This window comes from Anoplopoma fimbria, chromosome 21, assembly GCF_027596085.1.
Source record: "Anoplopoma fimbria isolate UVic2021 breed Golden Eagle Sablefish chromosome 21, Afim_UVic_2022, whole genome shotgun sequence".
NCBI lineage: Eukaryota > Metazoa > Chordata > Actinopteri > Perciformes > Anoplopomatidae > Anoplopoma > Anoplopoma fimbria.
Genome location: NC_072469.1, coordinates 5,582,499 through 5,643,446, shown reverse-complemented (window position 1 = coordinate 5,643,446; position 60,948 = coordinate 5,582,499). Strand labels below are relative to the sequence as shown.

Sequence of the window (60,948 nt, the reverse complement as noted above, 5' to 3'; positions counted from 1 at the left end):
ATGATTATGTTTCAGGGCCGTATGGTGTTGAAATAAAATATATATAACAATGCTGTTATGCGGTAACACAACTGTACCCAGTGCTCAGTGTTGTAGCATGTTGTTACATTGTGTGAAGACGTAATATGCTGAAATACTGTACTTCTCTGCCTTTTTTTTTTACAGATAAATATGTTAAATACAGTCTATGGAAGTATTTTCAGCATCAACAGCCACCTTGGATACAAAGAGACAAAATTCTGGCCAGTATTGCACACCAGTTTACAACCAGTTCTGACGCATCGGCCGCTGAACTCCATAGCAGGAATACTAGAACATCCACTTGTCAGAGGACCAGTCCAAGATCTCCCCCCCCATCCCCCCCCCCCCAGCCTCGTCTCAGTAGAAAGCGGGGTTTGTGTGCTCGATGACACACCGGCGACAGTGGCGTCTCACAAACCGCAGAGCCTCCGGCGACACCTCGCAGTCCTGCACGTTGAGAAGCTGCAGCTCGCAGCAGTTGGCCGCCAGAGCTTTGAGTCCTCTGCCCGTCACGCTCTCGCAGGCCCTGAGACTCACTCGCCTCAGGCCTTGGCAGTACATGGCCAGCTGCTCCAGCCCGCTGTCCGACACGAGCGGGCACTTGCCCACGTCCAGGGACTTGAGTCTGGGGCAGCTCCTGGCCAAGTGGCTCAGGCCGTGGTCCGTCAGCCCCTCGCAACCCCTGGCGTTCAAGTAGCGCAGCCTCGGGCAGTAGCGGGCCACGTAGCGGACGCCCACGTCGGTTATGCGAGTGCAGTGGGCCACGCTCAGGTAGCGCAGGCAGCCCTCCAGGCGGGCGACTTCCCGCAGGCCGAAGTCCCCCACCAGGCGGCAGTCGCTGAGGCTGAGCTCCCTTATGGAGGGGCAGTGGAGAGCCAGGTGGCGCAAGGCCTCGTCCGTCAGCCTGGTGCAGCGGCGCAGATACAGGTGGGTCAGGCGGGGGCAGTGGGAGGCGATGGTTCGCAAGCCCTCGTCCTCGAGGGAAAAACAGTCGGTCATGTCCAGGTAGTGGATGGAGATCTGCTGGCCGTGGAGAGGGGACAGCTGGAGAGAGGCCTCCTGGGTGAGGCTGATACATGTGACCTTGGAGCAGCCTGGAGGAGGAGGAGGAGGAGGAAGAAGAGGTTGTAAGCTCAAAAACAGATGCTTTCTTCAAGGTAGATTGATTTGTTTAAAGGATAAGTTCAGAGAATTAAAAGTATGTCTAAAAACAACAGTTAGTTTGCCTTATGAACAATGAAACTGATTTTGAAAAGGCCTTTCAATCTTAAAAGACTGTTTATCCCTTGATTTGTTTAATTCAGATGGCTTAATCCTGATATAAGCATTACATATGTATTGTGCCCCCATTCTAATATATTAATAATATATAGGAAGGGATTTCACAGTTGCTAGTTTGAACAGGGGGAAAGTTTACAGCAAGCAAAAGCTGTTTCAATTTACAAATTGGCATGTGAGCATTCTTTTAAAACGGACTTGAAAAAATGTGAACGCTCCCTTTAACACAATTTCCCTTTTGAAAATGTTTTCTGATTGGCCACATGAGGGCGCCAGAGTAAAACCTGCAGTATTTGGCTCCACGCCTGCAACAAGAAGCATGAATCTGTTTGAGTGCAAACAACTCCAAGAAAACCAAAATTGTGGTGAAAAATAATCAAAGGCTGATGTTCTTACCAGTTGAAATAATAGACTTGAATTTCATTATTTTGTGCCCCTCAAAAAAAAAGGAGCCACAAGTAGGCTATTTTTACAACAAAGGGCCTACTTCCTGGTGCTAATGGTGCAGACGTTGCTCCGCCACCAGAGTACTGTCCAAGTCAATGTTATTTGTGTCACTTCCTTAATGAAAGCAGCAGACCGTTCTCCTTACTCACGTCGAGGTGAGTTCTGCTTTCGGCTATAGAAAGCTTTTTCTTCTCCCACATGGGAGCTTAAGGTTGGCAGAGCTTCTCCTGCTCCTCTAATGGTTTCACCAGCTTTAGTAGAAACGACTGAGGAGAGGAATTTTTTTGTGCTTGATGTCGGGTAGCGGTAATAAAAACTGAGAGACCATTACCGTGCCATTAGATGTTATAGGAGTATGTTGTTTTTTTTACCTGAGAGGTTCAGGTGTTCCAGGCCTGGGCAGCGGGACACCACCTCAAACACGGCGTCGTTGGAGATGTTATAACAGCCAGCGACCTCCAGGCGGCGCAGCTCCGGGCAGCACTGGGCCACCACATGCAGCCCCCGGTCGGTGAGCCTTTTGCAGCCGTTCACCACCACCGTCTCCAGGGTCAGACACACGTTGGGTGTGTCCTGGCACAGCCGGTGGGTCAGCACCCTGATGGCGCGGTCGGCGTGGAGCAGCTCCCCGGTTAGCCGGACGGTGCCCCACAGCCTCGGGTCCCACGCCAGGTTGTACCAGCGGCGGCACACGCGGGCGCAGCGGCACAGCTGATTGGTGGGGAGGTGGGAGAAGATCTGCAGGAGGGCGTGGTCGGGGAGGAGGTCAACGGGGGCGTGGTGGTGGCTTTTGGACTGGCGGGAGCGCGTGTGGGTGCCGGGTTGGCAGTGGACCACGGCGACGGTCTCGGCGCGGGCCGAGGAGGAGGAGGAGGAGTTGGTGTCATGGCCGTTGCTAGAGAGGGCAGGTGAGGAGAGGGAGGAGGACTTGGATGGAAGGATGAGACCGGGGCTCGGGGTGCTCAGAGTCCGGGTGCTGGAGTCTAAACCTGAATAAGAGGAGGACAAGATAGGTGAGAAAAGAGAAGGGCAGAGTCAGTATCTGAAGACAAAGAAAAGTTTATTTTGTTTAAAAAAACCTTTTGGTTTTGAACTTGAACTCTTAACATGCTGTACTTTTTTTCACAGCAGCATCGGCCCTTTATCGTTTCTTAATCTCCGAATTGCAAGCTGTGAATTGGATCCGCCTTCAACCCCATCCTTCAGTGAGCAGTAGACTGAACCAACTTCTCTTAAAGGAAAATCCACCTTCAGATACATCATCGATGATGTCGAACACATTCCAGTAAATAACTTTCCAATGGAACATTTTGCTGTACTTTCCTTAAGTCATTCACTCTTCATTTCTAACATTTACGAGAATGACTTGTGACAACTAAAAGCACAGTAACTGTACTGTCATCTTTGGGTTTTACAGAGGTGGAGAGAGCAGCTAATGGTGATCCTCTTAGGAAGACCTAGAGGCAAAGAGTTTCCATGCAAGAAAAAAAACTAGCTTAGCATCTTAAAGAGGTACTCCAGCGATTTAGTATTGTACTGACATAAAGTTGGGGGACTCGAATGAGACAGAAAAGAATGTTCAAAATGAATGTCCAGACTTTTATGCAAGAAGAGAAACTCTATATATATAGCACAAAGAAACTGGATCCGCCTCCATTATAGTGCCTAAGGCAGCAGGTGACTAATTGGGTCACATAGCAAAAACAAAGGATATTACACTTCCCATAATGCAACCTACAGCGTCCTTTCATTAGACCCTCCCTGCCTGTTAAATATGAACCTCTTCTGAACTCCATGCACCCAGTTTGAGATGCAGGCTTGTAGTCTCTAAGCCCTAACTGAGATAACCCTTGGGTTATTTTCTCATGACTCATCAAAGCTGCGTTCAGAGCCACAGAAGACATTTTGCAGCTGTTTACACATACTGAGTTGTTCTCCTTTAAAGAGTTGGCAACAGATTCAGAATTGCTTTTCTGCAACATTGTTGGATCCAAGATAGACAGTTAAAAAAAAGCATGAAAACCTATGCAGCAGAACCAGAGATATTTCATTTTCCACATCAAAACCTGGCGCCTACATCCCCCACAATGCAATTTGACCACCTCGATTCTCGTGTGCTATGCTAGTAGCTACTTAAAAAGCCTGAAGAAGAAACTAGCACCTAGAAAGGTCTGGGAAGCTCACCTCTCTCTAACTCCACATCACCAATTTGTTTCATTTTTTAAACTGACATCACTTGATGCTCCATATGTAGCCAACAAAAGGCTTTATACAACTTTCTTTAACACATATGCAGTCTGTTTAAAGTACTTTTAAACAGACTGCATATGTGTTAAATTGGTGGAGTTCCCCCTTTAAAAAACAACATTTATTGTAGCTGCATTGCATTCTGGACCCTTGAGGCCACTGTCTGCGGTGACACTGATCCACCTTTTTTCAACTATGATGAATTTCTTGCTGCAAGACTCTTCAGTGATTCATTCTGAAGGACTAACACCACATTTTTACAGCTGCTGTTTGAGATCACTCATTCTTTGTGAGAATAAGAAAAAAAAAAAAGGCTAAAAAGCTGAGAAAAGGGGTCAAAAAGTGCATCACGATGGTGCCATAGCCACACCGGCTTTTATCATCAACGAAGAGGAGTTTCCATGGATGTCGTTATCATGTTTTTGGATGTTTGGGAAAAAATGTGTCACAGGGCCTCTCCATCAGATGAACTTTACGGCTTCAAAGCGGCCAGCTGAAGGGATTTGGTGCTGGGGTTGACACTGTACGGTTATCCCTTTGTAAACACTGAGGCCCTCCTGACAGATGTGCGCTGGTTGTCTGAAGATGCAGCTGTGAGAAGCGGTGTGGCTGGATACCATCACCGTGGCGTGAGACAGCGGAGCTCTACGCTTCATAATCCAGGGGCGTCGGGATCGTACTCCCCGAAGTCGACCCCGTCACGCTGGGACACTGAGTGATCTTCTCTGATCATATCTGCGTCGCCTTAACACCCCTCAAACTGGAGGAGCTCAGTTGGATTGATAGTCATCACTAAAAGCATTTCAAGTAGTCACGAGTATGATGTCACTTACAGCTGTCCAACTGTGAGTCTTCAGGCTTTATAGGCAATAAAATCTGGTGTTATTGTCTTTCAAAATAGTAATTATTCTGTATGTTGAGTCGAATAGTTATTTGATGACGATAAGGGAAAATCTTGAAGTTTAGACTTTTATACCAAAAGGCAGTGTATCAGTTTTGTTCTTTTACAGAGGGAAAAATATATTCTAGGAACCTTTTTAGGAACTAAATAACTTTATATTGCGACCTTTCTTCACTAAGTCTTACAATACAGACAGAAAGTGTTTTGAGGGAGGACTGTTTTTCCAAAAGGCAATATTCAAAATGCAGTGGAAACAATTAGAAGAATACCAAATGATCTTTTCCACAGATGATTGGTCTGTGGCGCTTCAAATTCTGACGCTCTAGGAACCCCTCTAGCATCAGTTTGGACGTGTCAGTTTCCGATCGTTACACTCATAGTGTCTTTCAAAATAATCTTCAAAAGTAGGTTTTCTTAGTTTTTAGGTTTACTTGGCAAGGTTTAAGCCACATAACTACTTGGTTAGACTTAGGAAAAGATCGTGGTTTAGGTTAGGAAACGTTTTTTGCAACTAAGGTACTTAACTACGCCATGTTTATTAGTTAAGTAACAAAAGTAAGGTAAAATAAGTCACACGGGACATGAACAGTGGTCTCCTCGGTGAATGTCCGTGTTTCCCCGACCTTCTTTCTAAGTGGGCTTTCTTGTTCTTTATACTACATCAGTTGCTCTGATCCTCTAACAATGACACGGATGTGTTTCATTAGAGTTAGTTGAAAGCCCGGTGTTACCACAGAGATGCTAAAGGGTGCCTGTGTGAGTTGATGTTGATAGTCAACTTGAGGTGGTAGTTTGAAGTGTAGTATTCGAATAGATTATTTTGTTAGGTGTACCTTTACTTTTGCTACCTGCAAAAGTTCCCCAATGTTACCTGTATATTTACACAGATATACTCTTATCAACACGTTATCAACCTACACTCCCAGTCATGTAGATTGAACCACGATTGAACCGTGTTGGTTAATGGAGGCTTCACGACCGCCAGTCGGCTGGTTCTACACAGCGTATGTCAGCATCTTCATGAGGAATGGACCGCATCCTGCCTGTCATGTGGATTTGACAGCTGGGCAGTGACACAGTCCTTACGACCGTCCTGCAGATCTCTATTCCAGACCCCAACGCTGTCCTCCTCCCTCCTCGCCTCTGATGACAAACACAGACTCACCCTCTCGGGAACATGTCCACCGATTCACGTCTACTTTGAAACTCGCTCTCTCATGTACCTTCAAAATTCTCACTTGCATTCAGATTCGAGCAAAACTACAAGTGCAGCAGTTCAAAATGCATCGCGTGTTAGAGTCTACACTCAGTTTAGGTTTAATACATCACATTCTTGGGAGGTCTGCCTATGCTTAGTTCTACTTTTAATGTGTGGGATTATTTACTTGAGCTCATCTAGCTTATCTTGGCCTGTGCATTTTCTATCTTAATACTAAGGATTTAACGGTTTCAGGTTTTTATAAACACCTCATTTATTTCGAATTTCACACACCTGTCCAAATATGTCATGACAGTAGTGGTGCTGAGGCTTTTTTTTATGTTTATTCAAGTACACTGCGAATATTGCCAGATTCCTGAGTTAATACCTGGTGATTGTGGAATTATCCAACAAGGGCTGGAAACCACACACTATGCAACACAGAGATGTATGAAATCAGTGTATTTTGGCCAACGGGTCGCCTTTTCATTACATAATAAGAATATTAACAATATAAGATCATATATTTACAGTTAAAAACTGAATTCAAGTGTCAACCCTGTGGCAAAGATCTACAAAAGTCTCGCCACGCAGGAAAAAATCTGATTTTCCACAGACACATTGCTTGAGTCTTGATGGATGCGTTTCTTTGTTTTCCAAGTCTGGGCTAACACGATGGATTCTGCACGCAGGAGATGAACTCATCTGCCACTGGCTAAGGAGCAACTTCCAAATTGCGTAATTACATGTGTCACTGATCAGAAGAGAGCTCCAAGCGGAGAAACACAAGAGTTACTAATTAGACTGTATCCTCCCCCTTCCCCTTCTCTCAGAGTCACACTTCCACACAGCTGGTGGTGGAAAGTTAAATGGAGACAGCTTTGCAGATTAGCCTGGTTGCGCTGGATTTTGAAAGGATAGCACCTGGGTCTCTTTAAGAAACGCCCAGGTGTTATCGATCTGTTTTCTAGCTGAGTAAGGCATCTGTTTATCCAATCAAAATTTACTTTTGAGATTGTAAATTATCTTGTGATTGAAATGTTTACTTTTTTTTCATATGAAATAAGTTTTGCCTTTTTTGCCTTTGAAGAACCTTGAGTAGTTTTTAAGCAGTGTGCAAGCCTTTTTTGTCCATGTGATGATGCAATATGATGTATTTGCAATCAACAGATGTTTTTGAGGACTTCCAAATTTTGCAATTAGATACTCTGTTCTCTATAGTAGAAAATGATGTATGAATGCAAAAAAATGTCAAGCATGATACAATAATCCATATTACTCATACAAAATAAGCATTTCATCAGGTGCAGAGTATTTTTTCATCCTGAGAAAAATCCTCAAATCTCATCATCTGTAATAAAATCAATGACCTGCATACGCGCCTTCTAAATAAAACTTTCCTAAAAAAAGAAACACTATGACTTTCGTATAACTACTCTCCCAATATTCTCAATAATCCATTTCGATGTGAAGCAGTCAACTCTTGACAAACTTAAGGTCCACTTACTATACTAATATATTTCAGAACTTCAACTGTATAGCGTGTCTCAAGTGTCTCTTGAGTTGGGGTTGTGGGATTGTGGGATCTCAACAGAAAATATAAGGCCTGGAGGCAAATTTCAGGTAAGTTGTTTTCATATAATTAAACTGTACTGTGCTATTAACTATTAAGAAGTGTAAAGTTCATAGTGTGTGTTAAGCTAACGTTAGCGCTCATTTGGTAGCAACAACAACAACAACAACAAAAGATCTGATTGGGCAACAAAAGGCAGTTTGGTGCACCTTGCATTTTGTCTGATCAGGCTATAAGTCTACTACAATTTCCAAGGTCAAGAATTAAGTTCAAGACATAAGGAGTCCTAGAAGTGCTATGGACAACAGCTCTATCTCCATGACAACTAAGCAAACTCCTCTAATAAAGACCATCTGAAACAATTGAAAGCTCTAGAAAACGCTAGCCAAAGGAACCTTGAGTTCTTTTTGTTGGGTTCATAAACCCGCAGCTCCAAACTCTGAGCATGAAAGAACAAACTTTGGAATCCGTACAAGCCAACCAGTGTGGTGTCTTGTTTTATATCTATGTATCGCTGCAAACCTATCATTAACAGAACAGATACCATGCAGCTGTTAAAATGCTCTTCAAGGGAACTGTGAGTGCAGATGGTGGGAGACTCAGTTTGGTTTTAGGAAATCAGAGGAGAAACAGTGGAACATCTGGTCTTTACCCTGGACAAAGAACAACAGAACAGTGGTGAAATGAAAGAGAAACTCATGCATTTTGAATGTGCATATAGCCACAGAGAGGCATACTTGGCTGAAATCGCTGCCACTAATACCCAAATCTAAGCTGATCTGCAGCAGTGGCACAGCAGGATCCCATTAACATTAACTTACTTCTGAGACACATCTGGATCATGCTTTGATACCACAAGTTTAATGTAAATCAATGGAAGTGATCACTGAGAGGACGAGATGCTTGCGTGATGAGGAGGATGCAGCTGCATGTTGGGAGTGATGTCGCTTTAATGACAGAAAACTCTTCTTTTTTTTGAAGTAACGCACAAAAACAGATTCAAGGGGCCTCTTAAAGAAAATAGGGGCGAGAGGGAAGATAAATTGGCAAAAGAGTCTGCAGACTTTAGCAGAGACGGAGACAAGTGCACTAGCAGGGTCAATCCAGAGTTTGACGCAGTCTGGTCATAAACCAAAGCTATAGGGATTCTTTTCAGGATCTCGCGGTGCTGTGAAGCTCTGCTAAGACCCTGTCCGGAGCTCGTAGGATTATTACCGCCACATCTGGCAGAACAGACCAATCCATTACCTCAATGCCATTAGCCCTGTGACATGTTCCTGCTCTGCAAGCTGCACTGTGACAGCGTGATGTGGTGCACGTGAGGAAATTAGAGCCGCTCATTTTCTACTCACGAGTCAGGAAATCAAATTCAAATCAACAACAAGAGGGGTAAAAGAACGAGTATCGGGTAGTAAAAAAACAACCAGGGCAGGAGGGATTTGAGAAGAAGAGAATTGATTTATCAGCACTAAACGGTTACGTGCTCCAGTTTTTTTTAAAGGGGAAACATCCGACTGTGAGAGAACTCCTGGGACAAGAAACATCTGGGTCTGTCTTGGGTTTTTATTGAATACATGGAAGTTGATATTACCGTACAGTGTGGCGGCCGGGCTATCAGCGAAGCCTTCACTGCAGGAAGGTCTTACGTCACTGGGCAACCTGAGAGACAATGGGGCCTTCTGGTTCCTTTACAATGTGCACACTTGGACAGGAAACAGACTCCTTAGCTCCACACAACCCCCATAACTCCACTACTCCTGGACTGCAGCTATTCTCACACTCACTCAGTCTCTTGTGCAGCAACAGATTCGGCTACAAGTGAGCCAGGAACTATTACGCTCTTTCCTCCGCAACACGACTAATTTCCTCAGGGGAGTTTTTCCGCCTCTTAGAGCCCCTCTGTCAGTTCAAAAGACACAAACGTCTCCACGCGCTGGCCTCGACACTTTATAAATCCTCCGCTGAGGAGGACAGCAGAGGCACCGATGTCTTAAAGCCAAATTTAAAAGGCGTGATCCACTCAAAGTCAAAAATGAGCATTTGTGCGTGTCTATTCATCACAGCACACATTTTCCAGAATAGAGATGGCAGTTCAGACTCCAAAAAGCAATTTGGATTCATGCTAAACTGATCTGGCCTTTGGTAAATCATCGAAATTCAACATTACGTCATTTAGTTTTACAGGTTTTTAAATCAGGATGTCAAATATGACTTTTTTTTTGCAGAAAGTCATGTGCATGAAATGCCGTTCTGTACACTTTATCCTTTTTGGCATTAGTGTGTGTGGAGAGTTTGAGTGCAGAGTGACAGTCATGTTAAATGACTCAGGAGGGTAACGCTGGCTACACGCAGCAGACAGCAAAAAAGAAACTGCACATCAGACGGGGAATGGAAAAGAGACCGCTGGCCTAAACGGTTGATTTGGTTGTGATGAGGAGCAAATGTAATGATCTCATGTGGTTGAAGCAACAGAACAAGGGAAGAGCTGGAACTTTTGGTTAAACTCTTGATGAAAGAGGTTGTTTTGTCTCAAAGAAGTGCCTTAAGGGAAATTGAAGAACTCAAAGTGCTTTTTAAAACCTATTTATCAGCACAGTCTTGTTTTTTTAAACAAAATAAACAGTGATTGGGTTTATATTCATATAAAGAACAAAGTTGCCATTGTGCAGGATAGGCCTACTGCATATCACAGTCCTGGACAGCCACCTAATGAAATGTTTTAGTCCATCAAAATTGTGTTTGCAATCCTCTTAGCAACTTTTAATGCGAAAAAAAACTTAGATGAAGAGATTGATATCACTCATGATTTTATGTTAAATATGAAGCCACAGCCAACAGGTGTTAGCTTGGGTTAGCATATGACAGGAAGCAGGGGGAAACAGCAAGTCTGGCTCTGTCCAAAGTAAAAAAAAAGCCCCAATTTGTCTTAATTTGGACAATTTAGATGTGCTGGTAGGCAAGGTTTTGCAACCTAGCACGTCCAACTAGGCTAGCGTTTACCCTCTGCTTCCAGTCTTTATGCTAAGCTAGCCGCCTGCTTGCTATTCCTTCCTATTAACCAAAATGGAGTGGTATCAAACTTCTCATCTTAGTCTCAGCAAGACAGTGAAGAGGCATATTTCACAAAATGTCAAGCTATTTGTTTATGTGTGTTTATGTGTAACATGTTGTCATGTTAACGAACATAATAAACAAACAACCTCTGTTAGCTTTGAGACCTTATTTCACATAAAATATTGACAAAATAGTCGAATGAATAACGGAATGATGTACAATCCTAAGAGCGGAATCCTAGGGTGTAGTATGCAGTGCGAAATTGACAACATAAATAAAGAAAAAAGCTGTTTTAACTTGCGCTAGCATGTCCCTGAAATGATAACATGTAAGCTAATAGCTGGCCCTGAGGTTAGACACTAGGTTATATAACCAAATATATTGCTAATTTAGGCCACTTTCAGGCCTTTAAAAGTCACTAAGAAGATTGCCTAGTACGTGCGTTTGTATTTAAATGTTATTAATAACTTAGCCACTAAAATGTCCAGGTTTTGTGATGGCTAGCTTGGACCTAACGCTGATAGCTCTGGTCCTTGACAACCAATGTTTTTTTCCATCTGAAATTACAAATCTTTTTGCCTCAAATAAAAGATTAAGGTGTTATTCGCACACTCAAAAATGGTTGTTAGAGTGATTATTTCATATTTAATTGTTCTGGTTAAATCTTTCCAGCCAACACCCCCTCAAGTTTTCCCCTCATTTTTGTACCATTGCAACCTTAGCCACAACTGACACTTTGCTGCTTACGTAATGAAACAAACCACAGAAAGAAAAGAGGGGAGGGGAAGTCCAATGTGTCAGTTCAGCTGGTCCACAACTGAGCTCATATTGCCACATGAAAAGCCCAAAGACCCAGGTGTATCGCAGTAAAAACATTACTTGCGGGCCAAAATCTTACAGGAAGCAAGCGTAGTGTTTTGGAGGCCAGGTGGCGTCTTTCCCAACTCCTGTCAAACACGCTGCTGTAGTAGAACTGAAAAAATGCGACCCTGTTGTGGGAAATGGCATTCACAACAACAGGGCCGGCACTTCCTCTCCGAGACAGAGAATGAGAAGACCGAGCAGTAATCAGAGAAGAGTTATGAGATCGGCCTCTCCTTCCCCTCCTCCTCCATCTCCGTCGCTAAACTGCTTTCACTTGTTTTCTTTTTTTCTTTCGCCGCCTTGTTCAGTGCTTTTTTCGCTCAGATTTCATGGCTCTATAAGAGCGGTAGAAAGGAAAGGGGGGAGGAGCGAGGACAGCTGATGGAGAAAATCTGGGGGGAAAAAAGCATTGGCATTCTTCGCCTCTCTGTGTTCTCTCTCTACGAAGGCAGTTTCCAATGAGGATTAGAAGTAAATCTATTTAATATCTCTCAATGCAATTGCTATAGGCTTGTTGAAAAAGTCTTAAAAACTGCAGGCTTCTGCATTAGTCCAAAGAAAGAATATTGAAAAGTAACTTTTCCTCCACAAACACTGCCTGCATTCAATGAGTACAAACTTCTAATGGATGTGAATTCCTCCGCATTAAAATGAGAACTAATTACAACACAACTTATTCTAATCATCCATAAAATAGTCAATCACGTGCCAAACATTTTCCTTTCAAAAAAACAGATGCTTTTTTATCCAAACAAACTTCTCTACCTTGTGTGAGAAAGTCCAAAAAATGTAGAGCAGCAGAACAAATGCAGCGTTAAGTTTCACCCAAAGATAAATTTGTCACACCACCTCAAGGTTCGCCCAGAAATATTTGGCTTTAAAGATATACTGCAGTAATGACTGCTGATGAAAGATTTTTTTTTTATTTTTTAAGTTACATTTACGACATAAGTGGAGGATAACAACTTAAATCTTATTTGCCGTGAAAATGTCCCAACGGAAATGACACACACAAACACCTCGCTGCAGCCTCCTTCATACTTGGCACGGCAAAAATCAACAGTGAAACACTATATATCTGCTTGAGTAAACACGAGCCAACGGGTCATCAGCGCGTGAGGTTAGTTTGCAGATGAAGTGTGAGGGATTTGTTGCCTTTGGGAGGGCAAAATATATTAACATGCTGGAGACAGGGGCTTTGAGGAGGGGCTGTTTAGACTGCACAGATGACCCTGCCTCCAGTGGGAATACTGTGAACCAAGACTGATCAATATGACGAGTGTGTAATGCTGTGATTATTATATTAGAGTTTGTAAGTCCATCATTATCCAGCCAAATAAAAAGGGTTTTATTAGCCAGAATAATTGAAAACACCTGAGTGGGTGTGGCGAGCATTTCCTTTGCTAAGTAGGTTACTGTGAGCAAATTTTAACTGGTTATGAAACCTCTAACTGACCTTTATAAGTAAACAAGACCATCAGAGAGAAGATTTGTCGTTTCAAGTTTTTCTTAATCCTCGCCATCGGTGCCACCAGGTCTGATTCCACACAAAATTAGACAAAATCATGCAGGGGAACAAGAACCAGGAGTAAGCAGGGCAAACTGTGAAGATTGTCCCTGTTGCAGTAAAATAAGAGGTTTTCTAAAGGGACCCTGGTGATCAGAAACACTACTGCTTTTGTCCACAGGGACCGCCAAAATCATCACAAAATAAAAGTCCCTTATAGATCCCTTAAAATGACTATTTTGGCAAGGTAAGAGGGGATTGGTCGTCATGGATACAATAATAAACGTGTGATTGCGGTGAGGAAACAATTGTGCTGAAACAAACAGCTACCGTGTGAAAAATACAACTTTACCTAACATCCTGCTTTGTCACTTAACGGTGAGCTTAAGTCATTTTTGAGGCACTTGTTGAAACAACTGATGCTTTTATCATCAATCTATTGGATCTTTAAAAATGCATTGTCAGGGCAAGTTTTTCTTGCTCACAAAGTTGAATATTAGGAGACACATGGAAAATTCATCCAAAGGAGCTTGCAAGAAACCCCAAAAGTTTCAAATATCTCAATACTGAGCCAATAAAGCAAAGGCAAAAAGCAGAGGGAGAGGGCTGGTTAAATATCTGCAGGGCTGATGAGGGAAAGTGGGAACAGGTGAGCAGGTGGGCGGGGTCGGTGAGGTGACTGGGAGTGCAGGGAAAGGAGGGTACTGCAGTGCAGGAGGGAGTGGCTGGATGAAGGCCGGTGGAACATCTGGTGGACAGGTAGAGAATTGAAAAAAACGGGTTTGAGGAAGGTGGGAAAGTGGCTTAAGAGACAGAAGGTGACAAAGGACGTAAACGAATGGAGGCACATGGTATTATTGCCATATTTGCAGGAAAATGTAACCCTGACCAATAATTGCTTGCATTCTTTCTTTCTTTTTAAATGTGCTTGTTTTAACTTTCACATTATTTATTTACAATTTTGTAGTGTTTTTCAGTATCTTATATTACTTCATACTCAGGTCTCACACTTTAAATTCAATTACATAAAGGTCACAAACAGGCAGGGTTTCCATTAACATGTTTACTATGCACTTTTTAGACGTTTTTTAAAATTGAGGAAAAAAATACTAAAAAAACGTACTAATCTTTTGATCTGAACTTTTGAAAATTGGTTAGCTCTGACTTTGCCCTAATTGGCCTGATACCGTGTGGTCTTATCCTGGCATTAACGACTTACTTAATTACTAAAGCTGTAATAACTTTATGGAGGAAAAGAAGAAAAATCTAAATGTTAATCTGCTTTCCGAGAACTGCACATAAATCCTGAGTGTTTACAGTGTAATCTCGCAGTGCTTTCTGGTGTGGAAGGACACAGTCAGCTTTTCCCTTCACTGTTATCACTGTTTCTGTGGTCCTTGGCAGACAGAGAGGAAGCCGGCATGTTCATTGTTCCCACTGTTCCCGCTGTTCCTCAACTACCTTCCTGGTGCCATTATGAACGGGTGAAGGAGCCGACCTGACCCCCTAAAGCACGGCTGCTTTGAGTCTGCGTTACGTCTGAAGGTTGGCGCAGCTGATATAGGAGGATGATGAGAGTGACGACACACAGGCCGAACATCTCAGGGTGTTGTCAGTTCTGCTCCCGCCATGTCTGGGCCACATTCCTACGGTACCCCTGAGTTCGGCAAAAAAAACCCTGAGGCCCAGACAGGGTCCCAGTGTAACCCCTGCTGGGAGATACTCAGTTTCATCCCACAGGAAGGATTTACTGTCCAGGAACTGTGCCTTTCAGTCTGCGGCTAATAAGCAATTGGGTCAGGCCGCCACAAGCCCGTCTAAATAATAAATGAAAACAGAGACACGTTGCAAAAGTCTGCCAGATGACTGCCTGACTCGGTTTGTTTTCAGGAGCGGAATGAGTGTAACGTCCAACTGTTGATTTTGGGGGAAACACATGTTACAGGCAATGGCCTACTTTCCATCTGTATGCTGATATAAGGGCTGATATAATTCGTTATTATGGGTCATTGAGTTTAAAACCACTATGTAAACAGTTCTGAGGTGATTATTGCATATATTAGTTTCTTCTGGTGACAGAAATTTTGATTAAAAATGAAATATTTCTCGTTTTCAGTGGCTTTGGTTTGAATCCAACACATACGGCTTTAAAGGAAGATTACGTGTCTTTTGAAAGAGGAAATAACAATCTTTCTCTCAAAAATGAAAAACTGAATACATCAGCATTAAAGCACTTTTCAATACAACCTGGGATTTTCGCAGATGCAACCTTACTTTGTCTGGTATGACCTGCAGCTTTTGGTGGATAATGTTAGTTAACTTTAGGTGGATATTGCTGTGTCACTTTCCTGGCATTACTGAGACAGTTTGCTGACTCTTCTCTACTTGGGCTACTGTTACACAACACTTTTACATTTGCCATTATCTCGTAACTGTCAATCGTAGCAATTGTGGTCGCTGTACAGCAGAAGTTATATAGCGCCTTTAAGTGCAATTGTATGGTTCAGTTATCCCAAAATATAATTTCAAGCTAAGTTAAGTTAAACATCAGTTTGTTAAATATCAGTTGGGCTCCTTCAGGTGACAACATTGAGAAACTATACCTTTTTTTTCAAACATACTGTGATATTGGTTTCTACCATCTTGCAACGTCATATTTGACAGAGAAAGTTGCTTAATCTATTTAGGTTCAAATTAATCAAAACTTTAACTAACTGGATGGAATGTCAGTCTGGGTGAAGAAAGGTTGATATGTGCCATTTCAATTTTAGAATTGTTCCTTTCACTGGGTACCAAAAGTGTTGTTTCCCATAAGAAAAAAAAAAAAAAGTGGGGATAAACACTTTGGCTTTTATCATTTATTTTTCTTCCTTCTGTATTTGTTTAAAATTTTGCATCAAACCAGTTTCCTCAAAGTCAGTAGATAGATGTATGGATAATGTTTTGTTTTTTAAATGTATTGTAACTAACTTACTGATTAATTAACTGATTGACTGACTTACCAACTTTATTAAAGCAGCGGTGACATGGCTGCAGCATGGGGATTCTGTGCGAGGCCCTAATATGAAGACTCCCAGCGTGTGGTGGGGAAACAGCCCAGACTGCTTCCTGATTAGTTTAGTGGACCACAGGACGAGGTGGACAAGGACTGTGTGATCTGCCACTGTGAGTGTGTGAATGTGGTAAATGCATGTATGTGTGTGTGTGTCTTTTTAAGGAGGGGGGATTTGACTGTGGCCGTGGCGGTTCTAGACCATGTAATTACTCCCACTTAGCATGGAGGAAAAAAAATATATAACGGTTTCAGTCATAACACAGGCAGGAATTTATGGTAGGGAATGTCGATATATTTCTATCTGCACAGGTTGTTCTCCAAGTGGACACATTCAGGACCATTATCAATGTCCCCAAAATATTCCGGTTGCATACTTCCAGCAGCTCGTCAATGGGCAGATCTAAGTGAGTCAGCATTTCCAGCAAAATCAAATGCGTCATCAGCCTCTTCCTGATGCACAACCACAGGAGGATGGTGCACCAAACTCTATATTTAGTCGGGTTAATCAGGGAATTAACCTCACTGAAACAGACCAATTGACAGACATCTTGCATGAAAAGCACGTCCGATGTGTCGTGAGGAGTTAGCCTCTTTGTTCTCTTCAGAGAAACACTGTGAAATCTTCAGCTGAGTGACAGTTAGAAAACACAGGCTGTAGCTGCTATTTGTTTTACTGTGGGCAGCTCCGAAACCACAAGAATACTACATTCATCACGCCAGAGCAAATTTAAGATAGGTGGTGACAATGCACAAGAGGCAAGAGTACTCGCATGAGCGTGCAAAAGAGTCGGTGAGTCACTGGCCAGCTCGGAGAAAGAGACCAAACCGCAAAGGGAGAGAGGCCATAATGGATCTGTGGTGGGGTTTGATAAAGTTTTTGATCAAAATCAATGACTGCTTCACTGGGTTCTTAGATTTCATGTTCACGGTCTGACTCATGCTTTTTCAACATTTCCGTTGAAGTTTAACACACTCCCTAAGACAGTAAAGAACTGGTTTGCTGTAAATGAGCTGCTATTCTTACTGATATAAAGCGAACGAATATTAGTCTGCTATACTGAAATGCTTAAAGGTGCACAAATCAATATTCTTACATAAACAAAGGATCAAATTACTGTGGGTAATGTGGAAGAAGTTGCTCTTAGTAATAAACCCACAGTGAATTATCATCCACCTCTGTTCATCTCAGCTCCACAGATTGATTTAGTGTCTTTCAGCTGTTTTAGTTTTATTGTTTTGAACCACCAATTGTCTTTTTTTAGTCAAGAAGTTCTTATAAACCCACTACACCCTATCTGTTCAGCTCCAAATAGCGCACAGACAAACTAGCTGATGAACATTGTGTAGCATTAAGCAGCTAAAGAGCCAGATATTTTCCTCAGGATGTGGTGGAGACCAAAAACTGAGCCAAAAACAAGAGAGAGTATTGGATTACGTTCAGAAACAAGACTGTAAATTAACTCTCATGTTGCTCTGTCTCTGCTGGATGTGAAAATAAGTTTGCTAACACATGAGCTATATCATCTTTGACAGCTAATGTGTCCATGTTGTGTTTTCAATTTGTTGGCTGAAATGGAAAAAAATCGGGTTTAAATGGAGAATAGATTTAGTAGAAGTAGTAATGTTTGTACTTTATAGATTGTATTTTTGTGAAGTTAATACAGATAAATATTGTCTTCTAGGTTTATAGTTGCCCTGTGGAGTTTTATTATTAACATCTAACAAAAAAAACAAGGACGAGGACCCCCTCGTAAAAAAAAAAAAAAAGATGGTTAAGCTTGTGAAAATAGTTTTTTTTTTCAGGATTTTGCTTGGCAGCCAAGTTTATCATTAAAATAAATGCTTTCATTAGAATACTGTTTGGTTGGCACCATGTGGTCTGAAATCTTAAACCAATGAATGAAATGTGTGTCATATTAAACTATGATTTCCTTGAGAATTTTGCTTTGCATTGGAAAAGACATGGCACCTGGCATTGCGGAACATTTCTGAGCTTTGACCGAGACAGTTTGTTCTGTTCTTTTAAATACAATAAGAAAAAAGTTCTGCTTTGACTGACAGATTGTTAAAAATGTATCAGGCTTGCTGACAGAGGGGCTTCAAACGGCATCTGTCAGCTGCAAAGTATTTTTGAACCATTACACTGAGCACACAGTTTACATTCGGTACGCATACATACTCCAACAAAGAGGAGCGGTTTGCTAGAGTCGGTGTGCCAGGAGTTGGAAGATTGTGCAAGGAGGCGTGAGGGAGCCGGAGAGCTGCATGGAGAGAGGAGTTAACAACAGAAGGTGAAGCTCTCTCTTCCCATTTTTACTCCCCACACCTTCTCCAGCAAAATCCCTCTCTCTCCAGCACTCCTACCTCCCTCCCCTGGCAACGCTTTGAGCCTGATACGACCACAGTTTAGATAAGCATTCTTCCACAATGAGAAGCCAGAGGTTGGGGGTTTTTTTTCTTCTTCTTCTGCTCAAACAAAGCCCAAGAAAATGCCTTTGGTTTCTGATTGGAGCTGTGAGTTTGTTTTCAGTTTAGGGTTATCCCAGGAACAAGCAAGGTTTTTCTCTCCAAAAATAGGCAGCACAGAAAGTGGATGAAGAGGACGGAGGAGGAGGAGAAGGAGAAGAAGAAGGGAGGGGAGTTTGGTTAATGAGCACCAGATGCCTTACCTTCGGTGGTAGCCACATTCTTTGGAGCTTTGGTTGGTGTGTGATCTGTGCTCGAACTTATGTCAGAAGAGATGCTTGAGCTCCCTTTACCTGCAGGGGAAATGGGAAGAAAAACAAAAGTGCTTGGACTCAGTAAAGTAACTTTAAAATGAAGAAGAAAAACTGAAGTTATGATTTATCGTTTTTTACAGCACAACCTTTGAAAATCTGTTCGGAAAACACTTTTGATGCTCAATTCCTGTCCGTCAGAGATACGGTGTTTCATGATTTATGTGATACAGTAAGGAGGTATGAAGTGTAAGGAAATATAAAGCCCATCGCTCTCCGCTTTCATGACTTTTATGCTCCTCACTTTTGGATGATGGTTAGGCTTGGCACATGCACAAAGTCTCTGCTGGTTTGTTTGAGTGAGTGTCGTTTCTTTTGATGTTTTGGAAGAAGAATAAAGTCTCTCCAAATTCCCTCTACCAGCACCTCCTTCAGCTCAGACTCCTGTGGGCCCTCCAGACCATCCCCCTGCGGACAGATCAAGATCTGGCTTCGCTGCCGCCTCCGACCTGCAGTCGGAGCTCTGGCAGGAAGAGGAGAGCACCCCGTCCGGAAGTGCCTCCTCCTCCGGCCAGGGGCAGAGATTCACGTCGCTGCTGGGAGCAAACACCGCTACCACGCTGCTGGAGAAAAGGGAGGCCTGGGAGAACCAGAACCAGGACTGAGCAGAGCAGACTGTCAGACCCTGCTGCAGTAAAATTTGAGGTTTTCTAAAGGGACTCTGGTGCTAGAAAAACACTACCACTTTTGTCCACAGGGACCGCCAAAATCAACCCAAAATTGAAGTTCCTCGTACTGTAGCTGCTTTAATTAATGATTATAACAGAATGTATCATCATCTGGGTACTTCTTAGGTCACATAGTCTGTAAATCTGCCGTTATGCAAGTGCTTTTTATGACGTTCACGCAATTTACAACTCTTGCTTTAGATTTAGATTTCTGCACAGTAACACGAGGGTGCTACATTTCAAAGAGCTATTCTTTGAATGTGTGCCTCTGCAGCCGGGGTGCAACAAGGCTGGACTGCCATGGTGACTGCAGGCTGCCTGTGGAGCAGTTGTTTATGGCGTTTCATTCCCCTCTCAGATCATAAATGCAGCTTTGTGGCTTTTCCTGAGACTTAGTATGCGCCTTTCACCCAGCACGAAGAGGTACTCACAAACAGTCACACCCACATGCAAATCAAGTGCAGCCACCTAAACAGACCAGACAGTTCCCGAAACAGGCCGTAAATATGAAAGCTTGGTGTAGGGAGATAAAAATGCAACCGGTGACTCCATATTCAGCCACACGAAAGACACGCGATCACACGGACACATGTGATATCATTTTAAACCAATGCAGCTCAAATGGTATGACATTTCGCGGTGACATCACAGAGCCTGCACATCTGCTACGACTCCTTCAGCCCAGAGAAAATGGCTCAGAAATTCATGAGGAGCTTGCAGATGTCCACTTTTCTAATATCTAAGCAGAGCAGGAAGCACAAAGCTGGAAATACGAGCCAATCTTAACATTTAGCTGGTTACAGGATTCTTTTTCCTCTGCATGTGTGGATCTGTGCGAGGCCGATTGTTTTCTGCCTTTCATGGAAAAGCAACTTTGAGAAAAGCTCCTGCTTCCTGTCTTATGCTTATGTAATGTGTTGGTGGAGGGCTGCTGCATAGTTGTGACCAGTGTGTAATTAATTGTGGAATCACACTTGAAAACAGATGTGGACAGACGGAATGCAGAGCTCTGCACTTGTAACTAAGATGCAGGCCTTGGACTCTATAAAGACGCTGGTACCATGAATACTATGAAATGTTCACTTTTCGATTGCAGAAAAAATGACTTTTACATTTAAACAGCAAAACCTGCAAATACAAGTCAATTGTTTGATCGACTGAAAATGAATCTTCAACTATTTAGAAAATGACTTAATATATTAGAATTTTTAAATGCTAATATTCTCTTTTTCAGCTTCTCCAATGAAAAAACGTGCTGAATCCTTAACTCCTCTAAGATTGTAAGTGAAATATCTTTGGGTTTTTGGACCGTTGATCAGGCAGAACAAGACATTTGAAGATGTGACCTTCGGTTCCAAACGGACATTTGTCACTATTTTCTGACTTTTATTGAAAAACATTTATCGATTAATCAACTGAATAATGGATGGTGACAATAATTATTAGTTGCAGCCCTAAAACCAACATGAGTTTGTTTTTTGTTTGGCTTTTTACAATGCAGCTTCACCAAATCAACTAATAATGAAATCTTAAGGACTCTAACTTAAAGGTGCAATGTTTTGTTTTTTTAAGTATGGCAAATATCTGTGAGTGTTGAGATATTAAACAATCATGCTGTGATATGATAAAATGTGCATTGTCCACTATGAAACCTCTGAAAAACCTTCATCTGTTACTTTTCTTCAAAATGTTTCCCTGCATTTAAACCATAAAATTAAGCTGCATTAATGGTGGATCATAAAGGGGATATCTCCAGCATCAGACTCATCAAATCAACCCTTGTAAACTTACAAAAGATGAAGGTTTTAAATTGGGGATATCACATCATCAATAAGTGCATTCCTTCACTAGTTACACTGAGTTTGGAGTATAATTCCTGTGTTTTATGTTGCCATGAAAGGAAGCATTAAGACCTTGTGAATCACTAGAGGAGTATAAAAACTGCAGAGAGTACCTCACATATTTCCCACCTGACTAATGCCTGCTAACTAATGAGAGCATTAATACTAAAATAAAACTTGGAATGTTGCAATCTGAGCTGGAGGAAGACTCAAATCTGGGATGGGATCTGTTCATGTACCTGACATGGCTGGATTCCTGGGTGGAGCTGGTCCACTTGTTATTTTTAACATCATGACTTCCAATCCTTTTCTCTGCAGTTATTGACTTAGGAAGAGAGCTCACTGGAATGTTATTTATACAAACATCTCGGATCTGGAGGCAGAAATAATAGTGCTTGGCGGAGTTGGAATACTTTTTTTTTTTTCCTGAATAAGTAATGTCGAGGATTAGATGAAGAAGACAGCGGGGGGGAGAGAGGAGGTAGTGTAATACGAAGGCTAGTATCTTTAGTACTGGCTGAAGGAATCTAACTGTGTGTATATACTGCTGAGGTCATTGATCAATGAATGTTTGGAGATGTTATCAATATATAGGTATGTGAGTGTTGGCTTATATGGATTTTAGTTATTATAATATCAGAACATAGGTGATTTAAGCTGCATTCCAGTTGGCTTTCTGAATAGATCTGACAGATGATTGAGATGAACAGTGAATGTTTCTGACTGCTTGACCATCAGCTCTACATCACTTATGACTGTGTTTTTTACTTATAGATCAATACTTGACGCAATATCTTTTTCAATATTGCTTGTTGCTTTGCGTTAAGAAAGAAGAGAGAACATTTGTATTCTTATTATGAACAGAACATCTTAACAAGTAGTTGCAGGAGAGCTAATAAATACCATCAATACTTTTTTAACTACAACATTACGCTATTATTGGACACACCTTTACATGTACTCACCATAAGAAACCATGTAAGGAAGTTTTGTTTCCTTAGAAGCTCTGAAACATTTTTACATTTTGTGTTCTTTCAGGTTGGCTCCTACATGTTTTTGTTTACCTATGGATCATATGGCATTGACCATTATGCACAACATGGCTGCCAAATAAGATAACAAATGGATTTAGAAAAAATCTGTGGAATTGGCTCTTATCAAGATAAGAGTGAGTAAGTGCCCACATACCCAAACACTGATGTCCTTTGACCCGCCTTCACTAAAACCTGCAGGGAAGGACTGTTTAATAAATCCATAAATGAAGCTACTTATTAAGGTGTCGTCTGATGAACTGTCCACCCTGCCAAGTCAGCTCCTTTTGACTGATTATGTGAGGTGATATTTGATTCAAACTGACTCTAAAAGATCACATTTGCTACTAAATGACATGCTTGAATGTCAAATAATATCTCACAGGACTTGTCACCTCCTACATTTTCATCATAGCAAAGGGAAAAAAAAGTGGCTGGAAGCATTTTTTGTTTAAACTTCACATTTTATACTGTACTAAGTGTTTAAAATATGACCACCAGATGTCACTCTGTATGAAGGAACAATAAAAATGTGTAACATCTTTAAAAAAAGTAGGGAATTTAAAGTCAAAAGATGCTTTAAGCTCCATATCAGCACATATCCGCACAGTTTACAGATTTTTTGAATGGAGTATGGCACACGTTCATCTATCCACAAACATAAAACATACATTATGGGAATATGGGAGATATAAAGGGAATAGTGCTAGTTTAAGGCTAGCTCACTAATGTCTAAGGACAAAGTCAAGGAAGCTACAGACCCAAGAAACCTCACATTGTTTCTTTTTTTTAGATTATGAGATAAACTGTAGCAGATAGTCATTGTTGAGTATATAAAAAAAAAAAAGCTGATTTCTGTGTGGAATTGAACTCAAACGTGTTTAAAGTGGTAATTAGAGCACTTACCCTCGCTTCCATACTGTTTTCCATTGTTCGCACCCATTTTAAAGAATACATAATCTATGCGCAAAACTGGGGAGTATCAAAAGGAGTTAAATTCCAGAGAAAAAAAGGGCAGATCTTTCCATAAAAGATAGACCAGACAGTCGGATTTGGGTGAAGGGCCGCTAGCTCTGACTCCAAATAGTTAATCCAGATGTTGAGCCCAGGACGCCGCAGCATTACGCATTACGCAAACCTGGAGTCCGGACTGGAGCTTCCAGCGGTGCCGACTTTTTCTATATCTGAACATCCACGGACAAAGAGCAGTGGAGGCTACACACACACACACACACACACACACTACACACACACTACATACACACTATTCAAGGAGTTCAGAGAAAAAGTTTTCTGGTGGCCGAAATGGTAAGCAGCTGTTTATCAGGCTGAGTGCGGGCAATCACAGCGAGCCAGACTAGTTTGTGAGGACTCGCTGCTCTCCTCCTCTGGATCTGGATTTAAAGAGACCGCAGACCAGAGAGGGAGATGTGGATATTTAAAGAAAGATAAGCCAAAGACAGACTGTGACTCAGACAGTCGGTGGGAGAAGTACTTATTTTACTTCAGTAAAAAAGTAGGACTACTACAGTGTAGAACTATTTTTGTTCAAGTCCTAATTTCTATGACTTGAATAAAAGCACAAAGTCTTCAAAGTCATTTAAGCTTAGTGGAGTAAAAAGTACAGTATTTGCCTTTCAAGTGTAGTACAAGTAGCCAATAAGGTATCAGAAAAACTGAAATACTCAAGTAATCCAAAATGTACAGTACCAGTCAAAAGTTTGGACACACCTTCTCATTCAACTACTTTGAAGAATCTAAAATATAAAACATATTCTGGTTTGTTGAGCATTTGTTTGTTTACCACATAATTCCATATGTGTTCCTTCATAGTTTGGATGTCTTCAATATTAATCTACAATGTAGAAAAAAATAAAAATAAAGAAAAACCATTGAATGAGAAGGTGTGTCCAAACTTTTGACTGGTACTGTACTTAAACACAGTGCTTGAGTAAATGTAGTTTCTTTCCACCACTGGAATAACACAGTCACAGTCTGTAGCTGACATAGTGGAAGCAGTCACAGTCCCATTAAGTTATTTTCCCAATTTGTACAACGTTAATATTTAAGTATTATATCAGCACAGGTGTGACTTTATGAGACTCGGCCAATCAGAGTAGAGGACACATTATCTCTAGATATTCTGAGGATATAGGCCCGCTGACAGAAGAGAATGGTTTAACCACACGTGTGGGAATGCGTCTATGAATAGCAGTCATACAGGTCATTGGATATCTGGAAGGAAAGCTGCAGGACAAAACCAGTTGTCTGCTGCTGACAGGGGACTTAATATTCTGGATACAGGGTGAAATTCCTTTCTAAATGCACACAGCCGACAGATCTACTGAGGATAATGTGGTATTTTGGTCTAGACTGACTTGTGTTCTCGAATTAGATTCACAGATTAGTAAAGCGTCACTGGTTTAATCTCAAATTTGTTCAAAAAATGTCAAGAGTAAACATTCTTTCAATATAGCAAAATGTAAAATGCCTTTAAATGAAGCTAGACAGACAATAAAAGTTAATCTTTGAAGAATATTATGGTAAACAAAGTGTAGAGAAGTGCATTGAAGTGTTTTTGCTTGAACATCCAAATGTTACTTTACAGTTAGACACACATGCTTTTTTTAAACCGTTAAAATATGAACACAAGATTTCACTCTCTATAGCAAATCTTTAAAAGTTATAAAAAAAACATGCCAATTTTTAGTCAAACATTGCTTTCAGCTCCATATAAGAACACATTCCTACAATTTGAAGATTTTTTAATGGGGTATGCCATAACTTAAACTCCACACAAAGAGAGAGTCAACACTTGCACATTTGAAAACAAAGAGGTCATTGTTCAAATTCTAAGCTAGCTCTCTAATGTCCCGTACAAATTCAAGGAAGCTACAGACCCAAGAAGGTGCACACTTTTTCTTTAAAAGTGCAAACAACTGTTTTTGCACAATGGCCCTTTGTGATGCTTCTCTGCATTACATGACAAAATATAATGGTATAGGGCATTTGTGCTATATTGGTATTGGCTTGCACCCAGCAAAAGTTAGATATTTCAGAGTGAATTCTACAAAGGTAGTACAGTCCTACACTTCGACAAGAAATGTCTTTGTTACGAGCCATCAAGAATGCACTTTAACTACGTTTGATTGTCTCACATGGCACCAATCAACTTCTCTTGGCTGTCTCAGAGAGGTCAAATGCCAAACCTCAAACCTTTACAGGCAGCAATCTCTGCCACACTGGAATGCAAAGTAAGAAAAGGTTCAGCTTTCTGCAAGAGATGGATATGATCGTTCATTTAGTTAAACTGCTGCAGCTAGAAAACATTTCTAGGGGACTGAAAATAACCAAATACAAGATACACATGTTTCCTGGTAATTCACGATGTTAAGTGTGAAGAAACTTTTACCAAAACATTTATTCATATTTACACATTTTCAATGGATTAATTTATGCCATAGCATGTAAACACGCATAGAGCTTCAGATGGGCTCTGACAGCTGCCCACCGTTGGTCATCCAGTGTGAAAACACACCCACAGGACTGAACGGGTAAGGGTCGACAGCAGGACTCGTGTTTATTTCAGGAAGGAGCTCACATATGGCGTCAGACACGACACAGCCGGGCGAAGCAGAGACACAGACGCTCTCCTCTGGCACAGATGCACTCTGGGAGAACGCGGTCGTCGAGGCGCCGTTGGTGTCGGTCACAGTGGTGCTTGAGGGAGCCGAGTGGTCATTTTCGGCCTCTGTGGTGGCCGGGCGGCTGGGAGAAATGGGAGTAGAAGTGATTTCCTCCAGCTTGCTGTATAACGTCGTCATGGTCACAGGAACGGACATGAATCTGAAACAGTGTTAGAGGAGATCAGGCTGAGGCCAGGATGCCAAGATGTGTAAAGTTTTAAACTACTGATCTTGTGTTAAAGTCAGATTTTTCCCTTGATGCATGCCAGAGCAACCATCCTCTTTAACTGGAAATATAAGTTTTGAAGCCATACCTCTTCATGACAGTTGAAACATATTCATCTATAGAGGGATCTTTTATCCCTGATCCGAACAAAGTGCAGGTAATCTGATTAGAGTCACATACGTTCACCAGCACTGTGGGGGGGGGAAGGAGAAGAAGAAAGCACAAATAGGTCACACAAGTCAGTTTTCTATCATTATTTGGAGTTTTCTTAACACTATGGACCAAAAAGGATTAAAAATCCACAATCAATCTGATAAATAAGGCCTTTGTCGTAGATTCTGAAATGCTCACAAACAGCGAGCAAATCCGTGTGAGGTTGGTGGAAGGTCACAGAAAAGCTGGTGTCAGACTCTGGAAGGACTTCAAAGTGCAGGTCACAAACAAAACCTGGTGGCAGAATTCATCAACAACACCATCACATCATTTTTACCTGCCAACTTCTGCATGGATGACCTTGTTCATGTGTACTCAACCTCTCCTACCTGCTCTGTCTCGCTGAGAAGTGATACAGCTCCTCAGCAGCGTGTTGATGGCACACTGGTGTCGGAGCAGCTCCAGCAGGGCCGGGACATGGGCAGGGTGGGTGAAGGGGATACTGTCCACTGCAGTCGCTCTCTGGGCAGACAACTCCCATGCCTCTCCAGGGAGGACATAACTGTGAATCACACCGCCAGGAAGAGGCTGCACAGAAGAAAAAAAACAAAAAAACGATCGATTCCTTTTATGTCATACAGTACGCCTAACGCTTGTATTATTTACAGTTCTTATTGGGCTTAACAAAAGTGTGTTGATCAATCATTCATACATACCACTGTAGAAATAGTATCCTGCTCATCAAATGTCTCCCCAGGGAGGTTTGAACGTCTCATCAGAAGCTTGGGTAAGGCTGCCCACTGCAGGTCAACATCTGGTATAGCAACATCTAGGAAATATCACAGATGGGGAACAACAGAGCATGAGAGGGGATGATGCTTAAGGCCATTTGTTCAAATACTAATAATAAACTTAATTTATGAAGTGCTTTTCAAAATAAAGTTACAAAGTGCTTTACATGGTTGAACCAAGATTATAACATTTTTAGGACTTCTGGCAAATAAAAGCAAGCAAAAAAAAATGAAAGGTTGCAAAAAAAAATTCATTAAGCAAAATTAGGGACAAGTTCTTTACACTGACCTGTAATTTGGCTGAGCTTGTTTACAAAACACAACATCATTGGTACTGGCGGCTGCAGTTTGAGGAGAAAGCAGGCGGGAAACATCTCACACGGTGCTTCACTCGACGGCAGGAACACGGGATGACTACCACAGGACACAGTTTTAGAACATCAACACCACCAGCACTGACATTCACATTCACTGCGGGATGCAAAAAATTGAAAGTATCCTGTGGCGTAAGGGATTAAACAGCAACATGTCACCCCTGGGGATCCAGCTGTGGAGGCTGTGGGATCACAGATGCCACCTGAAGCTTGTGAGTCACATCACTGACACCTACGATTACCTGGGCGGCCTGGACGAGCGCCTCTGTAGCGGCAATTTCTTCAAAAAGAAGATTTTGTTTTAGGAAATGTTAAGGCCCTTTAAAAATGTTCCATGCATAGAAACGTTAACAGGTCTATAAAATGATTTGTTTGGCAGAGGCTTTGACATCTTACGTATATCTGAGGTCTTCATTTCATCAGTCGGAGGGGTATAGAACTGGATCATCAGGGGGCAATCTAAAGTGATAAATTAAATATTAACTGAAGAAAAAGATGCATTCATAATTTATGTTTTGGCTTCTTCTTGTTATGTACCTTCTTTACCAGCTGTTAAACACCCAATTCTGCCATTATTAATCATGTCCATTTCTGGCTCTGAGTCTTTTGGCACCCTGAAAACACACATTTTGTACTAAGGCTGCTTCAAATGAGTATTTCCATTATTATTCTGCAGATTATTTCTCAATCAGTCTTTTATGAAATGTCAAAAAGTAGCAACATCACAATTTCCCAAAGCTCAAAGTGATTACCGTTTCATCCATAGCAGTCAAAAGGTTATATCTTTAATGTACTATCATATGATGAAAACAAGCAGCAAGTACTTATATTTGACAAGCTGGAGTAATATGAAAAAACCCCATCAACAAATATATTAAATGTCTCTTTGTCGCAGCTCTTAGTTGTTTTAGTTTTAGTTTGTGTTTTTATGTCACTTACCTTGGCAGTTGTGATATTTGCTGCAGGTCTTTCCCGAGCAAATGCAGAGATGCAAACAATTTTAATTTTATTTCACTGAAACATAAAAAAACCCACAAATAGTTAAGTGACTGCATGCAATTTAAAGGTTAAATCATAAGTTTAAAGTGTAGATATACTTGTCTCCAGGGATGTTGTACTGATTGAAGAGGCCCGCCAACTTCATAGAGAACTCAGCAAAATCTTTCGACCTGCACCGTAAAAACAAAACAGTACCATCAGCAGCTAAAACAATTTATCTTTATGTAATCATTTAAATAGCTCTGCCCTCTTCATCTGGCAGGCAAAAACGACAACATTAAAAAATTCATCGCAGCTCAAACGCTTACCTCAGCAGCTGGAGAAAGGACTCGCTGGGCTGCAAGACAATTTCATTTTTTTATTATCAAGCAGAGTAAAGGAGAGTAGTGGGAATGGCAGTGTGGGTCCACTTACAACAGGGGATCCTCCATGAGGGGCCACCTTCACCTCCTCCACCCCGCCATACGGCAGCAGCACCACCTCCATGTAGAACAGGTCGGCTGTCAGGTAGCATGTGGCCTCCGTAATGTGGAAACCCATTCTAGGAAGGGGAGAGAAAAGAAGCTCTAGAAGGATAATATTGTTGATTAAAAAAAACATTAGATCAATAATAAAAGATCTTGAAGGGCTTTTGAAGTCAAATATCTCAAGTCCTAAGTCAACTCTCTACCCTTGTTGTTTGGCAATCATCTCCAGACGGGACCTCATGGTCTTCATAGAGGACACTGAAACAAACACGGACCAACTTACTCACACGTTTAGTCACATATATGTACTAAAATACACACTGAATCATTGGCATGTTGTTTGGTTACCATTAAACACTTCCTGGAGCCTTTCCAGTGATCTAACCAGCGGCCCACAGGGTTTGGATTGGTCTTTGGGTTTGTCCTATCGGGAGACAAAGGGACGAAACAAAAACAACAATGGAGCGGTTGTGTGGCAAAGTCATCCTTGTGTAAACAGTCCTTGGTCCTCCCAGCCCATGCCATGACACCATTGCAGTGCAAAGGGGAACATTGACATTTTGGTTGCTTTGCACTCTGAGATCCATGTGTTTTTTAAAAACCAGGGAGGCTGTAGAAATGTGAAAATACACTCTGCATTGCCCGTGTTTTTTTGAAAGAAGCCTGGTCCCACAAAAGTCCTATTCAGCATCACTACTGGCAGGAAACTGTATGACTCGACCCAGCTGCCTTATCCCCCTTTGGACCACACATCACTTCAGACCACCAACTAATCACGCTTCGTTACGAGACTCCAGAGCCTGACCACTGCCAATGTCCACTTTGTATTAATCCCAAAGTATTATCTATCCGGCTGCTCCACCCATGACAAATCTAAAGAAAACGAACACACACCCTCTCATAGCCTCAAGCACACACGTTATTATAGCTGTGCTAAATACGCATTAAGAGCACTTTGCACTCTTTTTGTTGAGTGCTAAAGACCTCACAATCTGGGAAGTTTTGCGCGTTTGGCCCTAAACTTGTAGCATGATCACATACATCTGCAAGTGAAGCATCTTCCATTGAACAAATAGTGATAGTGTCAAACGTATCAGAAGCAAAGCCATGGCCAGAATGTTTGTTTTGTTTCAGAAGAGCTCACTACTCATAGTATGCCATGTGGTTGAAGCGAATCCAAGTTACCCTCAGTGCACAAACTGATCCGACAACAAAGACGTGTGTGTTGCCGGTTAGATGACCTCATGCCCAGTGGCATTACCAAACCAGTTCCTGGTTTGCAGCATGGCATCATACTAAGAGAGGCCATCCAGTAACAAGTCGAATTACTTTTATTTAAACAATCATAACCTTCTCTGCATTGAACCAATATAGGGAACATACTTTCAAATAACAATAGGGATTACATGTGAGAGTTTATGTGGGAGTTGAAACTAACATGCTGATAAAAACAGAGGTAGTGTTCACGTGGATATTTGTCTTACCATGCATCTTCGGACAAGCTGAAATGTTTCATTCCATGTCTTCTCTGCAAACTTTAAGTGCAGCTCAGAGATTATGGACTTCATGACTAATGCATACAAAAGTGGAAAATATGACAGGCATTAAAACTACAACATCCACACCCCTAACATTTGTAATAGCCTTTTCTACAATTTAAATGAATATTAAAGTAGAATTAAAATTGTTGTTTTAATGAGAAAATGTAGATAAAAACATCAACCTTGAACCAGCACTACCTTACTCCTGAGAGTCACCCTTGCTGACTTCAATTAAGGGTCTCCACCTGAGCACACCTGGCAACATTTATACTATTTATTTATCCAATTAATCAATTAGTGCATGTTCAATCCACTGCCCTTAATCTGTATTCCATGCGCAAGGAATTTCAAAATTTGTAATAGCCTTTTCTACAATTTAAATTAATATTAAAGTAGAATTAAAATTGTTGTTTTAATGAGAAAATGTAGATAAAAACACTACCTTACTCCTGAGAGTCACCCTTGCTGACTTCAACTAAGGGTCTCCACCTGAGCACACCTGGCAACATTTATACAATTTATTTATCAAATTAATCAATTAGTGCATTAATGTGTATTTCATGTGCAACCACGTCGCAAGGAATTAAGGAATTATTTATTACACACCTGGCAACATTTATTTATCCAATTAATCAATTAGTGCATGTTCAATCCACTGCCCTTAATGTGTATTTCATGTGCAAGGAATTAAGGAATTATTTATTATTCAAAAAAAAAAAAAATATTTGTGAAAAATTTATGTTACAATCACACCCACACACAAAAAATAAATAAATAAAAAAATAAAAATAAATAAAAAAATAAAAAAAGGTGAAGCCTCGTCTGGTCGTCTCCCTGCGGGCGTTGTCAGACGGAGCCGAGCCCTCAGCACAGTCAGTCCGCTCTGGAGCTAGCATAGGGAGCTAGCCATGAGCTAACAAGCAGCTAGCTGAGCCTCCTCCTGTTACCACCACCTCCTCCTCCACCTCCTCCACCACCATTCACCAACACCCGGTAGGTGACATGCATCACACCCACGCTGCTGTTCATGTCATGTTTATTTTTATTATGTCTCATCATTTATGATTAGCTAGCTAGCTAGCTAGCAATCCTATGCTAGCTAACCCTTTAGCTTCGGCTAGCGAGGATTCGATCGAACGTCTGTTGCTTGGTAACACATGTAACCAAGCAACAGACGATTTATCCTCATCACCTTAATGATGGAACGACCACGTGACGTCCTCCAGCTTAGTTAGCTTGTTAGCTCAACCTAGCTAGCTGGTTTAGCTGCTGTTTACATGTGGACAGCTGACTAGCTAGCTAACAGTGTGTGCAGTAATTCTATGTTTTCCTACTCAGTGGTTTAAAGTTAAATGACATAGCCTCTCATACTGAATCATGTTATTGACTTTTAGTGCCTCCACCCTTTTTTGTTCATTTGTATAATGACCTTCTGGCTGCTCTCCCATCTGTAGATCCCCAGAGAGGCCTGTGTGGACCTGTGGTATGGTTCTCCCATAGCCTCATTGGTTCCTGGACTGTCCAGTATGGATGGGAAACCTGACCACTAAATGGCTTTGGCACATGTCACATTTCCATCCAGATTCCACATTTCAATACAGCCAGATGTTACCCAGAAGAAATATATATTTATTTGCTGAATGGCTTTCACAGGGTCCTCTCGGCTTAGTGGAATTTGCCTACTGTTTGTCATGATGTAAAGTAGTTAATTCTACTTGTCCGCATTTCATCAATGTTGTTGGGTTTGCTCGAGGGATGCCACAAGTATTATTACACCGCAGCTTTGTAGATTTATGTTTGGACTTCCAGCAAGTGAAAGTTGGCTGCAAAATCGCCTCGCAATCACAAGGCCGTCGACTTGTTTTTGCTGATCTATACGAATGGCCGTGGATGCACTTTTCTGGCAGACCCTTTTTCTTCAAATTTTCATTTTTCACATCTTCCACATAATATCTGCATATTGTGTTAGGAAACGCTGCCTCGAGTGTTTTTTTTTTTTTCTTGTAATGAAATCAATTTTTATGACTTAAAGAAAAGAAATAAGCAAAGACAAAGTAAAGGAACAGTATGCACTAAAAGCTACATTATGGGACATATAATATTTCTGCAGAAGCATAGCTGCACGGAGGGGCGATAAGGAAAAACACAGATTATAAAGCAGTTTCTGAAGTATCAATCTAGTGCTGGCGGTCATTATCACATTTCATCTTGCGGTAGTCTTAACCAGGAAGAGAGAATAATCCGGTGCACTAATGTTACATTTACAGTGTAATGGCAGTTTCTCCTGGTTACATTTTTATAGCTGTGAGACGCAGTGATGGCTTCACGATCTAACTGCAGAAATGGAATCTAGAGCCTCGGAAATGATGATGAAACATCTAAGGATTTCTTTTTTCTTTTTATCCACAGGAATTATCATTCGGCCCTCGGTTGCAGCTGGATTTTACGGTCTTCGTTTCGCAGTCCTTCCCTTCACCTTGACCTTTCTACCTTTCACACTCGGATCTCTCGGTACACAGAGCCATGGCAGCTGCTAAGCCAAAAGGGCAGAACTCTCTAGCCCTCCACAAAGTGATAATGGTGGGCAGCGGAGGGGTGGGGAAGTCCGCCCTCACGCTCCAGTTCATGTATGATGAGGTGAGCAACTTGCATCACAACAGTCAAGTAAAATTCACATGTTGTTGAAGTAGGGAAAGTTTCACTTGTTCGTCTAATGCACAACCAAATTGACCACAGTTGTTAACATAAATGTTGTTTTTTTTCCCCCCTTTGTAGTTTGTTGAAGACTATGAGCCCACCAAAGCAGACAGTTACAGGAAGAAGGTGGTGCTGGACGGAGAGGAGGTGCAGATTGACATCCTCGACACAGCTGGACAGGAGGACTATGCAGCCATCCGAGATAACTACTTCCGCAGCGGCGAAGGTTTCCTCTGCGTGTTCTCCATCACAGAACTGGAATCATTTGCAGCAACAGTCGACTTCAGGTCCAGTAGCACACTATGTTTCGAGCCATCCATTCAATTTAATGACCGTGACCATTTGGTAAAACGCATAAAACAATCATTGTTGTTTTGACATTTTGGAACATCATAAAAGGAATCTGTATTTTCTACGACCCTACCTCCTGTAGTTTAACAAGCAGTAGTCTGTTTTCTTTTTACATAATTCACGGCTGATTGACATTTCTTCTATTCTTTTTGCAGGGAGCAGATCCTGCGAGTGAAGGAGGACGAGAATGTGCCCTTTCTCTTAGTCGGTAACAAGTCGGATTTGGACGACCGACGGCAGGTCAGCGCAGACGAGGCGAAGGCACGCGCCGAGCAGTGGGGCGTGTGCTACGTGGAGACTTCCGCTAAAACACGTGCCAACGTCGACAAGGTACGACTCACTAGCACAAGTTTACCTCATTGATATTGAGCCAACAGGGAGACGTGAACCCATACTTATTGTGGTTTTTTTTTAAACAGGTGTTCTTTGACCTGATGAGGGAGATCCGGGCGAGGAAAATGGAGGACAGCAAAGAGAAGAACGGGAAGAAGAAAAGTAAAAGTTTGGCCAAGAGAATTCGAGAGAGATGCTGTATTTTATAGTGGTAAAAGAGAGCAGGAGTAGCTGCTTGTGTACATATACATTTCTCAGACATTTGCGTTTCTTTTGTGCCCATACCTGACCATGACCTTCCGTTCCTGGCTAACAGGACATCTGACCGCGTGTCGGGGAGTAGTAAGGTGGCACCCCCCCATACACCATTTATAGCTCTAACTTTTTGTGTGCTGACACTCCACATAATAATTGATGTATTCTCTCTCTCTCTCTCTCTCTCTCTCTTTTACTCTGACCACATTACAGAGTGTAATACATGGATGGTGTTTGTTTTAAGCCTACGCTTGACAAGAGGCTAGGGCCCAAAAATGTTACAAAACCTTTCATTGTAAAAGTTTGATGTTTATAATATATTCAGACAGCTGTGCAGTTAGAAGAAAAAAAAAAAAGATACAAGTGAAAATGAAAGTGTCAGAGCCAAGGTTTAAATAGGGAAGTTGGGTAGGAAATGTAAGTGGACAGACTCAGCAGTGTAGTGTCAACCCAGTTCATCAAGTGCCACCAAAGGAAATGTAGGTTGCACCGGTGAATTGAAAGATCGTAACTAAGAGCCGAGAATTCGATGCCATTCCCATTTGTTGTTTTACACCTCAGTTCTTCTACGCGGTAAGGTTATGAACACTTATTTTATATCTGCAGAGTCAAACTTTTTCTTCCTTTTCTTGTCCTCTTATCATATCAAGATATAAGTGCACTAATGTTTCCATTTTCTTTCCCCCTCTCGTCACTTTGTTGAGTCCTCTCAAATGCACAAACAACATTGATCGTTACCCCTAAATCTGTGAGGGGTTTTGCAAAACTTGAACTTTTTTCATTTAGAACATTTCAGAAGTTTTACCTCATTTGGCCAACGACTTTCATTGCCTGTTTTTTTTTTTTTTTTCCTCCTGCGATAAAGGAATCCCTGGTGCTCCTGATAAAAAGGCGATTCCATAACACTACATCCTTTTCGTGCCGTTTTTAAAACGCATCATAAAGTTGATAAAATGAATATCTTAAAGTCATGTAAAGCTTTGTTTTGCCAATTTAACTTCTCCTTTCTACGAATTTTAATCACCAACCATGTAGTCCGCTCTTTTCTTTTTACTTAAATGTATTTCTTAATAAGGACTTAAGTGGGAATGAATTAATGGATAGATGAATTTGAAAGCATACAATATCCAGAAAAAATAATGCAAGCCTGATAAAAGTGAAGCGGTACCTGTCCAAAAAAAAAGTTGCTCTCAGTCACCAAAGAAGTTTGCTAGCTAGCACAAACAAGTGCCCGCCTATAACTGGAAGTGAAGTGAGCGTCTGAAGGAAGCACTGCACTGTGTGTGTGAAATCTGTCTTCGCAAAACTGATGGAGGCAAAAGTTGAGGAACTTTAAATGTGGGAATGAAATGCAAAGTTACGGGCGAATTAGTAATTCACGTACAGTGCATCACTGTTGCCTCTCTGTCCATTGTGAATGTGAATGTGAATAATCCCCCCCCACCCCCATACGCATCCTGTTTGCCTGTAATCTTAGCCTCCCAATGATATGCAGAGTTTTAAAGGTCATTGACATTCTACTTTGTTTACCTTTTTGTTTCATTTTGTGCAAGGCTACCCGGTGTTCAACGTCTTAATGAAATACCTGGCCTCTTCCTTTCCTCATGCAGAAGTCATTTTACAGGCTAGTGAGGATTAAAGCAGCGTAAAAAAATTGGCAAAATGAGAATGCTATACTTGATTAACATCGAAATTGCATTGACCAAAACGCACTGTGAAGTCTGCTCCTCCATTCTCTTAGTACCCCTTTATGACTGAGCCACTTTTTGTCTTTTAACTTATTTAAAAAATAACTTATTTTTAATTATCAAAGTGTGACCACTATCCAGAGTTTGTTTCCACTCTGATCCAGTTTAAAGAGTAAATGTATTTGTGTGTGCGTGCGCGTGTGTGTCCGTTGCCAACAGCAACGGCTCACCATTTACATGCAAGGATTTCCTCAACCAATGGGATGCCCCACACTGGAACCTATGCAAAAGATGATTGTTGTAATTGCAAAGAAGAAGAGAATATGAAGCTTGGAGACTATTCAAAACAGAGTCAGCAAGTGCACTGAAGGCATTTAAGCTTTAATGCTGATCAGAGATCTGACCACAGAGCGACTGCTTTTATATTAGAAAAACACTAAGTTAATGCATTAACACTGAATAACTCCTGGCTTTGATTACAGGCTTTTGTTTTGTCATATATTTCATTGTGTATGTTAATTGTACTAAAAAATGACAGTAATGCAAAAGAATGTCCGTGGTATTTCGTGTAAACTGAAAAGCACAGTAGAGAGAGTTTTGAGTTTGAAGATGTGGGACTCGAAACCCAAAATGTTGGGAACTTGTGGCAGCAGAATGTTTAGAACGTAGTTTGGGTTAATTTGTTTTAAGGGCTATCCTCCAGTTCACCATACAAGGATTGAAACACACGTGAAATTTAAAGTGACAGGCGCAGAAAACTGACATATAGAGTTAGAATCCCAGTCTGTCGTGGCGTACCTTCCTCAGCTTACAGCCATTACATTAACTGCTGCCTGTCTTCATCTTTGGGGGATTGCAGAAGCTACCACCATAGTGCTTGTTTACTCTTAACATACGCTTAACACAGTCTAATTCTTGTTTCAGTGCTTTAAGAAGCAGAAATGTATATTTATTTTTCTTCGTCTTCACGTTAATATGGCCGAAATGTTTTCAGTGGGGTTTAATCGGTGATACTAAAACAGATATATGTGTGAAAGCTTTGAGCAAACTGTCCTACGGGGTATTAGAATATCTTGTTTTGCCTTTTTATATATAAGTACCCTTGGAGATAAAGAGTAGATATCTATGTCTTTGATTGGATGGTTGTATGTTTGCCATCAACTCAATGTTTCCTTCATGTTTACTTATTTTAAACATAACCACTAATGTAGCCTATCTGTTTGTAAATGCAAGAGGTGAAGCTTACATTTCAATTCTTTTTATTTGTGAGTTATTTGAAAAATGGCAAATAAAGTGGATATTACTAATAACATTTTCCAAATGTATTCATATATTCTTTGTCTGGACTTGAGTTATCGCACTGAGCAGGCAGAGGGCTCCTCTGGGACTTTGCACGTTGCTCATATTTCATCACCTGCAGAACCCGACCTTTTCTATCGATCAGGGGAACGTGAATTTAAAGGTTTTTGTATCATTAGTTATCATTAATTCTCCGATAATTTTAAACTGTATAATGTTCAGTTCGTGTAATCACAGACAGCTTGTCTTAGCCCATATCTCAGTGTTAACACAATCACACTGATTCTTTGTGCTGCAATTCTATATCCATGTGTCATGGAGGAGGACAATGGGAAGTATTGATTCACTAGTACTAGTACAGACATGTATCATAGTTGGTTTAGGCCTAACATAACTGGAATTTAGAAATAGCATTTAGAGCACAATGCAGACTGCTGGCAACATCTTTTTTATTAAAGTGAAGTCGGTATGAAATTGGTAATGTGCCCACATTTAATATAAACATATTGTCCAGATAATATGGGGATATATTACAGTTTCTAAATACAGCTGTAAAATATTTAGCCAAATAGCAAAATTAGAGACTGTATTTTAGTATTTTATTTCAGTATTTTTCTTTGCACAATACCAGTAATATTTTTAGTAATTAAATATGAATGTCACTTTCATTTAAGACTATATTATTGTAGCAAATACACATCAGTCGTTCGTTTTCTCTTGTTTTGTTAATATTTGTATATAACATATATATATAAATTAACCTTCCCCCAAACTGAACATATGGCAGTATATAAAATAACAATAAAAAATACAAATATCATTTGAAAATAAATAAATGGCTAAATTATAAATTAAAACATAAATTCAGGAAGAACAAAGATTTACAATGAAAATACTGATTTAGTTCCTTCCTGTATATAGTTAGAAATACTGCCATATGTTCAGTTTGGGGGAAAGTTCATTTAAACAGAAGCTTTCTTCCTATGTTAGTTGATACATTGATTTTAAAATGTTTCATTTTTTTTTTTATTTTTTTTTTATTTACATTATTTGCATTTATTTATTTATTTCAACTAAATTAGTATTCTCATTGTAAATCTTTGTCCTTCCTGAATTTATATTTTAATTTATAATTTAGCTATTTATTTATTTTCAAGTGATATTTGTATTTTTTATTGTTATTTATATTAATCAATAATTTAGTTGAAATAAATAAATGAAAATATGAGAAACTTTCTTCCTATGTTAGTTGATACATTGATTTTTGTATTTTATTTTATTTACATTATTTTCATTTATTTCAAATAAATTAGTATTCTCATTGTAAATCTTTGACCTTTTTAAATTTATAATTTAGCCATTTATTTATTTTCAAGTGATATTTGTATTTTTTGTTGTTATTTTATAAACTGCAATATGTTCAGTTTGGGGGAAGGCTCACAAAGATTCACAATGAAAATATTAATTTAGTTGAAATAAATAAATGAAAATATGAGAAGCTTTCTTCCTATGTTAGTTGATACATTGATTTTAAAATGTTTCATTTTGTTTTGTATTTTATTTTATTTACATTATTTTCATTTATTTATTTATTTCAACTAAATTAGTATTCTCATTGTAAATCTTTGACCTTTTTTAATTTATAATTTAGCCATTTATTTATTTTCAAGTGATATTTGTATTTTTCAGTGTTATTTTATATACTGCCATATGTTCAGTTTGGGGGAAGATTCACAATGAAAATATTAATTTAGTTGAAATAAATAAATAAATAAATGAAAATATGAGAAACTTTCTTCCTATGTTAGTTGATACATTGATTTTTTGTATTTTATTTTATTTACATTATTTGCATTTATTTCAACTAAATTAGTATACTCATTGTAAATCTTTGTCCTTCTTGAATTTATGTTTTAATTTATAATTTAGCTATTTATTTATTTTCAAGTGATATTTGTATTTTTTATTGTTATTTTATAAACTGCAATATGTTCAGTTTGGGGGAAAATTCACAATGAAAATATTAATTTAGTTGAAATAAATAAATGAAAATATTAGAAACTTTCTTCCTATGTTAGTTGATACATTGATTTTTTGTATTTTATTTTATTTACATTATTTGCATTTATTTCAACTAAATTAGTATTCTCATTGTAAATCTTTGACCTTTTTTAATTTATAATTTAGCCATTTATTTATTTTCAAGTGATATTTGTATTTTTCACAAAGATTCACAATAAAAATATTAATTTAGTTGAAATAAATAAATAAATAAATGAAAATAAGAGAAGCTTTCTTCCTATGTTAGTTGATACATTGATTTTAAAATGTTTATTTTTTTTGTATTTTATTTTATTTACATTATTTTCATTTATTTATTTATTTCAACTAAATTTCAATGAAAATATGAGAAGCTTTCTTCCTATATTAGTTGATACATTGATTTCTTTTTCTTGTGGTTAAAGCTCTGTTTTGAAAGAAGGGGTTTCCCTTGCCGGTGACGTCACCGCTCATGTGGATGACGTACGCGGCTGTGATTGGTTCCCACCGACGCACCGGGCCTGTAGTTTGAAAGCCGTCCGGGCCCTGGCGACATGAACAAAGTTACAATATCTTCTTCCACAAATAAATACAAATGATTTTTTGTGCCATCTTGCAACCTGTGACGAGAGGTGGAGCAGCACTGGTGACACCGCGTCTTGAGTTGCGTTGAACTCCACGCAAGGAAAGAAAAAAAAAAAAAAAAAGGGAAGCTAGCAGGCTAACGAGCTAGCATGCTAACGAGCTAGCATGCTAGCCGACTCGCGTGCTTACTCCACTTCCTTGTTGCACGCTGGAGTGTGATGGGAGGCGAGGAGAAGTTTGAGTCGGAGTTTGTTTTCTTCTTCTTCCACTTCAACACCGTCTGGTCGATGGGTCCACGTACTCGCAGGGAGCTGCACCATTGCGGGGAGATGTCGACCGGAGAGCCGCTGCGGGCTTTGAGCGCCACCGTCTAGCCGCGGACGCTGTTAGCTTCAGGAGGCTAGCTGGCTAACTAGCATTAGCATTATTCTGATATTTCCGTCCTGGAGCACAATGGTTGAGTGCCACCTGGCTCTGTAGCTGAGCATATTATTGTGTGTACTGCTCTGTGTTATAACTCGCTTTTTAATTGCACATGCTACGAGCTAGCTTCGCAATGCTAACGTTGTGATTTAGCTAGCTAGCTGGCTAGCCTGCTGTCTTGATTGTGTATGTTTGGCTCCACGACACGACAAGGAGCATAGTTAAAGTGAGGTGTGTATATATATATATATATACATACATACATATATATTGATCTCTGGGGGTTGTTTGGTGGATAGATGCCTAATTCAGAGGTGCTTAGAGAGGCTCGGGGAAGGAGCCCCTCCAATCAGAGGAATGCTAACAGGCAGGACAGGAGGAGTAAACCGGGGAGCGGTGCTGCTCAGCGGGACAGGCACCGGGAGAAGAGGCGGCCGTCTGCTTCACGGAGGAAGAAACGCAGACAGACTAAGGGGAAAGACTTGTTGAGTGCTGGTGCAACAGGAGACCCTCATGTGGACCGAAAGGGCACTTTGGTTAAAGACACAGAGCTGAGGACACTAGTAGAGTATGATGATGTGAGCTCCCAGTCAGAGAGATTCTCTGGCAGCCCCTCTCCTAAACTTGACCCCCATGCTGACAGGCTCTCAGTGGACAGACTCAGTGATACTGACTGTAATGGACCAGCTTCCCCACACAGGAGACACCCGAGGGACAAGGCGGCAGTGTGTGTCAAAGAGGGACAAACACGAGGACCATCCGAGAGGAGCAAGCCAGAGAAGGAGCAAAGCAGGAAAAAGGACCGCCAGAGCCGGGAGAGAGACTCCTCCAAAGTTAGGAGTGGAGGTAGCCTCGGTGGCTCTAAAAACCTCAGAGACACTACAAGGAGCAGTGACAGAAATGGCAAAAAGACGTCTTCATCTCAGGCCTCCCAATCTGCAGATAAAAAGGATTCAAAGAGGCAGAAAAGTAAAACAAGATCTGACAAAGAGACCCCATCTGCATACAGAGATGCTCCACAGTCTTACAGAGAAGACCGGGAAGACCTCAGGGCATACAAGAGAAGTCCTGGTTTCAAATCAGAAAGTCCCTATGGGACGTCTTATTCATATAGCTACCAGTCTCCTGGTGGTTATAACCAGCAAATATCTAGAAGGAGTCCAACTTACGGGAGCAAAAGACTCTCTCCCAGTTCTGCATATTACAGCCGGGACGTAGATGGGTACGGGGCATATGGTATGCCAAAGTCACCCAGTTCATACTCCAGCAACAAAAGAAAGAGATCTCCAGCGAGCCCAGCAAACTGGCGCAGGTCCCCAAGTTATGGCCGACACAGTCCGTTCGAACAAGGAGAGTTCGGTGCAAGTCCGTATGGGAACCGGAGGAGATCACGAAGTCCGTACAGAAAGTCCCTGAGCCCAAGTCCAGATGTCAGGTTAGTTCTTGCAAAGCTAATGGGATGATTTGTGTGCTTCATTTTGTTGGCAGTTGTGTAACTGTGTGGCGCGTTTTTGTGATGTGTTCATAATAAGCAGTTTAACTTGTTGGACATAGATTCTCCACAACAGTGGTTGTAGTTTTTTGAAGTTTGAAACTATGGTGCAACCCAAACAATGACACATTTAGAACCTTTATGTTTTTTTGAGGCCTTATGTTTTCTGTCAATATTCACCTTTACAAAAACCTTTTGAGCAGACTGTCCTGCATCTGACATCGTTGTAATAACTTGCTTTAAATGTAATGCCTTTTTATATTTAGATATCCACTAGATTTTATATCTCATGCAAATACAACAGTCACATGAACTTTGTAAAGTTGAAACAAAATCTAAAAAGGTGTCCATGTCTTTTTCTCCACAGGCGTTCTGCTAGATCACGTAGCAGAAGTCCATATTCATCCACGAGGCATTCTCGCTCTCGTAGCCGTCACCGCCACTCTCGCTCCCGCAGTCACCCGTCTAGCCTCTCCCCGAGCACGCTCACCTTCAAAACCAGTCTCGCTGCTGAACTCAGTAAGCAGAAAAAGGTCAAAGCGGCAGAAGCAGCGGCCAAGGCCAAGAACTCCAGCAACACATCTACTCCAACCAAGGGTTCCTCATCTGCTCCTCAACCCAGCCCCAAGTCCAATCACACGTCCAGAAAGGGTCGCCCTCCGTCTCCACCGCAACCAGAGAAAGGTCCCAGAACTCCCACATCGATCCAGCCCCAGTCCCCCGCTGACAAGTCGGCCAAGAGGACCGCCGAGCACCAGACCAGCAGGGACAGAGATGGAAAGGGGAAAGATGACTCGGTACATCGGGACAAAAGGAAAGCACCAGCAGCCGGACAGAGCAAAGACAAGGAAAGAGCCACCGTTCCGCTCATCTCCACTCTACCATCCCTTCCATTGCCCCTAGCGGTTCTTGAGCACATGAACAAAGGAGAAAGGTACGTGTGTCGTTGTGCCAATTGACCTAGAATTCTTATTCATAGTTGATTGTCAAGACTTACACTGTTCTCTCCGTATCTCCTGCATTTTTCTTCTATCAGCTTGAAGGACAGCTTGCTCTCAGGGAAGAAAAAGTCAGAGAGAAAGGCCCGTCAGCTTCTCTCCGACTTGCCCCTTCCCCCTGAACTTCCTGGTGGAACGTCTTCCCCACGCAGCCCACCCGACGACAAAAAATACCAAACTCTTCGCCGGAGACCTAAGTATGTGACGGTGCATTCGGTACTTTATCGTCTTTTTTTAAGATGCTGTTTTCTGTATGTTCACTTTGCTTCCACTGACATATATATTTTCTTGTAATTTCCAGAATCTGTGGCCCAAGATACGGCGAGATTAAGGAAACTGAGATAGATTGGGGCAAACGCTGTGTGGATAAATTTGAGATAATTGGAATCACAGGGGAAGGCACCTACGGCCAGGTGTACAAAGCTAAAGACAAAGACACTGGTGAGTGTTTGGAAGATAAACGTTCACATCAACATTGTAAACATGGATCCATTCACAGTGTTCTTTTGAGGTGATCTTGAGGTTGCTGATGATGCTAATCTCCTATTTTAAATGTTCGGTCGGCAGTGGTCATAGATAAGAGCCTGCTTAGGGTGACAACAGCTCATGATGAAATCTTAACACGCTGTTCTTTCTTCGGTTCCGTAGCTGAAATGGTGGCTTTGAAGAAAGTTCGTCTGGACAACGAAAAGGAGGGCTTCCCAATCACAGCCATCAGAGAGATCAAGATTTTGCGACAACTCAACCACAAGAGCATCATAAACATGAAGGAGATCGTCACAGACAAAGAGGATGCTCTAGATTTCAAGAATGATAAAGGTACATTGTATTTTTTTACGGCTCTGTGATCCTGCCACACAATGTGGATTCTTTTTTTGCTGACTTAATCTTTATTCTCTCGTCTCAGGTGCTTTCTATCTTGTATTCGAATACATGGACCACGACCTAATGGGTTTGCTGGAGTCGGGCCTGGTCCATTTCAACGAGAGCCACATCAAGTCGTTCATGCGACAGTTGCTGGAGGGCCTTGATTACTGCCACAAGAAGAACTTTCTGCACAGAGACATCAAGTGCTCCAATATTCTGCTCAATAACAAGTGAGTCCTTTATTACTTTTACACTCACACAAAATAAACATGTTGTATTACATAGTCACAAATAGTTCTCTCAACGCCATACATTTGTTTCCCTCCTATTCAGAGGTCAAATAAAGCTTGCAGACTTTGGTCTTGCTCGGCTGTATAACTCTGAAGAGAGGTGAGTCTCCGATGACCTTAGTAGATATACACCACACTTGTTAAACCGTCCCGCCTTCACAATTATCTTCACTCTTGCGTGTGATTACACAAACAATACTTGTCTTTTGTTCTCCTTTTCAGTCGTCCATACACCAACAAAGTCATTACACTATGGTACCGTCCCCCAGAGCTACTTCTGGGAGAAGAGAGGTACACGCCGGCTATTGATGTGTGGAGCTGCGGGTAAGAACAAGACGGTTGTGGTGTTAATGGATTATCTGCACAGTTGGTATTTTCTTTTTTTTCTTTTTTTCTTTATAATGATGAATCATATCTTGTTTTGTCTCTCACAGATGCATTCTTGGGGAACTGTTCACAAAGAAACCAATTTTTCAAGCAAACCAGGAGCTTGCCCAGTTAGAGCTTATCAGGTAAGTTTAGTCTAAATCATGTTCATGGTTGGATTTAAGATCCAGTTGTGAGCTCTCGACTGGTTCCTACAAAGTGCTGCACCCACTGAGAATGGGTTTCAGCTGTCTGAAACAGGAAGAGAAAGCACTACTAAATCATTTTTTTCTCACTGATTGCCTCAATCCACCATAAAGCTGCGCAACCACAAGACGTGTTTTGATTAGCGAGCATCACTTGTTTTCTTATGACTGGCCTTGTTAGAGGAAAGTTGAAGGTTTTGTGATTAATCTAGTGTAGGCAGTCTGCCTCTCCTGTGGAAACCCTGAACATTTGTTCATATCGGTCTTCCTGTGAGCTATGCACGGTGTAACATGGAAGAAACACAACTGTGTTGGTTCTTTTTTAACTGTTGTTTCGTGAGGGAGGAGAGAACATAAGCTCTTGTATACAGTACCAGTCAAAAGTTTGGACACACCTTCTCATTCAACTACTGTGAATAATCTAAAATATAAAACATATTCTGGTTTGTTGAGCATTTGTTTGTTTACCACATAATTCCATATGTGTTCCTTCATAGTTTGGATGTCTCCCAATATTAATCTACAATGTAGAAAAAAATAAAGATAAAGAAAAACCATTGAATGAGAAGGTGTGTCCAAACTTTTGACTGGTACTGTATGCAAATGTAAATTCAAGCAACAAGTCAGGCCAGTTTTCTAGGTGTTGTCATTATGAGATATGTAAGAAGCCTATTGGGTCTACACATTGATGCGTTAACAAATACATTTCTGTCTTTCAGCCGAATATGTGGCAGCCCCTGTCCTGCTGTCTGGCCAGACGTCATCAAACTTCCCTTCTTCAACACTATGAAACCAAAGAAACAGTACAGGAGACGGTTACGAGAGGAGTTTGCTTTGTAAGTTTATGTCTGTGACGTCTAGTTGAATATTTTGAAGATGTGACCCTCCAGCAGTGCATTGTACTGATCTTGTTTGCTTCTGTTGTCCAGCATCCCTCCATCTGCCCTGGACCTGTTTGACCACATGCTAAACTTGGACCCCAGCAAACGCTGTACAGCTGAACAAGCGCTGGGCAGCGAGTTCCTCAAGGACGTGGACCCAGACAAGATGCCCCCGCCAGAGTACGTTTGACTTCATGTAGATTGCAACATGTTTTATCCGACTGTTTATCACCACGATTACAATGTTAACGGTTTCTGTCTCTCCAGTCTTCCACTGTGGCAGGACTGTCACGAGCTGTGGAGCAAGAAGCGCCGGCGACAGAAGCAGATGCCGGAGGAAGCGGCGGCCCCTAAGGCGCCACGTAAAGAGCTGGGCCTTGACGACAGCCGCAGTAACACCCCGCAGGGCTTCCCTGCTCCCGGAGGCGTTAAAGCTCCGAACACGGCTGCTTCAGCGCTGCTGGGTGAGTTTAATCTTCTGTTTGTGTTTTTAATTATTATTAGCATGTCAAATAACTGTTGCACTCACTTTTAATGAAAGTTGCTTTAATGCATTTTGTTGATCTTTCTTTACCTTATCCTCTGATGGTCATACACTTGAGGATATGTGTATAGACAGCACACTAAATTTAAGCTTATTTAGGTAGCGCCTTTCTTCAATACTGCTAAACTGTGTGGGATTTTTCACAATGGTGACTTGTTCTAGTGATGAATCAGCTTGGTCGGGTGAACCTGTAGTCTCATTTTATACATTCATTTCACACAGGAGAGTGATTGTGTCATTATATTTGGCATTTAAAGGTCTCTTAAACTATTATGACTCATTGAGATTGTAGCTTCTTGTCAAATCTCAGAGACGGTCAAAGGAAGAGCTAGTAAATGAACCGCCGAGCTTATTCCATCCAGATGTGTGTTCCCAGGGTGAAGAATGCATCTCTGAGTGAATCTTCTTTCTTCTAACAGACACAAAGGGTCCAAACTCCCAGTTAACCCAGGAGCAGCTAGCGGTCCTCCTGAACTTCCTCGGGCAGACCAAGGGTTCAGCCAACACGGCCCAGTTTGTCCAGTCCATGGGCACAAAGGTCAACCAGGAAACGTTACAGCAGCTCTCCAAAGCCCTGGCGCCCACCGACCCAGCCGAGCCTCCTCCTCAACCCGCACCGGCGAAGCCTCCCCGCCCTCTGCCCCCCCGCAGGCGTGCCCCGTACGCCCCCGATGCCCAAGCCTCCTTCGCCCCCCATGTCTGCACCGCCGGGTATTCCAGAAGGAGAGGCCGCAGCTGCCACGCAGACGGCCATGACGATGCTGATCGCTCAGCTCCTGCAGGCTCAGCAGGCTCCGAGGCAGGAGCCGAGCGACGGTGGAGAAGGGGCGGAGAGCGTCAACCCTGCAGGAGCAGCAGCACCAGGAGGTCAGCCTCTACCTCCAGAGGTCAAACAGCCTCCAGAGCCCAGCCCCGTCTCTCCAGGTAACGCTTAGTCGGTTTGATCTTTTCTGTTAGCCAGCTGAACATGATCTCTTCTCTTGTGTAAAATAAGAAAATAACACTTTCTTTAAAACCATTTACTTGGATAAGAAGAAAGGAAATTCACATTACATCAGCACACAAAAAGTCTTAGTAGTTAGAAAACAAAAACATAATAAACAAAACGATTAGAAATACATTCCAACATGTAGTATAATGATGTCATCTCTGTCTTTCAGTGTCTGAAGTAGGTGGCGTGTCCATCCTGCCCCCAGACCAGAGACCACCTGAGCCTCCAGAGCCACCGCCACACGCCGACCTGGACTACCGGCAGCCTCCACCTGAACCCAAGACTGGCCACGCTCCACCTATTGCGTCTGCGGGCGGAGGTGACGGAGGGAGACCCCCAGAGCCAGACTACCCACCCCTCCCCACCGCAGAGGGGCCCGGATACGGCGGAGACTACATCCATCCCCCCCGCCGCCCTTCACTCCTGCGGGGTTCGTGGACGGTTACATGGGTCACATGTTAGGTGGCGGCCTGCCTCCTCACGCTCTGAGGGAAGTGTTCAGCGGACCTGGCCCGGCTGCTAGCTCCTCATCCGCCGCGGCCCACCCGGACCCCTTCCCCCCAGGCTCTGGAGCCACGGGACCCAGCAGCATGGTGTTCACCGGAGACCAGGACCACCGTTTTAAATACAATCACAGTCCGTTACCTGTAGAGGGACCACCTAACCCCAGCGCTATCCACCTGTACAACCACGCCTTGGCTAGAAAGGATGGTGGGCCTCCTCCACCCATCCCAGCACCGGGACAACCCTGGGGCTCCCCTTCCCAAGTGGGGGCTCCGCCACTACCCCTCGGCTTCGTCCCACACGTGAACTCGACAGCAACAATCAGGGGACGAGGCCTGCCTTTCTGAAAGACTGGGAATAGGAAACGGCAGTTTGTGACTATGGACAAAAGGTTCGAGGACTCAGGTTTGAGCCCGAAGCCTCTCAGGCCAGGCCAGACCAGAGGGATCGGGAGATGCACACTCGGTTTGTAATAACTTAAATTTGTGTAAAGCATTGTATTCCTCCTCAGTCTGGAATGTGGAGTACGTTGCAGAAGGACAGCCGAATAACACCGCAGGAGCTTTTCTTGCTCATACCATTTTCCTATTTTTTTGTAATCTATTCTGCTGTCTTTTAAATTAAACTTTTACCTTTTTTGTGTGTACATTTATCAGGCCGGGTACATTTTAAATCTCTACCTTGGCCTTTCTGTAATTGCTCCAGGGCAAACTAGTATTAATGTTTTGCACTACTGACTGAAGTAGGCGGAAACTATTTTAGCTATGAAAGGAAATTGATGGCGTGCTTTATCTGCACAATTAGGAATACGACCAGTAATGTAGTGTCCTCTTTTTATTATGGCCATTATTCTGTTGAGGCGACGATGGCTCAGATTGGGTTGATGGCGTACGTACCAGCACAGGGAGATATTGGAGGAATAAGGACTGTTCGTTCCAGACAGACTGGTAGCACTTGGACGGCTGCAGCGAATCGGATCTATCTTCATGGAGAAAGGCTGTTCTCATTTTTAAATCCCACATGCCTTTTATTTTTTTTCCCCCAATAGGTGTTGTAAAATCATGAACAAAACAAAAACACACACACACACACACACACACAACCCAAGTTCAAAAACAATGTCTGGTTTTTGTTTTTTTTGTACTGAAATGATTTTGTCCCTCTCCTTCCTCCTTTGGCAAATGTTTATTAAAGAAATGCCAACAACGTATCAGTGTATTTAATTACAACAATGATTCCTATTGAAGTTCTCACAGTCATAAATATTATAAATGACCAGTCGTAGATGTGCCGACTTCATAGATGGCACCACTGGATGGCAGTGTCATGTCAAACATCACCTCTCTGCCTTACCTGCAGTGGTCTCTCATTGCAACAGATGAATATGGTTTGTGTGCTGCAAATTGACATTCAGTGCTGCGACTGTTAGACCAGCGTGCTCAGTCGTAAGTCTCACTCAAAACCAATAGACCGCAGCTGGCAGCCACTTTTTCGCTCCAGTTAAGTCTTGACACTTTTATATACACCATTCATAAAATGACAAGCTCCTTGAGAAAGTCGATATAATGCAAATTGACATTGTGGCTGTATTTGTAACATGAAAGCTCTTAGCTTTATATAAAGAAACTGCCAGGTTAGCACTGCTGAGGCTTTTATTTATTTTTTATCAAGGGAGGGATAGTTTAGCAGATAGCAGCACACATCACGTTTCAGACAACTTATACTCAACCTGGGATACAGATACGGAGCAGTTCATCTGTCAGGATGAAAGAAAGTGTTCCGATAGCTGACAGCTCCCAGTGGACTCCATCTTCAAGCACTTTAACTCAATTCTTTGAACTTAATGGAAAACAGTTTCTTAGAGATCACAAACCAGACCTCCTGAATGCTCCCTCTTAATGCCAACTTTGATATGCAATTTTTCAGGATGTCGGTCGACCTTTTTTTTTGTGCCATTTTTACCTCTATCAAATAAGGCTTTCAAATAAATTCAGCTTAAAAACAACATTCCTTGCACATCACATTCATATAAAACGATTTTTTCCAATAGTGTCTCGCTAAAGACAGTATTAGGGGTCGATGAAGCATCAAATTAAGAATGAATTCATGAAACAGGCAGTGTATCTTTGGAGAGAAATCAATGCAGTTGGAACAATTCACAATGTACATCACTTTACATGCCTTTATACAGATATATCTGGCTATTACAGATTATTATCGAAGTAAAAAGAAAAAAACACAATTTCAAAGATGGAAATGTAACGTTAAAAGCTCCACAACATCAAGAAAACCAATTATATTACACTCAGGTGAATCCAAGTGCAAGGACTGGTGCTAGAACATATTCAAATATTGGGAATAGCTATTTAAATGAACATTAAAGGCTGCCTTACTGACCTTAAATGCTATACCAAACTACATAAGGCAGTCGCATCTTCTGCTTAATGATATTCTACATGCAGCTGCAACAGAGAGACACACGTCCGTCCTTTGTTTTACTCATCATATCCACATCTGAATTTGCCACGCGTCACATCGCTGGTGATGAAAAAGTGATTATCTCGGAGAGGTTCCGTTCTGCAAAGCTAATTCGGAACGTGGATGAGAGCTAGTCTGTGATTAATACGGCGTGAATGATGGATTGCTGAAAATTCACGCCAGCTTCAGTAGAGACTGGCAGCACAGTAATTTTTGTGTGAGTGACTGAAAAAACAGTGAGTACAAATGATGAGAGTGAGACAGGAAAGGTATGTTAGACCATGGTTTTTGATCACAGAACCACATTTGGTAAATTCATATCTTAAATGTTTAATTAAGTATATGACACTGAGGGGGAAAAAAGAAACGTACTTTCCCATGGTGGTAATATTTAACCTAATGAACAGCCCAGGACAAGTCATGCTTTTGTTTTGTCCTTATGTTGGTCTCAAATGTTCCTCACAAGATCCAGTCCATTTTCCAATTAAAATAGTTGAAAACAGGCTCCAAACATTTTAGTACAACCCAGGCCTTTTCCAGATCATAAAATACAAATAGAGAAGCTGTGTACAGGTGAGCTAACAATTCAGTCATGTGACTTTACTTGTCAGGTAAGCGAGTAAGCAAGCAAGCAGAGTTAAACACAAGTCACAAAGTGCTACGCAGTAAAGGACATCAAATCAAGTTAAATTAAATACATGAAACATAAACACCAGAAAAAATTATACAAGTTGAAAACGGACACGAGACAAGTACAAGCTAAAACATAAAACACCACATGCTTTTTTCTATGAATCCCCTCCTTCAAAATTGAATAAATAAAATTGCATATTACAGTAGATTTTAAGTTTAAAAAAGTAATATAAACTAGGCTACTTGTAAACAAGACACATGCTTAGTTGAGGAGCTTGATATAACTCTCATGTTTGTACGGTTGTAAATTTGAAGCTAGCAGCTTAGCTTAGCTTAGCTTAGCTTAGCTTAAAAGCAGTCCAAAGGTGAACAATTCACCTAAACACCCTTAAACTCACAAATGAACATGTTTTATAGTATTATGTTTAACCCATACAAAAATCTAACAGTAAAAACTTTGGACAAACTAAGTTAACTGGCTACTGATGCTAGCTTAATATTTAACAAACAAACAAAGGAGAGTAGAACCTCTCTGCTAACTCACAGCAAAAAAGCTAATAAATATTTCTACCAAAACTATTCCATCAATTAAAGCCATGAGATTATGTATAAATAAATACATATTTCATTTAGGCATTGCTTCGAACACATTCCCCCAAATTCTGTCGGTTTGAGTAATGGTTGGCTGTAACCAACAGGGTATTTTGGGGATCCTTTGGCAGTAATGGAATATAATATTATTTAGTATGTTTTCTTTAGTGTTTAACCATCTGAAAATATGATTAGTTGTGTTTTGTAACCCTACAATGAGCCGTTTATATCTGGATCTAGCTGGGGGCGTTTGCGTTTTCGTGTTTACACGTTGGCCTTTGTTGTTCTAATACAAGTTTCTCTTTGTTGCAATCTGCAACCTCACTGCTACATGACCCACATCTTACAAACTACACCTTTAAGAGGTTAACTTTCTCAGTAGAGTGTGAAAGGAAACCTGGAGTGGGAATAAAGTCAGTCTAAATGTTTCTGCTTTTGTTTTTTCTGCTTCTTTAATAGAGGATTAAGGAATGTCAGACAGGATTAAAATAACAAGTGCAGACGGGATTAATACATTTAGGTGGATGGTAAATGTGGTGCACGCAGCAATCAGGTAAATTGTCAATAACAGAGAAAACAAAAACCTAAACAGAAACGTCACACACATTTAACTCACTCCCCTTGTGAGGGCCTTTACACTGTCTAGATCCAATCACTAACTGTGTGCCTAACCTTAAACCTCTTAAAAACGTGAGGATCAGCAAAAATGCCACACACGCTTAACTTTAACACACATGCACATGGTTTTGCAGTGCATTCACACGCACACTAGCAATTGTACTGCCCGGTTGAGGCACCATGTGGTGCTAAAGGACTGGAAAGCAGTCTGAAAAAATCAGAAGCATCTCAATCCATCAACCTGATTTCATAAAACTTGCAAAACCGAAAGTTATAACCAAGATACACTTTTCATCCTCGAACCAAAGCCCATAAATATGGACTCATGCCAGTTGATAGTGATGTCTGACAAGTACGACGGACTGAATTCTTTCTTATTTGAATGCCATTAGTGGAGGAGGGAGCCGGCAGAGGACTGAATATTTACCTCAACGTCTTCAGCTGCTGGCTGTTGTTGAAAATGGACTGCAGCCAAATTCATCATGATCCACAAGCTTATTATATCTGGCTAATCAAAGACCTACCTGGACTCCAGCTTGTTAACTCATTACTTTTTCCAAGGTGGCTCGAGGACAGGGAGAGTTCGCTACCTGGGCTAACTGTTTACAGTGGAACGGGAGAAGGGGGAAATAATTAGGAGTTAAGGGTGATTTATTGAGGAACTAATGTGCTGACTTTGAATTAACCTTTGAGATTTTTGCAGTAACCGAACCATAATGTGACCCACAGTGCATCACTGTGCCTTGGGCCTTTCCCGCTCCTTGTAGAGGTGAGTCAGCTGAACTAATGGCTGTTTAATAGCCAGTGGTCCAACCTTGTTTTGTTTGTGTATGTAAAGTGAATGAAACAGAAAAAGAAAAGAGAGAGAGAGAGAGAGAGAGAATGCTCACAGCTGACATTTTTAGATAATGTTTTGTTTACATGTTTTTTTTTTCTTTCTGAGTGATTTCCTCCTGGGGCTGTGTTCAGAGTACTTTTTAATTAAAATGTGAAATCTAAAAGTGGTGGCAGCCAAATAATACTGATGCAGTGTTCCACACACATGAACAGCAAAAAACTTTCATGGTGTCAGTAATGACGCCCCGCTGCATATTACTTAAAGCCCAGGTAGAATAGCATCCATTAGCGCGACTACATTACAGGGTGTTAATCTCTCTTAATGAGCGGTTTTGGTTTTTTAAAGACTCTGCATTAACTGTGTAATTTCTCCTTATATTCACTGAATGAGGAGAGTAAAGCCTTCAGAGCCGATCAATCATGATGGAGTGTGAAAGGGCAGCTTTTATTTGACGTCCTGTGTGTCGGGCCCGTGTGCGTTCAGCAGCTAGGCGATACCGTCCAAAGGTCTCGCTGCGCTGACCTTTATGGCACTATTGTCAGTTAATCACACATGGTAGCAGAGATGGTCGATCACGTTACAGGAATGTCACATATTTGAGCTCATTGTCTGTCAGTAGGGCCATCGATAGCCAGTTGTGCTGTGAAGCTGCTGATTTCTTATCTCGTTTTTCCCAAATTAAACACAGAATTGTTTTACTTCACAAACGCACATCGGGTTCATCTCATCTCTCTTCCACTGTGAGACGAGGCCTCACCTTCTCCCTGACATCCCCATTAACTCCGACCATGTAGACAAAGGGCACTCCAATCATTTACAGCAGATATGACCCATAAATGTCATGCTCAGCTTCACTTCACACTTTACCTTTGACATCTAAGGTCAGACTGAGGTAAGTCATTATGAAAGGGGAATCTAGGCCCGGCCAATCAGCATCCACCGTCTTCACCCCCAGGCTTGTTTTAGAAGCAAGGACGTGCACAAGGCCGGGCTGAAGTTTCCAGAGCAACAGCCTGTTTGCCCTCTTTGACTGAGCTCAGGGGCTCCAGCTTTTTTTTTGTTGACTAAACCAGCAAATGAACGTAGCAAATGTTGAGACAAAATTGTTAAAAAAGAAAAAGTTTTCAAGATTAGTAATGCTATTGACGCTCAGTTCTTACTCTATGTATGACATGTAACTTAAAAAAAGAAACATCAGATAATATTTGCCTCTCTTCAGGTGGCAGGAGTGAAATTTAGTCGTCCTCAACATTTGTTGCTGCAAATAGGATGTAGACTCTGCAGGCTGATTTTTTTCCCCTGGCAACTATTATATTTTTCCTTAAATGATGTACAGATTTTAAAGCACCCCTCCAAGCAGCCTTTAGATAGAATAATCAGTAACTGGAATTTACATGTGCATAGAGTACAACTACTTGAAACACAAACACTTCAGTTTCATAGCATTCAATGTTCTAATGCCAATTGTGACCTGTTTCCTTCTGGTAAAGTGTTTGTTTAGTACAATGTAATACAGAAGTGTTTGAAATGTTACTTCTTTTTATAACAAAAATAGTTTACCAAAGTTGCCCTTTGTCAGGTTAGAGCAACAACCCCCTGAAATGTCTGTGCACGTCGCTGTGTTAGAAGGGCACATCAGAGCTGGAGTTGTTAGAGAGCATTCATTCAAAAAGTTTGCTGAAGCAGAAACTCTTCTGCAGCTTGGACACAGTTGTACGTTTGATCTGAGAGGAAGAGATTCTTGTTGAATTACGAAATTATGTAAAGCCGTCCTCTCACCCCTATGATTCATTCACACATACATACATATAACAGATAAACACATGGGAGAGAACATGTCAATGTTTGAATGCAACACACACAGTCCTTAACCATTCTGTATAATAGTACTGTTCCTTTTTGCTTTGTGTTAAGATATTTTCGTCTCAAATTCAGCTTGACTAAATCATTGCAGAAGAAATATTTAAAGCAAAATTGTCCCACTTATGTTAAACAGAAGCAAATGTGGATAGGATTGCATTTTCCTACATTTCCCAATATTCTGTTAATTTAAAATACATGATTAGTTTATCTGAATTAACTAAAACATAGTGAGACAGTAGCACAAGTTAAATAAAGTCAGAAAACTGACTCAGTAACGTAAATAATACAACGACAACAATATCTCAAGTAAGCTAACATTAGCCACAATATGCTATCGGTCATACCAGACCAAGTAAGGCTGTAGCAGCTAAAGCTCTTAAGTGAAAAGGATTGCACAAAGGTGCTATATACTGCGTATGAATTGAACTCTTTATTAAGAGGAATGTTGTGCTGTTTGTTTACTTTTAACTGTTAATAAACTGCATATTCCAGCTTTGATTACTTGTACTGTGTTTGAAAAGTGGCATCCCTGCTGTTCATGATCAGCTCAAGGAAAGAGCTGGACTCAGATTCTGTCAGTTGATTTGTCACGATTTTTCAAGACTGTCTTTCTTGACAAGTTTAATATTTTTGTGTTTGTTTATGTGGTTGTACCTTATTTTTAATGGTTTTTTTTTTTATTTCTCTCTACTTTTATTTGTTTGTCATCACCTCGTCCTCTTCCAGACAAAATAATTGAATTGTATTTTTGTTATTGTGGTTGTCAATGAGCTGTGGCTCCGACTGCAGCAGAGACTGGTTGTAATATTGTGTGATGTGCTGCTGCGTTTATTGTGTGATGCTACGGATCAATATTGTGCAGTAATTGGAACATCTGTGTATTCTTTAATCACTGTGTAATGACATGTTTTTCAAAGGATTTGCTGTAAATAACGTTTGCAGGGCGGACAGTGTGATGCTTCCTTGAGTTGACGTTTAAATGATCCCATCTCCAAGGTGAAACAAAGCTAGATGATCTGTGACAAAGGGTACAACTGTTTTTTTATAAAGCAACTTCCCACACATTACGGCTGTCCAAACCGTAGCAAAAACAATCTCCGGAGCCATTAACGTAAATTGCGAAAGCAAACACAACTGCTTCTCCATAAATGTGGGGAGAAATACGAAATCAAGCGTGAAATGTGCGAGTTGCAATCCAGAGAATTATTGAGGCTCAAATTGAAATGGCGTGGTGGTGGGGATGGATACAGAACAAGCAACAACTTTAACATGCGTAAAAGGTCGATAAGTCAATAAGACATCTTGTTTATGATTCACTGCTGGCTCTGTAGATGAAGCCTTTCCCAAATACTGCACACTCTGCACTCAGCGCTTCTGTTTGCAGTACTGTAAAAACCTCCACGCTGCACTGGAAGGCGTACATACTCATACAGTACATGTACAGTACATCTTTTTCCGCATCTTGTTTCTCCAGCGGTTTCTGATGTTTTAAGTGATATTTCAGAGTGAATTTATGCTGCAGATGAACCGCTGACATCTTCCCAAGCAAACAACCTGTCAGAGAGAAACATAAAAACCTAACACCCAGGAGGCAAATTCTCCTGGAGGGAAAACTCCCCCTCAGAAACCCTTGAACCCGTCACGATGAAGAAAATAAAACGGTTTGCAGATAGTTGTTTAATGCATTATGAAATACACCAACAGTGATGATGATTGACAACGTCTGGGGAATATTCCGTCTTGCTGTAGGGAGGAATTTAAATGCATACTGGCTGATGTTTTTTTAATAATATACATTTTATGCATTAAACCAACAGGTAAAATATAAGAAAACAACAATGTGGTTAATACAGAATAAAACTGAGGCAGCTGCACAGATAAATATTAGCCTCTAAGTATGTTTTTATTTTCTGCCATGGAGTTAATGTTTTTTTTTCAATTAAACTATCTCTGTCAACAGTTATCTTACATATAATGTGTTTCATTTCTATTTGGTCTTTTTTGAGATTTGCTCTGAACTACATGAGCAATTATTTGAGTATATTTATTGTAATTGTTTTGACAGTGTTAGACTGTGTGATTATGTGACTGTTACAAATTAGTGAAGTAGAGATTCAGGTCATGTGAGTTAATTATTACAACAGTGACAAACAAGACAAAGTATGTGTAGAACTTTGTCTTCCACTTGCAGAAAATGTCTTAATAAATACCAACAACAAGTTGGTCCGGAATGATGATGGATTGTTAATTTACACAATAAAGCGGTACTCCAATAATTTAGTATTGCATTTACAAGAGACATATATTTTATTAAAAGAAAGCTCATTGCATCAAAGGCTGAGATATTTGGACTTTAAGGCCCAAAAGACATCGATCCTACACTTCCCATCATGCAACCCAATCCTGTCTTCTGTTAGATCAACAGCCACATCCAGAAAGCGACTTCTTCATTGTTTAACAGCGGGGGACGGACCCGGTTGGCTTGGCCCAGAAGTGCAGGACTCGGAGAAAACGTTGCAATTGCGAATTCATCTGCTGCTTCAGCACCACGGACAGCGCCATGGATTTATCAATACCCAGCACAGTTAGGCTACTGATATTTCAGAGCCGTGGTCGAGGCCATAGAGTCTAACCTTGCATAAACCTCAGCCAGATAAAGAATCAATGCGTCAGGGAGACATTCAACTAAACAACCGCTCTGCAGTCTCTCTGGGACTGGAGGAGGGAGTGTGTGTGTGTGTGGGGGGGGGGGTTAACAAGGGGCAAGCATTTTGTCATTTTGCTAACAAGGGGGATGACATCGCCTATGTGCCCACGTCTTTAAAACCCCACACCCCCGGTTTTAGACTGATGATACTGTACTGTTTTAACACACTCTGCAATATTCACCGTGACTTGAAAATTGAGTGTGACATGTAAAATGAGTGACGGTCTCCTTTGAGAGGCACATTGCCTGGAAATGAGTGTCATCTCTTTTCCTGAGAGACCATGATGAATCTAAACACTTATCAAATTAAGGCTCACACCTGCGGTTCTATAGTAGAAACATTTATTTCCTCAAGAGGTAACTGTTGATTCACTTTTTCTTCAGATTTGATGATAACAATCCACATCCACACACTAGCTGGTAAGTCCTTAGACAGAAAGCAATACATTAAAAAAGTGTGTTTGGATTCCATTAGGGAAGCTCCAACCTCATAATGTTTTCCTGTGAATCATGCAGCAATATAATGGCAAGTAAATGACTGGCCTAAGGGTGGTGTTTGAATGTGGAGGCAGAATAATTAGAGAAAGGAGAATATGAAAAGGGGTCCTCGCTACAGTGTCCTTGTTCTTTTTAATCATGTCCTCTAAATCACAGGATACTTTTGAAGTTGTGGTGCGTGTTGGCAGTTGGAAGTCTGCTGATTTATAAACGCTCTTTTCTCAAATCACAGTATTTTCCACTGCATGGAAGGGTTTTGTTAGCATCCCCTGTGTTTTGTAGGTAGTCATTATTCTAAAAGCTTCCCCTTTGAAAGTATAAAGGATAAAAATAAACCCCTGGCTTTCTTGTCCACTCATTTAAGCTAAGTAGCCAAACACGGTTATGTAATAACAAAATAACATCTTCCTTTTAATCCCCATAGGGACTCGAGGCATAGAGTGCTGCAGGGATGATGTATTATTGTAGGCCAATCTAGCATCGTACTGGTTTTCCTGACCAAAAGTCAACAGTATTTTGGAATAAATAAATAAACAAACGTTTATGATACTTATACTTTTTGTTCACCGAGATAATCCTAGAGAATGAACAGCAATCACCAGAAGTAAACATCTAACTGTTATAAACAAACTTCGTCATGTCACGATCCCATTTAGCCATCTGTAAGCGATATGTTGTAGAACAAAACATTAAACTCTCTTAAGCTTGTGTTGAACACAAAGCTCATTTTAGACATCTAAACAAAAAACATAAAGAAAAGAGAACCAGAAGGGCAGAAATGCTGACTCATATTAGGACTCATTCCTGAAGCACTCTATTGGCACCCGTTAGCTTAACCAATGGCCCGTTAGCAAGAGGGTTTTATCGAAATGTTGAAGTGCTATCTCATTTTTCAAGACTTTTTAAAGTCAGCTAGAGAATGTAATTTAACTCACTCATGAACCTACGTTAGCTTAATTAGCTAATTGGCTACAAGTGAATCTTGAGGCAATTTAAACACACGTTCACCTTTAAGGGAGACCTTGATGCCAAAAAACTAAATCAGATGTTACAACAATATAAAATAGTATCAGTTAAAGCTAAATTATTATTATTGTTTTTTTTATATTCTACGATTAAGTTGTTGTCTATTGATGGGGAAACATTTGTGGTGCGTCTTGAGCATCTACTCAAACACTCTTGATTCTTATATACAACAATAAACACTTGCTTCAGGTAGAGATGAATATTAATAGCGCCCAAGTCCACAATTCTTCAAGACAGGGGAAATACAGAACGTTTTGTTTTATATATTATGTTCATTTAAAGTTTAGGAGTTGGTTCGAAATTCTAGGTGAGAACTATTTGCTGGCCAGAAGACACATGATAACTACCTGTGCAGGAAACATTATAAATGCTGTCCAATGTTTAGTTTTTATGGGAGTCAGATTTAACATAAATGCCTTAAATATTGGTGGGGTTACTAGGAAACCCATAGTCCTGTTTATGAGTCATTTATGACCCTGTGTGGTTTTCTGCTGTAATAGCACTTTGTGTGGAGTGCTGAGATGAGGACAAACTGTATATTTAGCGTCCGGCCCGCAGTCTCTCGCTGCGTGATTAATGAGCGAGCAGACAGACAACCAGGGTGCATTCTAATCACCCACAAGGACGAGGAGTGATAGAGAGAGACAGAGGGTGTGGAAAAGCCTCCTTACTAATGGCCCCAACAGACTGCAATCTACAGGAAATGTAACTGAATCTGCAGGAAAAGTCCACCCTAATGATCATTTAACATTCCCATCGGTCTAGTTTTCCTAAAATAAACGGACAGGCAAGAATAAGCCATAATGTGGTGTGTGTAATCATTATGACATTATGATGTTTTGACCTGTTTAGTTACAGGACAAATCTAAAGTGATTGTAAATTTACTTAATTTCTTACTTTTCACAAAACATGTTCATTTTCATTTAACCGTTGACTTACAGTGATGACATCTCTTCATGCAGTTCATACTGTTGAGCTTGGGAACAGTAGTTTGAACCCCACAAAAAAATAAACTTATTTCTAGGGCTTTAAATGCTTTTATGTGAGTTTGAAGGCCTAGAAAAGCTATGTTACTTCTATGTATATATATTTAAACCTGCATTAACAAAACAATGAGCTGAAAGCTGCTAAAAGGCTCCATAGATCTGAAGGCAACTGCAGATATACACTTCTCATAGTATTTGTTTCCATTGTTGAAAGATGACAAAAGAAGAAAATGATTTAATGCAACTGTTCATTGTTTATTTTTCAGCCTGCTCTCACAATTTGCATATGACAAGACAATTTGTACGTACTTTTTGGATGCAATAAGATTGCTTTTTCTTGCTTTTTGCATTTCATTTGTACGCATTGTAGTCTGTGCTGACTTGAATATGCTACTATCTGATGAGCAGGTCAAACAAACACAGGACTTGCAACCAAAAGGCCGGTGTTTCAAAGGATGTTGTTTTGTCTCAGTGACTCAGTGAGCCTAACCACGATGTTTTTCCTAAAACTAAGTGGTTTTGTTGCCTTAACAATTCACAATAAGGACGTGTTGATTAATGACACGCAAAAAGACTAAAATGGGTAACAATGACACACAGAAATCTGCTATTTTCATACGCCTTCCATTGAGAATGGGTTGTTATTTTCTGTATATATAATATATATTTATATACCAAATATCTTCTTGACAGACATTTCTTTTGGGATGAATAAAGCTCTATCTTATTTAACTTATCTATCTCATCTCATTTTTCCTTCCTTTATCTTTAAATTTACTGATGTTTACATCCTACCAGTACTTCTGCAGTATTTTGCCATCGTTTTGCCATCATAGTCCGAGTTGCTTTTCAGGCTCATTTACTCTCAGTGACTTCAACATGGCAGAGTACACAACAACAACTGCCATCAATCATGTTTTGCAGAGCTGCAGCAGAGAGCCAATATCAGGCCATACATTTGAGCATTTTCAAAAACTCTGTTTCAAATGAACGTGCACATTTGGGAGCACAGCGAGAGCCAAAGGCGTCTTACTTCCAGTTTCTGCCTCCCTGATTTCCCACATATTTTGGCTCTGAGATAAATATTCAACTGCCAGTCACAACCCAGTGAAGCCAGCCGACAAGTCGAAAGCAAGATGCTTTCATTAGCTGTCGTCTGCGGGAAAAATGTAAAATGAAGCGTAATGGTATAAAATTGGT

At 41.0% G+C, this 60,948-nt stretch overlaps 4 protein-coding genes across 8 annotated transcripts; 2 read left to right on the top strand and 2 right to left on the bottom strand.

The window, feature by feature from the left end:
• Positions 1 to 371: 371 nt before the first annotated feature.
• On the bottom strand, positions 372 to 23,704 carry si:dkey-192l18.9 (F-box/LRR-repeat protein 7). Its single transcript, XM_054623178.1, has 4 exons — positions 23,369 to 23,704; positions 18,815 to 18,904; positions 2,118 to 2,735; positions 372 to 1,115 (listed from the first exon to the last, which is right to left on the bottom strand). The coding sequence occupies exons 1-4, from the start codon at positions 23,403 to 23,405 to the stop codon at positions 379 to 381; spliced, it is 1,482 nt and encodes a 493-aa protein (XP_054479153.1). The 5' UTR covers positions 23,406 to 23,704; the 3' UTR covers positions 372 to 378.
• A 1,480-nt stretch (positions 23,705 to 25,184) lies between these two features.
• zgc:111976 (uncharacterized protein LOC553663 homolog) lies at positions 25,185 to 32,185 on the bottom strand. Of its 5 annotated transcripts, none has more exons than XM_054622539.1 (18): positions 31,142 to 31,200; positions 30,882 to 30,954; positions 30,643 to 30,728; positions 29,507 to 29,582; positions 29,362 to 29,416; positions 29,106 to 29,232; positions 29,000 to 29,028; positions 28,790 to 28,861; positions 28,632 to 28,706; positions 28,230 to 28,306; positions 28,089 to 28,151; positions 27,852 to 27,972; positions 27,608 to 27,732; positions 27,244 to 27,356; positions 26,917 to 27,115; positions 26,726 to 26,821; positions 26,463 to 26,565; positions 25,185 to 26,308 (listed from the first exon to the last, which is right to left on the bottom strand). In XM_054622539.1, the coding sequence occupies exons 3-18, from the start codon at positions 30,724 to 30,726 to the stop codon at positions 25,948 to 25,950; spliced, it is 1,776 nt and encodes a 591-aa protein (XP_054478514.1). In that variant the 5' UTR covers positions 30,727 to 30,728; positions 30,882 to 30,954; positions 31,142 to 31,200; the 3' UTR covers positions 25,185 to 25,947. The 5 variants fall into 5 exon arrangements, with proteins under 5 accessions (XP_054478514.1, XP_054478516.1, XP_054478513.1 ...); XM_054622541.1 differs by having other exon boundaries at positions 30,903 to 30,954; positions 31,142 to 31,170; XM_054622538.1 differs by lacking the exons at positions 30,882 to 30,954; positions 31,142 to 31,200 and adding an exon at positions 32,129 to 32,182.
• Positions 31,518 to 37,323, top strand: ralaa (v-ral simian leukemia viral oncogene homolog Aa (ras related)). The gene is made up of 5 exons (XM_054622543.1): positions 31,518 to 31,692; positions 33,109 to 33,336; positions 33,475 to 33,683; positions 33,903 to 34,077; positions 34,167 to 37,323. Exons 2-5 carry the CDS (start codon positions 33,223 to 33,225, stop codon positions 34,287 to 34,289), a joined length of 621 nt encoding a protein of 206 aa, XP_054478518.1. The 5' UTR covers positions 31,518 to 31,692; positions 33,109 to 33,222; the 3' UTR covers positions 34,290 to 37,323.
• Positions 37,324 to 39,826: 2,503 nt separating this feature from the next.
• On the top strand, positions 39,827 to 48,706 carry cdk13 (cyclin-dependent kinase 13). The gene is given in 16 exon segments (XM_054623055.1): positions 39,827 to 41,805; positions 42,230 to 42,796; positions 42,899 to 43,057; positions 43,162 to 43,301; positions 43,509 to 43,679; positions 43,768 to 43,957; positions 44,061 to 44,117; positions 44,240 to 44,341; positions 44,452 to 44,529; positions 45,309 to 45,425; positions 45,519 to 45,650; positions 45,738 to 45,934; positions 46,434 to 46,638; positions 46,640 to 46,938; positions 47,175 to 47,401; positions 47,404 to 48,706. Coding segments are annotated over 16 exon segments (4,230 nt in total). The 5' UTR covers positions 39,827 to 40,669; the 3' UTR covers positions 47,857 to 48,706.
• The last annotated feature ends 12,242 nt before the right edge of the window (positions 48,707 to 60,948 follow it).

Coding starts and splice junctions, on each gene's coding strand:
- ralaa (XM_054622543.1), top strand. CDS start 33,223: ATGGCAGCTGCTAAGCCAAAAGGGCAGAACTCTCTAGCCCTCCACAAA. Junction 33,337..33,474: donor TCCAGTTCATGTATGATGAG/GTGAGCAACTTG, acceptor CCCCCTTTGTAG/TTTGTTGAAGACTATGAGCC. Junction 33,684..33,902: donor GCAGCAACAGTCGACTTCAG/GTCCAGTAGCAC, acceptor TTCTTTTTGCAG/GGAGCAGATCCTGCGAGTGA.
- si:dkey-192l18.9 (XM_054623178.1), bottom strand. CDS start 23,405: ATGGGTGCGAACAATGGAAAACAGTATGGAAGCGAGG. Junction 18,905..23,368: donor AAAACAGTATGGAAGCGAGG/GTAAGTGCTCTA, acceptor TTTCCCCTGCAG/GTAAAGGGAGCTCAAGCATC. Junction 2,736..18,814: donor GAATGTGGCTACCACCGAAG/GTAAGGCATCTG, acceptor CCTCTTATTCAG/GTTTAGACTCCAGCACCCGG.
- zgc:111976 (XM_054622538.1), bottom strand. Junction 27,733..27,851: donor CCACAGCTGGATCCCCAGGG/GTGACATGTTGC, acceptor GTCCTGTGGTAG/TCATCCCGTGTTCCTGCCGT. Junction 26,309..26,462: donor GTTTCAACTGTCATGAAGAG/GTATGGCTTCAA, acceptor ACACTGTTTCAG/ATTCATGTCCGTTCCTGTGA.